The 56,303-nt window shown below is 38.0% G+C and overlaps 2 protein-coding genes across 3 annotated transcripts; one reads left to right on the plus strand and one right to left on the minus strand.

The window, feature by feature from the left end:
* The first annotated feature begins 6,245 nt into the window (after positions 1-6,245).
* Positions 6,246-7,573, plus strand: LOC127788915 (glucan endo-1,3-beta-glucosidase, basic isoform-like). 2 transcript variants are annotated; one of them, XM_052317597.1, is made up of 2 exons: positions 6,246-6,416; positions 6,524-7,573. In XM_052317597.1, the coding sequence occupies exons 1-2, from the start codon at positions 6,341-6,343 to the stop codon at positions 7,465-7,467; spliced, it is 1,020 nt and encodes a 339-aa protein (XP_052173557.1). In that variant the 5' UTR covers positions 6,246-6,340; the 3' UTR covers positions 7,468-7,573. The 2 variants fall into 2 exon arrangements, with proteins under 2 accessions (XP_052173557.1, XP_052173556.1); XM_052317596.1 differs by having other exon boundaries at positions 6,248-6,416; positions 6,512-7,573.
* Positions 7,574-15,530: 7,957 nt separating this feature from the next.
* LOC127788717 (DNA repair protein recA homolog 2, mitochondrial) lies at positions 15,531-55,419 on the minus strand. Its single transcript, XM_052317311.1, has 7 exons — positions 55,184-55,419; positions 36,832-37,049; positions 32,533-32,620; positions 30,700-30,872; positions 17,312-17,458; positions 17,074-17,208; positions 15,531-16,268 (listed from the first exon to the last, which is right to left on the minus strand). Exons 1-7 carry the CDS (start codon positions 55,296-55,298, stop codon positions 15,981-15,983), a joined length of 1,164 nt encoding a protein of 387 aa, XP_052173271.1. The 5' UTR covers positions 55,299-55,419; the 3' UTR covers positions 15,531-15,980.
* Positions 55,420-56,303: the final 884 nt, after the last annotated feature.

Here is a 56,303-nt window from a genome sequence, read left to right on the forward strand (position 1 = left end):
GACTAGGTCATCCAAAGAGAATCTAGATTAGCCCGAAATCACCTTCATTCTCACTTGTCTAGCACTTGGATGAGATAAAGGATTCTGATGTAGCCTAGGTGTGGACCGACTTGATCCTCTATATTTGTGGGGATGGCTTAGTCGGCCAAGAAAATAGGTACCAGAGCATATCGTCTTGGTAGAAGCTGTTCATGACTGAAAGTGTTCAGATCCAGGTGCATCACAGAGGCAATCGATGGTAGCATTTCAACAGAATGAAGTAATTAAAAGTTATTTTCATATTTTGTTTTGAGGTGTGTGTATTTGCATATGGTTGTCTATACCTAATCTCATAGAATCAAAAGACTGCGTGTGTTTTTTTAAAAAAGTTTTGAAAACCTCAATGTCTCATTTGTATAATACATTAAGCGTTGATGCATTCCTTTCACATCACCCATGCCTTCTTCTCTTTATCAACCCTCTCCAAAAGACGACTATTTTTTTATGAGATGAACTACAATGACAAGATATATACCCATTTTGAAACCAATTAATTTATCTAACTCAGTACTAAGCAACCACAAGTGGGGAAAGTGAAATTGCAAAGTTGATAGCCAACAATCAATGTAAGGTCCATCTGGGTAGTGTTTGTTAACCAAGATATAGATCGAAAAAAAGTGGGATATGAAAATCATCCCAAACAAAAGTATATTTTTCATTGTGTTTGTTAAATTTATTTGAAAAGAAGTTGTGTAACTTCTTATCTTAAACTTTCAGATAAATTTATCGCTCCTCCTTTTGGATAAGTTATTTTAGACCTTACAAATAAATTATTTTGATACAATCTTATATTACTCATTTTAACAAACGCTACCATAATAGGCTAATTGTTCATGCAAAGCATTATATCTACATATAAATGAGTATGGAGCCTTGATGCCACCTTATCTTAGTCACTATACTAATAATTTTTACCTAGTATGCATCTCAAAATATCCTCCACGTGCATCTTGAATCCATAGTGTTGTTGGGGGAGGGGAGAATAACCCAAAAGAGAAGTTGCACAATTTATAATTTATATGTATATATAATGGAACTTCATTAACAACACAAGTATTACGATGTTGGTGGTGAACTGTACATAGTTGTTTCCCAGCATCTGTAAAAGTCCCACGAAGAGAAAGGATGAAAAAGAAGTCTAATGTGATTACAATTTGAGTTTTCTTTTATGTAAATGGATCATATATTGGTAACAATAAAGTATTGGGATATTAACTTTTGATTCTTCACTATTCATATATTATATAATGTTTAATTAAGCGTTGTATAAATTTGTGGTCATATTTTGCCTAAGAAGGAATTAATTTTCCATAATGGACTCATTCTGCTATAGGACGATCGAAGAGTAGAAGTTGCATATGGACTCGACAAGATTTAGGATCAAACAAAATACCTCTTCTATGCAATCTCTACCTAATATGGAGAGTAAAAGTTCAATTTATTGGAACCGACCGAATCGATTCAGTTTGGTTAATTTTTTTTCAAAAGTTTGATTTTTTACTTTTAATTTTTTAGTTGAAATAACCAAACCAACCGAACAAATCATTAAACTTTAAAATGATGTTATTTTAATATTTATAAAATGACATGTTTTCTTTGATTTTATGTATTTTTTATTTGTTAATTTGATTTTTTTTTTTTTTTTTTTTTTTTTTTTGCGTTTCTCTAGTTTAATTGGTTCGATTCGATTTTATATGGATTAAGTTTGATTTTTTTGATTATTGATTAGTTTGATTTTTTAGATTAATCAATTGGTTCAATTTTATTTCCCTATTCGATTTAATTAGTTAATAAATTTCGATCACTTCTATTTTCATACCATTGCTACCTATGTCTCCATTTTGACCCTAGAAAGGACTCTGGCCATCAAGCTGCTCATGCACCCAATTATCGAGAAACTCAATCTCAAGAACACATTATTCCTCATTGTCAGGCTCGCCATTCTCCTACAAGAATAACACAACTAGTTAAATACCATTTAGCTTGTGTAGGGCAACAAGGTGACAATAATTTGTACCTGGTGGTGACCATCATCTTGTTTGATCATGATCATCTGCCCCTCTAGAGCAGGATCACCAGTAGGTCAATTATGTGTTGTTACCCCCAGAAGTATATGTCAAAAGCTTCATGGGCCAATACCTGTAACTCAATAGGAAATGGAATATATATCCACCTAGTATAGCTTGGCAAAAGATCATCTATAAACATGTGTTCTTTCACATCACTTATCTTTTTCTAATATAGGTTATAACATTTTTTACACAGACATAGAATTTGGATACCCTCCATAACATTGGTGTCTCGATGAGCAAAATCAATAAAATCTAAAATCGTTTGTAAGTATGGAATCTGCATTCGACCAGTATTCATCTAACTTTTGTTTATGACTCTTGAAAAAGGAAAATGCTACTTATACATAATAGATGACCGAAAAGATGATAGAAAGATGCCAAAATAATAAAAATACTCTCAGCCCGTGATTCTTCAAGTACATAAAACTATCTTGTAATAAATGTATAGGTATGTACTTAGAGAACATGACCATAGAAAACTAAAAACTATGGCACAATCCCAAACTAGTTGATCGTTATACCCACAACACCTAAGTGAGTCATCAAATCTAACAACAGTTTCAAATATGGGTACCATCCAAGACTTGATCCTACTGAGAAAGACTCAAATGGGTTTTTAAGCTTTGTAATTGTAAAACTAACCAAGTTAATTAGAGGGATTAACCGAATAATTTATTAGAAAGTAGGTTCATATCCACTCGGCTTTCCTAAACGAGTGAAGTCCGAAGGCAATTGTCAGTGCAATTGTTGATTGCTTGCACTTACATATATAGTGGGTGTGACATTAACACAGTCACACACACACACATATATATATATTATATCTCTGTCTTAAAACAATAGCTATTTCTTTTTTATGTTACCAATAAATTTAAACTGGGGCTAATCATAAAAATAATTCAATTTTTTTACAAATTTGTAATTTTATTCAATCCTTTCAATTTTAGTAATTAGATCTAAATTAACTCAACAAAATACAACTTTATCCAACATATAAAATTAATTTAGAGAGTGTTTTTATGTTGATTTAACATGTCAGACGACATATAATAATAATAATATTTATAAAATTCATATGTACATATAAATAAAAATACAAAAATAAAAAAAATGGAAAAAATTGTTCAATCAACATAGCTCTCCTTCTTCCACTTATGACATCGCTCTGTTGAGAAGAAGAGAAAAGTGGAATAAGAAGGGGTCAGGTGCGGAGATCAAAGCATAGAGGCACCAAACAAAGGTCTTCTTGACGATTACTTTAAATTTTTTGACATTTGTAGGCACGGCATTATGAATGACATTTTATTAAAAATTACAATTGTTTTTAAAATACTAATAAACTAATCAAAATTATTGTGTTATTTGTGTCAGACAACATAACAATTCGCTGACATGATTAATTTCAGAGACGAGGCATGAACCCCATTTATGGGGGGGGGGGACACCACCACCGGCCCTATCTTGATAGCCCAAGTCGAACAACATAAGCGTAAGCAATAAATCATCTCTCATGATCTATTATTATGATATATTTTCATAGGGCATTGTGAACTGTGCCATGACTAGAATAACCTAATTTTGTTCCGAGTAATGATATTCATTTAAACTGGGTAACACTTTTTTATTGGGCAATGAAAATATATATAATAAATATTGATATTTACATATTTTCATTGTTCAATAAAAATGTGTCATCTACACTAGACATTCATCTCCAATTTAGATAAATAGCATTATTTTTTTAGTCATGCTATATCTCAAGGTTTTCTTTTTTTCATTTCCAACGTTTTTAAACTTTGAGAATATTTATTTACAGAAAAAAAAAAAACATCCAGATTATTTCAGTATGACATCATTTAGGGCCCTGTCAAGAAGTATGTTGTTGATTTTATGTAGATGAAACAGTGTCTGTCCTCATGCTAATTGTCAGCTTTTTTGCTGAGGAATATATACAGTTACTACTGGGATTTTATAAACGCTGACAATCAGTACCTACTCTGTCGAATCTCATTTTCTTGAGTTTGTGTGTTACGGCATTTTTCAACCATTATGATCACACCAACTTTTTCTTGAAAAGCTGGAAAATTCCACATTTCTTGCAGTGTAGAAGATGGATGGATAAGAGAAGAAGAAGAAGAAGAAGAAGAAGAAGAAGAAGATCACTCTCCTTCCTGTCTCTCCTGTGAGCACACCGAAATATTGGATTAAGCCTATCTAGCACCATCGGAGTTTAATAATGATTGAACCCCAGATGATCTGAATCAATACCAAACCATTAAAACTCTACTACAAGTTTTAAAGAAACCTTTTAAAAATAACAGTACTGTTACTTCTTTAATTATAATTTTAGCATTGAAATAGAGCCAGTAATTCACCAAATCTAAACTTACTACGTGTTAATGATAGAGCTAAGTGTTAATAGAGCTAGTAATTTTAGCATTAATTCTTCTTTACAGTTAATATGTTCCCACTTAGGGAGAAGGTAACATAAAGAGAGACAAATCTAACAATTTGAGACTTTGATACCTACTTTTGTTTATCCAAATACTATTTAAGCATTTAAGTTTGTGACGCCCTGTTCTCACTTACAGGTGTCACTCGTGAACAATTATCCGAATTGTCCATTTGTCCGACCATTGGTGAAAGGCGGACCATATTTCAAGACGAAACGCCCTAAGTGAGAACTAGGATCGTTCTTCCTTTCCCTCAACCCCAGGATTCACTAACAAAATTGGGCTTTAACCACACTGCATTTGCTTAAAAAGAAATCTCATGAAGATGTCTAATCGTCATTTTCTTATTTATATTTAATTCTTTTTCCATCCAAGAATTTTACCGGATTCCATAAAAATCACCATTTCAATCAATCCATTGATTGATTACCAATTTTGAAGAAAAAACTCATAATTTTTAATTTTTTGAAATTTTAGCATAATTCTCCAAAATGCTCGAAAAATTCCTTTAATTTGAAAATTCCTCCGGGATCCAAAAGCAATTAAGAATTGCCCCAAAAAATCCTCAATAATTTCAATTTTTTTGAAAAAAATTGACCAACGGGGCTTGCTGGCATGCCCAAGGCCCGCACTGGGCGCTGTGCGCTGGCCGCTGGCTGCGCGGGCTAGCCGAGCACCGCTCTCGGCCGCTGCCGCCCACCCGCTCGCAGCCAACTGATGCCTACTTTTGTTTCTCTCCTCTCTCCCTCTCTCCTATGGCAGCCTCGCCTTGCGCCTACTGCCGCTGCATCACCTTGTCTCCTCCTCGCTGTCACCTCGCCACTACATTTTCACTATCTTGCCGCTGCTGTCTAGCAATGAAGCCCAATCACTTCATATCGGATGAAGTCCAATCAGTCATTCTATGCGTCATCCACGTTTGGGCAATATAGCAAGGTCTATTTATTTGTATTATTATGACACAAAATAGAAGACATCAATGCAAAGTGTCACCATAAATGTCAAACTTGAATATTCAAATAGCATTTCTAAATAAGATGTAGCCTATGCTAATTAACAAAGAGGATATTTGAAAAATAAACAAACATACTATAAAGATTTCTACGACAAAAATAAATTACATGGAAAGTTGGCGCAAATAACTTAAATTATAAGGAATCCTAAGGCAATTTACTTTGTGTTTTAGGTAAGCAGTAGGCAAACGGTCTCTTAACCAACTTCTTCTCTTCCTCTCTTTGTTTTCCTCCTCAAGGACTGGGACTGAGACTTGTATATGCATGCAACTTGAGCATGCCTTAAATTAACATCTGGGGGGCTGATGCAATTTTGTGAAGTGAAACTATGCTTGCCATATACACACACACAAAGACAGTGGCTGAAACACACACACGCACACATGTCTATATAGGCGGCTTGTTATCAAGTCACCATCGGCTTGCAAGAATGATTCGATCTGCAAGAGCCAACCGAAGGAACAAGCTACTATTGGTAAGTGGTAATGGATGGATGTGCTTTAAATATACAACGAATGGTCATCTCTGCTGGTGGGTGTGGAATTAATGATGTAGGTCTAGGTCTTGGTCTTCCACGAGCTTATTTTCCAGGGCCGGCTTGACTCATTTATAGCACCACCTAGTAGTGGAGTTCAAGCTCATCAACTGTTGTTATGGCCTCTTCCCTCCCTATAAAAGGATCGATGCTAGCTATTAGCCTTCATGCGTCGTCTTCATCAAGCCTCTATAGTTTCCATTGATAAAATATATCAATATATCATACATGCATACGTTGCATTCCATGGCTGCCACCATCACCCTGTTCCTTGTAGCTTTAATGGCTGCTCTCGATGCAACAGGTCTCTCTCTCTCTCTCTCTCTCTTTGAGGAACCCTAATTCTTGACTGTCTTCTTTATATATATATATATATATATATATATGTTCATCATGCAGCTGCTCAGACAGGAGTTTGCTATGGGATGCTTGGAAGCCGTTTGCCAGCGCCAAGAGAAGTGGTGGCTCTTTACCAACAGAAAGGCATCAGAAGAATGCGGCTCTATGGTCCGAACCCGGATGCTCTCCAGGCCCTCAGAGGCACCAACATCGAGCTCATGCTCGGCGTTCCAAACGAAGTCCTAGAAAGACTTGCTTCCGACCAAGCTCAGGCCAACGCATGGGTCCAGAATAATGTCAAAAACTACGGTGACGTCAAATTCCGCTACGTCGTCGTGGGGAACGAGATCCGGCCACTGAAACCCGACACGGCGGCGTACGCACGGTTCCTCCTACCCGCCATTCGCAACGTGCAGAATGCAATTGCGGCAGCCGGCCTCACCAACCAAATTAAGGTTTCTACCTCCATGGAAACTGGAATTCTTGGGGAGTCCTATCCCCCATCGAAGGGCTCTTTCAAGCCCGAAATCCGATCATTTCTCGACCCCATTATCCAGTTTTTGGTGAACCACAATGCACCACTGTTAGTTAATGTGTATCCGTATTTTAGTTACTCTGGAAACAGCAGAGATATTCGCCTCGACTACGCTCTGTTCACAGCCCCTTCGGTGGTGGTGCGAGACGGCCAAGCCGGGTACCAGAACCTTTTCGATGCCATCTTGGACGCTCTCTATTCTGCGTTGGAGAAGGCCGGCGGCAGCTCTTTGCAAATTGTTGTCTCAGAAAGCGGGTGGCCTTCTGCCGGTGGAACTGCAACATCTATTGAAAACGCAAGAATTTACAACAACAAATTGATTGAGCATGTGAAACGCGGTACCCCCAAGAGGCCAGGAAGGCCCATAGAAACATACATATTCGCCATGTTTAACGAGGATCAGAAGAATCCAGAATATGAGAAATACTGGGGGCTCTTTCTTCCAAACAAGCAGCCCAAGTACGATATCACCTTTGCTTGATTATATAGCTAGCTAGCTAGGCACTATGGCTCTGGCTATATATATATATAGCCATATATATTGCCATCTTAAATAAATAAAGTAATTAAAAGTGTGCTTGTACTTCTATGGCAAGGGTGAATTAATCAATTAAGCAAACTGGAGCCACACCAAGGCCAGCTACATATCTAAATAATAATCAAATATACTTTCATGTTCACTTGTTTCTTCATTTTGTTCATTTTGGGTATCCATTGCTATATCAATCCGCCAAGGCCCAAGGGCCTTAATTATTCATTCGGAGGAGAGAAGACCATGATGAGCTCTTCATCTCCACTACAATCCTGTTAGAGAAACTATGGCAACTTCATAATTATGAGATTAGATTGGGGAAGGCATTTTCCGACATTAATTGAGGACTTCATTAAAGAGATTAAGGTTCCATGCAAAGTGTTATAGATATCGCCAAATCAACTAAGATTTATCGCACTACTCTGTCCATAATCTCCGTCATTGATCTACTTTTCTAACCACCCACGACATTCAGAATGGGCCCAACCATAAAGCCATATGTGCTATGGCATAAGGTCCTCATAATTGAAAGTCCCAAATTTTAAAAATTTGTAATATATATTTTATTTTTTAATAATAAACATTTTATTAAAAAATTAAATACAAAATATTATAAATTTTTTTAACTTCCTTTCACCATTTTTTAATTTTTAACCGTTGCTCACCTAAAGTTACTCATTATTAGTGAATTTTATCTTTTTAATATTATCAGTTTAATATTTTATTTTGTTTTTTTTTATAAGAGAATTATGAATGTATAATTTTTTGTTCGTACCGACATTTTTAGAGTTTCAAGAAAAATTATTTTTATTTTTCTTTGTTTATTGTAGTAAGTTGTTTGGTTTTTTTTTTATCTCTAAGACATTATATTTTAGTTGAAAATTTATTGTCGTTAGTTATTATATTTTGTAGTTGATTGAATTTTAACTTTTTTTTTTAATAAAATGATAAAATGTTTGTATAAAAAATTATATTATTTATTTTTTAAAAAAAAAATTAATACTCGAAGGTCTCAACAGATCTTTTTGTCTAGAGCCCACAACTTCATTGGGTTGGCTCTGACAACATCACGATTTTCTGGGAAAGACCCCAACTCTCCCACCATCGCAATCAGCCAACCAGCCACCGGCCCAAATCGCCGTCCACCTCTGTCTCCGATTGACACCAATGAGGCACGCTAGATTCCGCAACGATCAATCTCAGATCAACCAACCCCTTCATCTCTTGTAACGATTTGCTAGCGAGTCTAAGTTATCTGAACCTTATTATTGTGTGATATATTTGGCATTGTTTGAATTATATGTTAGACATATTTAATGTGTTATTGAGAGACCTAAAATAAAGGGAATCTCTTAACCTTATTATTGTGTGATATATTTAGCATTCTTTGAATTATATGTTAGACATATTTAATGTGTTATTGAGAGACCTAAAATAAAGGGAATCTCTTAATCTTATTATTGTGTGATATATTTGGCTTTGTTTGAATTATATGTTAGACATATTTAATGTGTTATTGAGAGACCTAAAATAAAGGAATCTCTTAACCTTATTATTGTGTGATATATTTGGCATTGTTTGAATTATATGTTAGACATATTTAATGTGTTATGGAGAAACCTAAAATAAAGGGAATCTATATGTATGGAATAGTCAAAGGGGAATGAATTGATTAGATAGTTGACAAGTGAAGTCACATATTTAATATGTTATTGAGAAGTCTAAAATAAAGGGATTTTATGTGTATGGAATAGTACTCAAAGGGAAGTGAATTGATTAGATAGTTAACAAGTCAAGGCAAGGGAAATATATGTAACACCCCGCTTTCCCAAGGCATAAGATTTTGGAAATATATTTTTTTTTCAACAGAAACTCCACACATAAATCGTTCCCCAACAATCACATTACACCTTCTTATAGTATATCAACTCGAAATCATTAATAAATTAAAATAGGTAAATCATCTCAAATGCGGAAGTTAGATCGAAATCTCAAATGATATGCAACCGAAACCATCTTATTCATAACTTTAAAGTCAAACTATCATTTTATATGACGTCATCAAAATACACAACATAATTGAAAACGACATACTATAAACTATCCACTAATCGTCCACTCCTCGACAATTCTTTTACCTTTCGCACCACTGCCTCTACTTGAAACGTTTAAATATTTCAGGGACATAGTCCAAATTAGATAATGAATCATCTAAGTAAGAGTTCAAAACACGTTGTTATGAATGTATGTAAGACATGAAACAAACCAACACAACTCGACAAGCCCTAGCCTAGAAAAATCCCTCACAACGCTTAACCCAACCACGGGGAAATAGCAATCTCTCTAAAGGCAACATCATCACACCGATGCATTAACACAACACAATCCTAGTTTAAGAGGGGCAAAGTCAACGCATTTCCCCGACACCTTGGGAACAATCATTACCACTCCTGACCCAGGAGGGTCACATCAACGTAGGAACCCGGCTCACCATAATCACGTCAGGGATTACGTTCCTACTCAAAAGCTTTCAGAAACCATTATCCATTCCCAACTCGTATCTCACACGAACAACCAGTCGTCCTAGTGTAACTTCCCTGACCATACGGCCCAGCACGGAACCCTAGGCTGCTATCCTGACATCCACACCAGCACAAGATACCCCTATATGTTATTCCGACAACTCCCTTGGAGAATTACTGCTACATTATCCAGACAACATTCCAGGCTGACATCTCATATGAACAACACAAAATGCATGACAATGCCACGTATCACAACTCAATGCATCATATAAACAACATTTTATAAAATACAATGCACATGTATAAAATGTTTTGGGACGAACCTCCCACGTGAAACCAACCATTACTAGTTGCCGTTCACATGCAACAAAACTTTTTTGCATGAAATCATAACACATATAGGTAGAACAAATACCAAGTTTTTAGGGTATGAACACTCAACTCGAACTATTTAGAATGCATCGATTCTCGTGCACGATCTTGATTTGAGTGTCAAACCTCAAACACATGTACTTATACTCAACCTTAAGGCACAACATTCCCTAAACATCATATTTATTTAAAGGAGCATCAAAATCCATTTTTTCTTAATTTTTCATAATTTCCTCTATTTTTCTCCTAGTTTTCACCTCGATAATTTCAAAATAATTATCTCCTCAAACATTTTCCTAAATTTTTCAACATGATAATTCCTAAAATAATTTTAGAAAAATATTAAAACAAATTCCAAAAAATACCCTTGGCCCACGTGCCCTCACCCACCAAGCGCGTGTCTACGCGTGAAAGGTGGCGCATGCAGCTCACACGCCGATCTTCTTCCTCACTTCCAGCCATCGGCGACTACTTCAATACCCGATCTAATCATACCCCCTTGAAGCTCTCCCTCAGTCAATCCAGATGGCACCTTTGGTTGCCAGACAAGTCATCGAAAAAGGCCTCGAAAGGCCAGTTGCAGGTTGACCCCCGGTGTCTACCTCGTGCTTTCTGAACAGCTTCGAAACTTGATGAAAGCCCTCCCCAAAACTCCAAAATCCTTCCCCTTGATGCAAGGATCAAAAGCCCCTTAACCAATCCTTCAAAAACACTCCAAAACTCAGCCAATTTGTGCGCCAAAAATTGAAACCCTCGGCCCCCATTTTATAGCAAAATTCGGCCATATCCCGGTCAATCAGAGGCCAAGGCTTGGCCCCCAAGCCTCCCCACGCCGTATACGACCTTCCCCAGCCCTCCCTTAGTCGTCTCATTGACGAAAAATGGCTCCACGTGCGATGGCAATATGGCGACCGATTTTTGCAGTGTTCACACTACACTTTGGTTAATTACACTTTGGCCCTCTTGATTCTTCCAAATGCCATTTCGGCCATTTCCTTCAGTTCATCCTCAAAATTTTTAAAAAACTATTCTTTTGACCTCTCTCGAGCAAAATTAGTAAATTATATTTAAGCACAGTTGATTGATTTGACCCTAAATCCCTTTGTTTCAACCTAAAATCGCTTGAGGGTTATTCCATATATAAAATCTAGGTCCTCAAAACACTCTGTTGACTTTTTGGAAGTTTCCTACGTCGATTCGATTTTTCACCCCGATCCACAGCTGTACTGAAAATCGTTCCCGATCCAATTTCTTTTTACACCTAAAATCATGCCTCGAGTCACTCGCCGATTCTATATCATTTCTCTTAGACATCTAGGGTTCAAGGCACTTCCTGTAGTCAATTCGGTCACTCGAATCTGTGATAGTGTATCCTATAGCCCCATTCTTTAAAAAATTTCACTTATACCCTTCATAAAATCTCATTTATAACCTCAAGAATTTCCCGGATATTACAATATAAGTGTTGAAAAATCAATGAGAAATGAAATAAGTAGAAAAGGAACCGAGATGTATTATCCCGCTTGACTGTCCCCTTGGCTATCCATCCAATAAAAATCAGTCACATCACCCAAATAACACACATCATTAAACAGTGATTATTTCAAAAAAAAAATTATAAAATTAAAAAATAATATATATATGATCAACATATAAGATTTTATAATTTTTTTTGTTTGATTTTATAATTTTTTAAAAATAATTATTGTTTAATGATGTGTTATCTGGGTGATGTGGCTGATTTTTATTGGATGGACAGCCAGGCAAGACAACAGATCTCGGCTCGTAGAAAAACTAATTTGTATTTAAAGAATTATTAAAGAAAGAATAAAATGAGGGTTAAAAAGTCAAATAAGTTATGTGAGAAAAATCTAATGAGTTGAGTTGAATTGGTCAAAATGCAAAAGCTAAGAACGAGTCAAAGTTATTTGAAGTTGAAAAGTCCAAGTTAAATAAAATGTGTTATGATAAGTTAAATAAAGTGCATGATGGTTGAAAAGTCAGAGAAAATAGGTGTGGAAAAGTAAAATTGTGAGACTTAATTGAGATAAGTGGGTTGTTGGTACTGAGTGTGTATATTTATTTGTATTTGTGGGATTTAATAAAAAGAAAAACAAATGAAAAACAGAGAATGGGGCAAGTGGGCTTGCATGCAAGTGACTCCACCCCCATACTTCACTTTTTCCTCTTCTTCTTCTTCTCCATTTCTTCTTCTTCTATTTCCTTCTTGGTTGGAGCTTAAGTGTTGGGATTTCTAGACTTTTACAGCAAATTCTTCCGTGGTTCCATTAAACAAGGCAAGTTCTTATTCTTCTTTTATATAACAAGATCTTTTCCTTTTTTGATTCTTATGAAAACTATTATATTTCTCCTTTCCTCCAAAATTTGAATAGCCTGATTCTTCTCTCAACACGGTATCATTTGGTTGTTCGTTTTCAGACTTTGGATTCTCAAAATTCTTATCTCGTTGATAAGAAGGGTTTTAACCCGTTTGTTTGTATCTCATATAAATTTTCTTGAAATCTTGGAAAATCGTTTTAAATATCCAAATGGAGTTTTGGTTCGCTCCTTGTTTCTAAGAAATGATGAGTTTGTTATTAGAGTTAAGCTGCATGCAAGAGTTTGGATTTCTTACATGTATTTTTGTTTCATTCTTGGCATTTTCATTGCTATCTATCGACTGATTTGACTATATCTATCGACTTATTGGGAAATTGTATTCTGTTGATCGACAGATTCCTCTCATCTGTTGACTGATCGTTGTTATTGTATTCTGTCGGTCGACAGATCCTTCTTGCCTGTTAATCAATTGTTGAAATTAAATCTGTTTGTTAACAAATTACTTGATAAGTCTCTGTCGATCGACAAATTGAGGTTTATCTGTCGACCGATGGCCTGTGTTGGATTATGGCTATCGACAAATCCCCTCTATTTGTCAACCGATTGATACCTTTAGTTGCTTATTTCTTCTTTTGACGCTCCTAATCCACCTCCAAACCTCTATGTGAGCTCCCAATAAGCTTCTTCATCAGCATATTCTATTAATTGCTATTCTTAGATGGTAAGGACCTATTATGTGGTTATGTTTGCAAAATTGTTGGGTTTTATATTATGATTGATTAATGAATGAGGATGGTTATGTTGTGCATGGCAAGGCGAATAATTCCAATACATGATGTCGGGTGTTTAGTTCGATCGTAATCAATACATGTGAGTTGTGATGTATGGCATATGCATGACATTTTTTTATATGAAAAAGTAGCGCACATATTAGTTTGCGCGACAACTATGACCTCAAATGAGGGAAAGATATTTTAGCAAGTCGGTAGGCACTTACCTACTGTGGGAGCTTCAACTCATAACGCATGCCTAGTATAAGACTAGAGCGTGGGTAGATAATGGTTCACAATACAATGGTATGATACTATTAGTATTGCATTAACATATGGTATGGATAATGGTGAGGTATGATGAAATGTTATGTAAGTGGTGAGAATGTATGAATTGTTGTGAGAAATCTTTATTCCACTTTGTCCTAATTATTCATGTCTCAATTCTTTTCACTCATTACTTCTTATATATTTATATAATTGCTGAGTCTTGTGACTCACACTTTGCTTCTTTTGTCATCATTCCAAATAAAGGTAAGGACAATGATGGGGTCAGATCGAGAGAGGCTTGAGTATAGGCGTGTACAAGGCTCTCCCAACCAAAAGGTCTTGGGGTGTTTTGAGGGCAAAGATAGAATAGCTTATGATGTATTTTTAAATTTTTACCCTTTTATTTTGTAATATATTGGCAGTTCAATCTTAAGGAGTTGTTAAAAGAATAATGTATTTCTAATAAATGTATATGTACTCTTGTGATTATGTTATTTACAAAATTCATACTAGATGGTTTAATTGAGTTTTCATCTGTACCTATACTTTTAACGACTTCCTTTCAGATGTCATATGCTAGCTAGTGGAATATTCAGGGAGTAGGCTATTGCACCTCTCTAATAGACTCTAGTTCTTTGCTCTGTCGATGTCACTCTAACTCTTTGTCCGTCAACGAACCACAAGATTTCTCTGAAATGCTCAACTCTTTCCTGGATCTTTTGATATTCTTAGTTATTCACTTGATTCTTGGTTCCCTTGGCATTCAAGTCCTCAAACACTCAGCTCTTGGTTCTCTTGGCATGGTATGCTAATATCATCACAATGTTAGTGATATATGTTCTAATACTCGATTTAGATGACATCTAGTATATAATAAGGATAGATGTATTATATTTTTGCAAATCAATAAAATGATCATTTCTTCATTCGTTGCTCTCCAAATGTTTATGAATTTACTCCCTAAATTTTCTAATAGTTATATTCTTAAGTTGTTAAAGAATGTGACAATAAACTATATCATAGGATTTCTTAAAAGTATTCCTATTATTTAGATTTATTAGATTGAGATTGTAATAAAATTTAATTCGTATGAAATACTAATGATAAAAAATAGTGAGTTGCATGCCATACTGCATGAGATGCGACTAATAAACATGTGAATGAATGTTGGTTGAATATCTATTGAATGTGACATGTGTGATAAATTATATGGCTAGGAAAAATTAATTAAAATAAAAAAAAATTGATTAATTTATAATAATAAAATTATTTAATTATTGAATTAATTGAAATATTGTGACCGTATCTTTCTCCAGCTTGTAATATATTTTTTTACTAAAAAATGATATCAAATAGGGTTCTTGATTTAAAATAAAATTATAAAAAATTAAATGTTCCAAATTATAAACTTTGAAGAGACTTGATAGATTTTAACCAAATATTTATATCAAATACCCTTTTAACGCAAACCTCTAACATGAGAATAACAGTAATTGATAAGGCCATAAGAAAAAATTTCTCAATTCAAATGTGCCCTCCTCTCCCACGTTGTGAAAGGAAACCCATTTCCTATAGTAACATTACACTAAAGCCAAAATCCTAAAAACCACCTCCAATCCTCTGGGATTCTCCATTATGATTCATCTGAGACTCCCCAAGACAAGCAAAGAGCTTGTTCACTCAACCAAGAAAAAGAAAATGGACACAGAGAGAATTTGTTTAAAAGCACAGGAGAGAAGGAAAATAATATGTACTTGTAACATTCACAGTGAACTATTTCTAAGTGACTAGCACATAGTAGAGAGTACTTTTACAATGATAAAGTAGCTCTATCAATAGAACAGATCTGCTCTTCTGGCTGAAACAATGGCAGAAGACTCCCCCATAAATCAGCCTAACTTGGGAACGAATTGTTGGACAGTAACTAGAGAAACACTGACCCAAGAAGAGATGGATCTTCCCAACACACCAAACCATACCATTTTGAGATGGAGCAGATGGCCAACCTAGTATGGTTCCAATTTTATGGGGTGTCCCTAAAGGGTCGCAGCAAAGCAACCCTCAAAAAATGAATTGTCTACAACAACAGAAGCTACCAGCACTGATCGAGAATTGCCAGGACTTGTTGCAGGAAGAACCAGATCCAGGAGCTCTGAAAACGAGCAATCATGAGTATGATTCCTAACTAGGGTTCCCCTTGAAATAGCTTTCTTCTTAAAGAAGTCACCATCTGATCCAGAACCCTGCCATTTTCAGCCAGATAGCATTCGGCCTCCTGCTTGCTTGTTAGAACTTGATCTTCTATGAAGAAATGTCTTCCTTCTTTCAGAATGATTCCATGTTCGCAAGCCAAATCCAAGACCTCAGACTCATAGCAAATGCCTCTCCCAAACTGAATACCTAGTTCAGCCTTTCCCATCGGAGGAGCCAATTTATTTTTGACTACTTGCACAGAAATCCCAACACCAGTAACCTATGGAACAGAAACAAGGCTTCTAATCAGTATAATGGTGAAACAAGTGCAGCAGGGATGACTCTGGGAAGAATAACGAAACAAAGAAAAGGAAGCCTAGCGAACCATTTTGTGAAAGTAAAATCGCATTTGTCATGCCAAATCTCGAACTCTGGTGAACGCATGATACTTGCCCTATCTGTCTAAACAATTTGAAATTTTTCCACCAAGGACTTGATTCGACTTCATTCTCATTGACTAATTGTCCATTTCTAATCAATTTTCCAAAGCCATAAAAAGAACTGTAGTAAAGTAAAATTCCTATAATGTTATGTTCTTCCTTTGATAAGGAAGGAGTCAAGAACGAATAGCCAGTAGATGCCTACAGTATGGCTCCGAATATTGAGTAGTTAACTACTAATTTATGCAAAATACAAACCTAACTGAGATGAGGATACTATGATAGATGTGTGGCCATACAAAGAAGACAAAATCAGAAACAAGACTATAAGTAATAAGGTTGAAGGGTGTGCATTGAAAATACGATGCACAAAACGTCCTTAAGATGGTTTGCTCAGGTTAGAAGAAGACCAGTAAACACACCTATGAGATGAGTGGATGAAAAGAAAAAAATAAAAGTCGCCCAGCAGGGAGCACAAGAAAAAGGAGAATGATATACTCTTTTCGTGAAATAATTGTATAGAACTGCAACTGTCTTTGATAAAAAAGAAACTAACAGCACCAAGCATGAGAGAAATACATATAAATATATAACTATTGAGAGAGAGAAGAACACCCTGAAATGCAATATATGAAGGGGTCTTACCTTATCCTCAGTCTTGAGAAACCCTGTTTTTCGAATTCTCATCCTAATAGCTGAATAGAATCGCAAACCATTTCCACCACAAGTTACCAGATCTGCATGCCCTGAGCCCTTCATCGACCCCAAATTTGATCTCACCTAGGTGTGAGCAACATATCCAACATTAAGTGCCAGCAGTGCTACAATCTGATTCACAATAAGTAAAAATGAACCATCACTTTTAGTAATCAATTTCAATAACCTGATTAATAAATATGATTAGAGTCTGAGAGTTGCATAACGAGTAATGGATTTTCCGAAGGGCCTGAGTCATTATTTGTGATTGTAAGTCCTTGCCAGTGCTGAGCATGGGAACATCAAGTTCACGCTGGGGAACAAGAGCAGCTACCTGCAAAATTAACACATTAAACAGGATGTTAGATGGAGAAGTTCAATATAAAGTAAACATCCACATTTTGAATGAAATCACCAAATCATTTCAAGATTGATAGCTTCAAGAATGAGGAGTATTTTAGAATTTAAAATTTTCATGGCATGAAAATTATTTTATAAAAAATATCTTTTTGTGAGAATTCGCTTTTTGAAAGAAACCATTTAACAACTATCTATATTATATACACTACTAAAGTAGATATTAGCAGCTAGCTGTGACAAATTGCAGTCATCCATACTTTTTTTCTGCTTAAATGCTTCTCCTTTATTGAACTTCATTCACACCTTTTCGAGATTCTAATGAGATATATTATTATCTGTGTCAATATGATGACAAATCCATTAATGCATTTCTCCATGCACTGTCCATGTGCACAAATATATAGGGTCAAACATGCACATTCCCATTATCAACACATCTAATTGGTACTTTTTTCATATATATAGTTTCAGGCCTACCAAGCATTAAAATAACTTTACAGCTTACAGGAAGATAGTTTAGATTTGTATTGTCTCATTTCATCATCAATTACACTAAATAGCAAATTTAGTATATATTTGCCCCCAAACCCCCTATGGTTCAAGCCATTTCCATGAAGATCCCATGTGGTCTAAAAATGCCTCTAGAAGTCCTTGCGATTTACTTCATTATAAATGAAGTTAATTAAATTCTAATTAAGTTAATTAGACCCTAATTAAGTTAAATTTAACCAAAAATAAATAAATTTAAAAAAAAGCCTCATCACCAGCGATGGGTTCCAGCTACTAGTTAAGGTGTGTACATTTCTTCTTTGATTTTTTTTATTTTTGGTTAAAGTTCAGCATTTTTTGGTAGTTTACTTTTTAAAAATAATGTTGTAAAAAGTATTTTTATACAAATTTTGAATAAATGTGCACCTTGCACCCCACGTCTCAAGTTCCAAGCACCTTTGTGCCTTAGTGCAACTTGAGCCTTTGACAATTATGGCATACAGATACCAAGACAAGTACAAGACTCGCAACCCATACTTGACTAGCATGTACTATTGAATATTATATACATATATATCTTTAACATGGTGGTGATGCATTGTGATACAAAATACCTAAGCCAAGGTTAGTTGTTGACTATTGCTTAGGGTCACGCTTACTCTTGTTGGGCAACTTGCTATTAGGATCTAACAATGAACAACAACTTTAACCTAAAAGCCTAGAACTTTAAATTTTGATTGAGAATTTGAGATAAATAAATGATTTTTAAATTTAAATTGAGCAGGTACATATCCGATCGGTATCAGTTATTCAATGGGGATGAGAAAGGTGGACTAAGTATATATATTACTCGATATGTACAGGGTAGGTGGGAACATGCACCTGCTCCAGATTCAGCCCATTGTCATTCCTACCTAAAATTATATTTTGAGGTGATTTTTCAAATTTTGCTTCAGTTTTCCTATACTATTCCAATTCTTCTCCTATTTATATTTATTTGTTTGTTTTATTCTATTCTATTCATTTATTTTGCATATGTAGTATTCCTTTTAGTCCAACCGACAAAAGTGCATAATGCTTTAGTTTTATTATATTTTCCAGACTAATAATAATATATTGTGAATGATAATATTACTAGGAGTTCATGTTTTGGATCCGACTAGGTTTTACGTTAGTTGTCCGCTACCTAACACAACCCTCCTCCTTTATCCGGGCTTCGAACCGATAGTGGATAACATCCCCAGGTGGAGTAGTGCCAATTGAGGAGAAGATGAAAGAGACCAGACTAAGATGGTTTGGTCATGTGAGAAAGAGACCAATAGACGCTCCTGTGAGGAGAGTTGATGAAATGGAACAACTAGTCAAAAAAAGGGGTAGAGACAGACACAGGAAGACTTTGAGAGAGACATTAGAGTTTGATATGAAGTGTATGCACCTAAATGAAGATATGACAAAAGACAAAAATACATGGAAGTCTAGAATTTATTTAGCTGACCCCACATAGTGGGATAAAGGCTGGATATGTTGTTATTGATAATATTGCTAGGAAGCATTTCTGTTTATTTCACTCCCAAAACTTATTATATGCAAAGTTGAATTGCCAGATTACATTCAACATCATTGATACACTACAAAACTTGACAAATATAGGATATACCCGTGCATTGCAAAGGAGTATAGTTAGTTTACAAACCATGCAACTTCTACCAAGTGTAATACAAAGTCATGTTATCATGTCAAAATCCAACCGGTGTTGATATTTTCAGATTGTCAAGAATTGAGGTCACATCCCTGTTGGGCAGAAAATAAGAACTTCTTTTTGAAGAAGGAATTGGTGTCTAATAAGCTGCCATATAGTAGTTTTTGTTGTTATGCTGTTGTTGTATTGAATTAATGTAACCATTATTAGTTGCGATTCTGTTGTATTTGTTATAAGCATTGTCAGTCTATCAGGCGGTTAGTTCCCTTGCGTTTTAGCGAGGTTCTTTTTCTCTCTTGTGTTTTCTTCTTTATCCATCATGAAGCTCTTACTTCATGGTATCAGAGCCCTAGACGTCGATGGCCTCCAATCTTGAGTTTAGTTCTTCCTCTCTACATCATTCTTCCTCCACTCTGTCATCAACCTCACAGTCCAACTTCTCAGCAATGGCAAAGGTGTTCAATTTCATATCGATCAAGTTAGATTCTAGAAATTACATGTTCTAGAAAGCTCAGATATTGGCCACAATTAGGGATTTTGATCAGCTGCTTTTCATCAACAAATCTCCGCCACCTTTGAAGTACGTCTCCGATTCAGCCACCTTCGATCACGAGTCTCAAGTAGACAATCCCGAGTACCTAAATTGGATCAGGTCAAATCAGTTGTTGCTAGGTTGGTTATTTTCTACGATAGAGAAAGAAGTTCTTTCATAGGTGATTCATTGTGAATCATCTGCAGAGGTATGGAATGTTCTTGAAAACCTTTATTCTCAACAAAATGTTGCTAAATCATTTCAATTGAAGCAACAATTAAGATCTATAAAGAAGAATGATCTGTTTGTCAATGATTATGTTTTGAAAATCAAGACCATATGACATGCCCTAACTGCTATTAGAGAACCTTTAAATGACAAAGATCTGTTCATGGCTATTCTTAATGGGTTAGACAATGATTATGAGATTGTCGTTAGTCTTATTACCTATCAGATGGATGAAAAAAATATAGAGAAGGTTCAATATCTTTTATTGATGCATGAACAGGGACTTGTTGCTAAGAATATGTCTAGTTTATCTATGCTTGGTTTTGATTTTGGTGTATTGCCATCTATGCATGTTAATATTGCCTCTCAGTGGTTTAGGAATGGGAATGGTTGTAATAGAGGAGGTTTTCTTAATAAAGGAGATTTTGTTCCACGTGGAGGTGGTTATAGAGGAGGGAGAGGCCGTGGCAGGTCATCTAGTAGGAGAATCTATTGTCAGTTGTGTGGTAAGCCTTGTCATTTTGTGGACAGATGCTATCATAGGTTTGATAGAAACTTCCAACGTACTTCAAGTCCAAACTTTGGCAGAGGTGGTAGTATGTTGCAGTCTGACCCACAAGTCTTTATAGCTACTCTCAATGAGTCTAATAAAGCTTTCTTAACAAAAATAGGGTCTACACCAGGGGCTCACTATGGCTATTTTCCCCAACCTTCAAAGACAATCTCAATCCTCTTCCTTTTCATCCTATCATGGTGAACCTTCTTGGTTTGTAGATTCCAAAGCTACAAATCACATTACTTCCATCCTTAACAACCTTTCTCTTCATTCTCCATATAGTGGCAATGACAAAGTTGGCGTGGGTAATGGTAAGAAACTTTCTATTTCTAATGTTGGGCTTAGTCAATTGTATACTCAAACTACTCCCACTTCCATCATTTATTTACCTAATGTTCTTCATGTTCCTAATATGAAGAAAAATTTTATTAGTGTTTCTCAACTTACTCGGGATCATAATATGGTTGCTGAGTTTGATTAAGGATAAGGATTTAAGGCTAGTGCTACTTTAAAGAATTCTTAAAGATGGACTCTACTAGCTGGCTCTAGCATTTGCTCATGTTGTATCCAAGGCTGTGTCTTCTGTCAAGCCCAGAAATCTTGTTGCTAATGTTTCTTCTTCTTTGAATAAATGTAAAGGACAGAGTTTGTCCTCTTCTAATGTGTCTTCTAGCATAAATGTAGCCCATGTTAACAGTGTATGTCAGCAATGGCATGCCAGATTAGGGCATCCTTCCTTTCATGTACTCCAATTCGTTTTGAATAAAATCAATGTTCCTTGTTCCAGTTCTGGTATTTCCTTTTGTGATTCTTGCAAATTAGGAAAATTACATCAACTTCCCTTTGCTGCTTGTAAAATCACAACAAAAAAACCTTTAGAGTTGGTTTATTCGGATTTGTGGGGTCCTTCTCCTGTTATTTCTACTGAGGGGTGTCAATATTATATCCATTTTGTTGATACTTACACTAGGTATACATGGCTATAGCCCTTGAAACTAAAGTTTGATGCCTTGACCATTTTTAAAACTTTCCACAAATTTGTTGAATTATAGTATCAATCCAAACTGAAGGCTCTCCAAATTGATAATGGTGGAGAATTTAAAGCCATTTTTCCTTATTTTCATACCTATGGCATTCAACCATAGTTTACTTGCCCTTATACACACCAACAAAATGGAGTAGCTGAAAGAAAATATCGACACATAGCTGAGATGAGTCTTATATTTTTAGCCCATGCTCACATGCCCTTAAAATTTTGGGTAGAAGCATTTCAAACTGATGTCTACACCATAAACCTATTACCGGCCTCACCTCTCAACTTTTAATCTCCTTTTGAACTTCTTTACCACAAACAGCCCAATTATATGCAACTTCAGCCCTTTAGATGTGCTTGTTTTCCTTATCTTAGACCCTATAACAAGCACAAATTCAATTTTCACTCCACTAAGTGTGTGTTTCTTGGTTATAACCATGTTCAAGCTGGATATAAGTGTTTGCATCCCTCGGGACAAGTCTATGTTTCTACATGCAGTTTAATCCAGAGGAGTACCCCTTTCCTCTTTTGTTTCCAACTCCTCCTTCTTCTTGTCAATCTTAGTCAGCATCTAACAGTTATTCCACTACGTTTCTTCAGTCTCTTCCTTCCTTCTCTTCTAGTCCTTAATTTCCTCAAGTAGCACAGCCCTCTATCCCCACCTTATCTCCTTCTATTTTTGTTGCTTCATCTTTTACTCATTCCTTACCCACTAACTCTGATCAGCAGCTAATTCCACCCGAGTTACCTAAACATAAAGTTGCTCCAGCACCTTCTGTTCATCCTATGGTTCACCAAATCCAAATCCAAGTACCTTGTTATCACCTCTCCTCATGCCTTAGTGAGTTCTCTAGAACCCAATTATGTTCATGAAGCTCTCTTAGATTCTAATTGGGTTAGAGCTATAGAAGAGGAATTTTCTACACTACAATGAAATCATATACATAGGAACTTGTCCCCTTTTCTTCAGATATGAATCTTATTAACTATACGTGAGTGTTTAGAGTTACATACAATTCTGATGGGTCTATTCTTAAGCATAAAGATCGGTTAGTAGCTAAGGGTTTTCTCCAAGCTCCTAGGATTGATTATGCTGAAACATTTAGTTATGTTGTCAAGGCTCCTACTATCCGGGTTTTGTTTTCCTTGGCTGTTACTTTCAGTTGGGATATTCAGCAAGTTGATGTCAACAATACCTTTCTTAATGGTGATCTAAATGAAGAGGTGTTCATGTCACAGCCTGAAGGCTTTGTGAGTTCCCAATTTCCTTCGCATGTTTGTCAGTTGAAAAAGTCTCTTTATGGTCTAAAACAAGCTCCTAGAGCTTGGTCACAAAACTAAGGTTTGCCTTGCAAGATTGGGGCTTCATAAGAGTTGTTTCTATTAGAGATTAGGAGCACAATAGAATCAATTCTTGCCAATTCTCACACCCTCACCCGAGAAAACACCCACAACAGAAAGTTTAAACTGGAATTGAAAAGAACAGCAAAAAATTAAGTAAAGAAACAATCAAACCAAACAGCAAGCGCAAGCATTTATCCTAGTTCGAACTAATCAAAGATCAGTCCTACATCCAGCAGCAAATCCACTAGAAACCTTGAAACAGATTACAAGAAACCCTCAACTCTCTATCACACAAGTACACTGCCCTCAAAACAGAGTTTACAAAGACTCTCCTACTCTTAAAGCATTTTCTCTCCTCTCGGCAATCTCACTTGTATTTAGAGACAGAAATGAGTTATTGAATGATATATGTGTAACTGCCTAGCCCTCACCTCCTATTTATAGAACATAGGGGCATTAATTACAAGGCTTGTTATTTTATCTACACAATGACTAAAATAACCCTTATAATATAACATCTAAGTTAACTACTCTTAGAAATTTCTAGTCGCATTCACTCCATAAATGAGTTCTACTATTTTCTTCATCTTCTAGACATAATTCTTCATGCAAAAACCCAACAATTTCTGATGTTTCACTATTTATTAAAAGAACCTCCAAGTTTGTGTTGTTTGTTTTGGTGTATGTGGATGACATTTGTGTTACGGGGTCTGATTCTGTAGCTCTTCAAGCCTCTATTCAGGATTTGGACACTCATTTTGCCTTTAAGACTCTAGGATTTGTCAATTACTTCCTAAGGTTTAAAGTGTCACAGCCCTAGGATTTGGCTAGGGTTGTGATAGGAATTTAGAGGGATTTAGGAAAGAGAAAGCAGAAAGGGAGGGAGATATAGAACTGAAACAAAGAGAAATGCGGAGGAAAGAAAAGAAGAACCGAGAGAGAGAATTAAGAGAGAATAGAATTTGAAATTCATTCTTCATTTCCAACATACCAACAAACTCCTAACAGCAGCCTTATATAGGCATCATTGCCTTCTAACAGTCTAACCACTTGCTAACAATATATCCTAACAGTTATTATAACCCTATTACAAGATTACCCCCTTTATTATATTCCTATTACAGCATCGACCCTCTTATACTCCTAGGTACATGATAATTCCCCCCGCCTTAAAAATGTTTCTTGTCCCCAAGAAACTTATTATTATTGAGCTGCTCTTTCTTCATCGCACTCCTACCTTCATTATATTCCTATTACAGCATTGACCCTCCTATACTCCTAGGTACATGACAATTCCCCTCGCCTTAAAAATGTTTCTTGTCCCCAAAAAACTTATTATCATTGAGCTGCTCTTTCTTCATCCCATTCCTATCTCCATTTTCTGTTCAATCTCTTTTTCCCTCTTTCTCCTTCTAGGCTTCTTCTTCTTTGTTCTTAGGATTCCAAGAATAGTCACTGGCATAACTTGGACCAGCACTTCAATAGGGGCAACCAGATTGACCTCAATGGCTTTAGATTCAAATCTGAGTGCTTGAATAGCAGACCGAAACTTAAAGTCCTCAACATTGTTGTCTATGTTTCTTATGAATAGAGTTCGAGATGTTTGTTCCCCATGAGAATGTTCTCCATAAATCAAACTAATAGATCCTCCGGAATGAAAATAAGGGAAGCTATCTTTTCCCAAGTCCAATTCTCCAATACTGCCAAAAAATTCCAAATCTTTAGTATCATCTCCAGCCTTGGATTGGGGCACATAGTCAACCCCATCAGGCACCCCCGACAGTAAGTCATCGCCATTAGGGGAAGGTTTTACAATAGTTTGTACCTAAATTCCCTCAAGGGATTCAAAAGGTTCCTTTTCCTCATAGTGAGATGTTGCAGCACCAATAGGATGGCTACCTGGAACAAAAAGTTTAAAGAACTTCACTATCTGGGATTCCACTGACCTCGATTTCTCTAGGGCCGATGAAGCAACTGAATTTCTGTCTTCTATTCCTATTCTTCCATCCATTTTCACACCAAGCTTCTGACAAGATAAGGAAGGAGGTTCAACGAAGTCATGATAACCAGGTTGTGATGCCTCAATGCTGTAATTCCTATCATTGTATTGAGGTTCCCCAACAATTAAACCATCTGCCCCTGTCAATAATTCTGCCACATCTTCGTCTCGTTCATTGGAATTTTTCTGAAGCTCACTCTCAAAATTTTTCTCCTCCACATCAGCAACATCTTCTTCTTTTAGCTTACTGGGATTCACTCTTGTAGAATAGTTGTCGGAATCCATCATCTTCTTGTTAGAATTTTCAGAATGATCATCTGCAACATTCCTTCTAAGTTTGTCGAAGAATTCTACTGGAAACTTATAGTTATACTCCTTACTCAGCATCCTTGCAAACTCTTGAAGCTCTTCTCTTATTACATAGCCAAATTCCTCACACATTTTGCTAACCCAAGGGTCTAATGTCCGTTTCCGTGCCTCATGATTCAGCCCAAACTCTTCACATTTTTTGTTGTATCTCACTGAAAATGCAGCGTCCTTCTGCTGCAAAGGAGACTCCAATTGTTTCATACGCAAGCTATCCGTCATGGCAGAATTCTCAAGTGCAGGACAAGTCAAAGGCCAAGGCATAGGAGCTTGATACATCCTTAATCCAACTCTTCCGTGAACTAATCGGATTCTTAGTTAGAATCGCCTCAAACGCAATTCACTACCCATGGAATTCTCGTCTCTAATTTGCTCGTATGCATTGTCGGACTTCTAATCAGAATCTCCTAAATTACCACTCGATCAGTTCCGATAATGACTGAGGTTGTCTTCCTAAACTGCTACTGCAACAGCTTGGAAAGTAGCAGCGAATCAAACCGCTGCCCCGCCTTCACAATCTAACCTTCTATCTTTCCTCAGCAAAGAGATCGACGGCTAAGAATGTTCAACGGAACTCGCCGGAAGCCACTCCTCCTACTTCTCCTTCAGATCCGAGCCGACCTCTCCTCCTTGTGAGTCGAATCAATTCCGCAATTCACCACAGCAAAATCAAGATTCAGCCAGGCTCTATAAGTTTCGCCTGCCTCACTCCTCCTTCAGTGATCACCTCGGCTGCAGCTTCTTCGAAATTCTCCTACGAACAACTTCAAGGTTGGGATGGCCTTGTTCGTCTGGAAATTCCGATCAACTGGACTTCCCTATGAGTCGTCTTTATCAAGCTTGTCTCCCAAAACTGGGGTCGCCTTCACTGCCTCCACAATGTGGATCGTAATCACACCACTGGAATTGCCGATCGTGAGGTGATTGGGAATGACGAATGAGTAGCGGAGGACGGTCGCTGGAGATTTGGTCAAAACTGTCTCTAAATTCCGCCTTCGAGATTCACTAGCCTCGCCTTCTAGATCGACTATAACAACTCGAAAAACAGCAGCAAATCACCCCGCGGTTCCACCTTCAATGTCGCTCCGTTTCCAATCCCATACCTGTTGTGCCACTCTGATTTGTGTTGTTCTACTTTTGTATACTTAGTTTTGATGATGAAAAACATATTTTATTAAATCCCTAAGTCATGAATCAAGGTAGTGGTTTTCAATATAAATCAATTTCAATATCAAGTATTACTTTGTGAAAATGAAAACCAAATGAATTTCAAATATCGAGATTTCAAAGTCATATTTTTCTAAGTCTGGAAGGTTGGCACCTTACAAGGAGACATATATGAAAATGTTTTCTTTTTAGAAAACTAACTCCCGGTAATGCAATAGCTAACATTCATTAATGATAAAATAATTTTTAACGAATTTTTCAAGAAATAGAAAGTATATATCTTGAAGGTGGTAAAATCGCAAAATCCTAAGTTCCTACTAAAACCCAAATTCTACTTTCTTATTCTTATGAATTTTGATTTTTTAGATATTTTTATTGAATCCAAATGGAGGGTACTTTCTTATTTACATTTATATATTAAAGTAAATGGACATTTACTTAAACTAAAGAAATGTAAATATCTTGTGATGTTTTGTATCAATCAAGTGTGCTTCTTCATGTTATCAGTTGAGTTTTCAATTTTTCATAATGGATAGTCGACTATGTGGTTCTGTGCTGTCGACTATGCCCTAGGATAGTCGACTATGCCCTAGGATAGTCGACTATGCTTGATTGTTCTGTCGACTATATTTCATTCTGTCGACTATTGTGTAAGGATAGTCGACTATGTTTGTTCATGAATTTCAAAATTTTCCTTGTATTTTTTATCTGTCAACTATGTAAAAGGATCTGTCGACTATGAGAAGTTTTGGTTGAGAAATAGTCGACTATGCTTTCTTGTCTGTTGACTATGCCTAGTTTTATTTGAAGAAATAGTCGACTAACCCATTTCATCTGTCAACTGTTTGTTTATCAAAAATCAATAACGGCTAGTTTTTTCAATCTCCAACAGCTAGTTTCTCATTCTCCAACGGCTTAATAACGGCTAGTTTTGGGCAAGACTCTTGGGATGCTTATATATACATATCAAGGAGATCAAGAGAAGGCTCATGGACGGGAATAAAATAATTTGAGCTCACTGTTACTCTCGTTTGTATTTACAGTGATTGTGCTTCAACTTTTTTTCTCTCTTCAAGACTTTGATTTTAACTTGTATTAATTCATTCAAGCCTTGTTTTCATTGTGAGAGAACTTGTAACTAAGAGTGTCAACTCTTAGCATCTCGTTTACATTTGTATCACTCTTATTTTCCTAGCTTTGTGCTAGAGGACTTCCTCGTTGAAGCAAGGGGCTGTAATTCCTAGCTAGGTGCTAGAGGGTTTGCTTGTATAAGCAAGAGGTTGTAATTCCTAATCTTGGACTAGATGACCTACTTGGTTTAAGTAGGGGGTTTTAATGAATGGTTTGAAAAATCCTTAGTGAGGAGCTAAGGTAATGAATTAGGCTTGGGTTAAGCCGAACCACTATATATCCTTGTGTTTTCTTATGCTTGTGTTTTTTGATATATTTATCTTTGCAAGCATTTCATTATTCCTCACTCAGTTCACATATTTATCTTTGTTCATTTGTCATTTTTATGCTTTACGCTTTAAAACTTTAAAACCTCAATCTGTATCAAAAAGTTTGTTTTCAAGTTCTATCAATTAAGTTTTTAAAATAACCAATTCACCCCCCCTCTTGGTGTGTGCCATAGCACCTCCTGTTCTAACAATTTGGACTTCAAATTCAACTCGGTATCACCATCGGCCTCTCCTGGCTTGTGTTGTCTTCAATTTCGCTGAGTCCTGATTCCACACCCAATCACCGTCCAACACTCCAAGTCGGCCAATTGTCTGCCTATGATCGCAATTGCTGTTGATCATCTATCGTTCAAGATTTTGGACTAGCCTCAATCGCACGCCTTAACAATCTGGATCTTACGCACTGATAACAAAACTTCCAGATCCTTAGCCGAAAATCACCGGAACCACTTACTAGAATTAATCGGAACTCTGGAATTCACTTGAATCGAAGTCGCAATCACGGCTCTGCTTCTCCTTCCTTGTCCGACTGCAACAACGCTCCTTGTTTTGATTGCAAATGTGAACGCGGACTACCGAAAATTAGCCTAGCTCACTTGGCCTTTGAGTTTCGGATAAGAATTGCCAAAGTCACAACCTAGAATTAATTGAAATCATAGCCAATGATTGACTACTCTGATACCAATTGTCACAACTCTAGGGTTTGGCTAGGGTTGTGATAGGAATTTAGAGGGATTTAGGAAAGAGAAAGCAGAAAGGGAGGGAGATATAGAACTGAAACAGAGGCAAATGGGGAGGAAAGAGAAGAAGAACCGAGAGAGAGAATTAAGAGAGAATAGAGTTTGAAATTCATTCTTCAATTCAAGCATACCAACAAACTCCTAACAATAGCCTTATATAGGCGTCATTGTCTTCTAACAATCTAACCACTTGCTAACAATATATCCTAACAGTTATTATAACCCTATTACAAGATTACCCCCTTTATTATATTCCTATTATAACATTGACCCTCCTATACTCCTAGGTACATGACATAAAGCTTATAGAGACTCTACTGGTATATACCTCACTCAATCCAAATACACTTTGGACTTATTGAAAAAGGCAACAATGATTGCAAGGCCTGTGCTACCCCAATGAATCCAGGCATTTCCTTAACTGATGAGGGTGATTTGTTTTCTGAGCCATCTCTCTATAGAGACATCATTGGTTCTCTTTAGTACTTGACATATACTCGGCCAGACATTGCATTTGTAGTGAATAAGTTGAGTCAGTTCTTGTCATCTCCAAAGTTACAACATTGGTTAGCTTGCAAAAGGTTGCTTCACTACCTTAAAGGGACAGTTGGTCTAGGCATGTTGTTTGCTCCTTCTCCTAGTGATTTGTCATTAACAATGTATACCGATGCTGATTATGCAGGCTATAAGGTCACTAGATGATCTACCAGTGGGTTGTGTTCATACTCCAATTCTATGGTGTGATAACCTAGCAGCCAAAAGTATAGTTGAGAATCCAGTTTTTCACTCTTGTACCAAGCACATTGAGTTTGATGTACATTTTGTTCGAGAGAAAGTAGAAAATGGTGATGTTAAAATCCGATATGTTCCTACTCTTCATCAGGTGGCTGATATTTTCACTAAAGGATTGCCAAATGACAGATTTTTGTTCCTATGTAACAAGCTTGGTCTCAAGCTGTCACCTATGTATCGCAGCCATGCTGTAACTCCAGACAGTCTACAGCTCAACTCTTTGTCGTCTACAGCTCAACTCTTTGTCATCTGCCATGGGGTTTGATTTGAGGGGGAATGTACAAGGAATTGATGTCTAATAAGCTGTCGTATAGCAGTCTTTGTTGTTATGCTGCTGTTGTATTGAATTAATGTAACCATTATTAGTTGTGATTCTGTTGTATTTGTTATAAGCATTGTCAGGCTGTTAGGCGGCTAGTTCCCTTGTGGTTCAGGTTAGCTAAGTATAAAAACTTAGCTGCACTTCAGTTTCTGTATTGATTTCATTTTCTATGCAATAAAGATTTAGCGAGGTTCTTTTTCTCTCTCGTGTTTTCTTCTTTATCCATAGTGAAGCTCTTCCTTCACTTTTTAACACTGTGAGCATGTTCTTCTATGATTGAGGTTCCACGCTATCCAAACAATAAAGAGCAACCTTACCATTGCTACCAAGGCTCACTGTCCTAATCAACCAAACAACCTATCAAGCAATAGCCAGATCTAAATGGCACAAACAAACAAGCACAAGTACGTGGAGAAGTATTTGGGTGCTGAATTAAAAAGCTCCACACAGAGAGAGAGAAGAGACAGAGAGAGAGTGAGAGGACTCACACTATCAACCACAATTACATCAACTGATCTACTTTTGGTTAGTGTATCAACCATGCATAACACGTTTTCAGCAGAATCTGGCTGAGAAATGAGAAGGTTTTCTGGGTTTACACCAATTGATTCGAGCAGGGAAGGGTCCATTGCATTCTCCACATCAAGGAATGCACAGTATCCTGGAATGTTGGTAAGGAAATTAAGTGATAGGGAAAGAATAAACATACTCCCCAAGAATGAGAGCAAAAAACAGATACAACACCAGGAATAAGACATACAACAACTAAAAAAGTGGTGTCCCCAGTGCACGGGGCTCCATGTTGTGAGGGTAGAGACTAGTAACAAATTGTTGCATCTCAAAGAACATGATCAAACACATGCTTGTATATTCAGCAAGCATTGCCAAAGTGCATGCAATCCAACTAAGATTTATACATTATGTGCAAACAGATTTTTTTTTTTTTTATTAAGAACTCTCCATCAAACAATTATCTAAAATTCATCTCATTGATCAAACTATTGCAGAAAGATTTCAGATTTAAATTAAACGGGTAAAAGCCATTTAGTTCTTTTTTCTTCTTTGGGCAGCCAATTATGGTAGAGAATAGCCCACACAAGATAACCAGAAACTGACTACATATGTATGCTCCATTGAAAAGAAAAGGCAAGAGAATGAATGAATGAAAAACCTAACTCTTAGGCTTCAATTTTCTAACCTCTCAAGGCATGTTGTGAATTCACCATTACAGGTGAGACTCCACAAAACTGAAAATAAAGATAGAAGCTTGAATTAGAAGACCAAGGTAACTTTCTTGAGATATCTTAGTCTTCTATGCACATTCTGACAGGCTATATGTAAGAGGCTCTTGGAAGCGAGGTCTAGGAGGGTCAGACATATGCAACTGTGACTATGTCAACCACAAGATTTTCTGTAAATCTTCAATGTTTTTTGGAGCAAGGTTATGAATGGCCAGCAAATGCCCACCCATATAGAGCCTTCAGGTTAAAAGAACCTTCCTACTGCTCAGCCTCCACCAAGTTCAGACAGTTATTTACTGTAACAACAGACTTGCAATCTTTCTCAAACAGTGTACATGATACAAGAATACGCAAGATGGATATCCAGAGCTACAAAAACATTGTTCTATGCTCAGTCATAAACATGCTCCTTGGGAGAGGAATGCACAATATTTAACTCCTAATGGTCTTAACCCATGAGATCCACATCTGCAACAATCTAGGCATGAACCATAAAGTCAAAAAGATTTGACACTAGCATGAACAGCACTTCAAATACAAATTATGACAACCAAATTTTAAATGACACCGTAGGCTTACGACACCTTAATAGCTCCAAGAATGAAAATCGTGAGATCCACATCTGCGAGCAATCTAGGCATGAACCATAAAGATCAACACTAGCATGAACAGCACTTCAAATACAAACTATGACCACCAAATTTTATATTTGACACTTTAGGCTTGTGACCTCAATAATAGCTCCAAGAATGAAAACCATAAATAAGTAGAAGCAAGAGCTATTTGGCACATGGGTCTTATTTAAAAATTCTGCTTGATAAAAGTCTCGGGTTAATTAAATGTAATAAAAAGTGTTTAGACACAAGCAAGTGACATGCAATTTTCCAAGGACGCTAATCAAGTTCCTTTGGAATAGAATTAAGATGGAGTAGATGTTTTTGATAATCCTGAATTTAAGGAATATTAACCTTTCTTTCACATAGAACTCACAGTAAGCCATCCCAAAATATTCACAATTCAAATAGATCAAAAGCCAAAATTGATAAATTTAGCCCCAAAAAAGCCAAAAGTAATATGCACCTCCAAGCTTTTGAGCTTCCTTGATGATGTGGAAAGCAAGTGTCGTCTTGCCTGATGCTTCTTGCCCAAAAATTTCAACTATTCTTCCCTGCATGATAAGGAAAAATTTATTGTATTTCTATGCAACTTAAGGTTAAAGAAATTTATGAAGACATGATATTGATAACGATAACAAAAGGGGGAATCACTTCAGCTTACAATCACAAAGAACCAACAAGACATAAATGATATTCCTAGAAGCTCTAATTGGTTTTTCTTGCAATTTTCCTTAAGTGGCAGAAATAAGACATGAAGAGCAGCACCATAGACATCTTTCTTTCCTCTCTTAAGGAAGTTAAAATATAAAATCTAGGAATTCAACAAAATAGTGGCATGAATGATGAATAATATATAAACAAAAGCTAGGTCCCAACAGAAAGTATGAACTCAAACTACCACAAGTATACAGGCAACATCTTTTTTCTTTTATTTCTTTTTTTTTTATGGTTGGGAGAGGGAGGTTGGAGGATGGGATAAAAATCCCTTACTAAAACTATTGAATAAACCCCTCAGTAAGGTGACACCAGAAAAGACGCCAAGAGATCAAGAAGTGGCATTCCTCCCCATGGCACAATCACCATCTTCTACAAACGCAAGCTAGATCCTTCCTTAACTTCCAAAAGGGTATACAGTCTCCCCCCTCCACGCAGGGAAACCAGACTGCAAATGCAGGGGTTCATTGTTCCCAGATTGCTCACTATATAAATGATGGAGCACTTTTGAAGCTTTCTTTCCAAATGGAATCCAAGAACTGATATTAGTATGGACTATGAACCTCATAAATTGAAGATTACTTTGTCCTCGAAGACTGTAGAATGTCAACTACCAAATTAACCCTTGCCATATCCATGTTTGTACAGTTCCATAAAGTCCTTTCTTTTTTACAAGTACAATTCCACAAAGCCCTTAATTATCTAAAATCACTGGATGTTTTATACAGCTCAAAATAATGTAACTTTCCATGAAAACAGAGTTTCTCTATATATCACTTCTCTTCACGTAGTGCCTATTTGGCATTGTTGTAAAATTTCTATTGTTGTGAGAATCACCTTCAATATAAAGCAGTCTAGCGTTTGGCCACAGAAAATTTGAGAAGCATTTTTAGTATTGTTATATATGTTTGCCTAATAACTGAAAAAAACTACTTTAACAATCGAGTTACTATAAAAAGGGCATTGACAGAGCACTTTTCTAGTTAATGTTGTTTTTAAGATTCAACACTATTTTATCATTTATAAAAAATTATTAACTATTAAAAAACCCATAAGATGATTGGTAAAACTGTAATTGTTTGCCCCTTCGGTCCGCCCTTGTCAAAAGGAAAACAGAATCTTTCACATGAACAACCAAACTGTTAGAAAAGCGAAACGGTCAAATGTCAAATCTCTTGCTAAGAGGAACAAAGACGCTAGAAGATAGTCAGAGCCTCCCATTCCCTCACAGCTTGAAGATAGTCCGGCATCTCTATTCCCAAGATTCAACTTAGATTGAATTCAATCCCGTTCCTTCACAGTTTTGCACTAACTGATGGGAACCAAGTACTTCTCGGCCTCTTTTCTAGAAGCTCAATCTATAATAGTGTATATAGGTATTTTCATTATGAATGTTTTAATATTTGAAGGAAAATCTTTTGGACAGCTTAATTTATGCATGTCTTTTGGGATGCCTTCCTAATTTATAATTGTCCTTTGGACATCCTAGTTAACGTATAACTTTTCTAGTTAACTTATGTCTTAAGGAATGTCTTTTGGGAGGCCAAGTCAATTGGGTTTCCAACTCATTAATTTAAACTAATGTACTTAGTTTAAATCTTTTACTTAATTTAAATCATTTTCCAACACAAAATTTTTACAAGAAACCCACAGAAATTTCTTGAACCACTAGAACTACAAACCTTAGTTGCACACTGAACAACTGAAAATAGGGTTGATTGATTCTATAACATGCCACCAAGAAAACAATGTACCTCAAAGCTGTCTTTACAATTAGTTGAAGAACTTGAAACCAGAGGAAACACACTTGGAATTGGATGAAATATTTAAATTCCAGGTAAGAATGCACAGTTGACAGGAGTTGAACAGAAGATTTGATAATAGTGACTATTTTTTATGAAGCTTTTGATGGTGACAATGGCACTGGGAGTGATGGCGGCAATGGGGCTACTGCAACAGCTAGGTGGTGGATTTATGGCCCATAAGGTTGGTTGATTTCTATGGTTGTGTCATGTACCTACGGTTTAATCTAGGGTTTAGATTGGAAATCAGAAGAATCCAAGGGAATTAGGACCAAGAACAGAAGGATTGGAGGGAGAATTGGACAGAAATGGGGAAGATAAGAGACAGAGATGAGGGAGAGTTGCAAACAGAGCAGAGAAAATGAGAGATTAGAGAGAAAGCAGAGGAAAACAGGAGAGAATTTGAAAGAGAGTTGATGAGAGGGAGTATTGAATTCAATTATCATTCCAAAACATCCATTCTCTAACTACCTTAACCTATTTATAGGCTGTTCAAACCTATCTAATTGAGAAGTACAACTATTCTCAGCAACCTGGAGTACAATATAGTAATGCATTGACAGCTCCCAAGGAACTGACCTGTAATTCCTTCGACCAGCGAGCTGTTCGAAGGAGAAAGGAGGAAGGATAGAAAGAGAAATTAGGGAGAGAGAGAGAGAGAATATTTAGAATTTGTTAGAATAATTTCCATATCCGTCAGTGGAAGGAATCAGCTGTATATATAGCTGGGTTCTCTTCCCCATGTGCGGTAACCGCCCATGGGGAAGTACAACCTGCCCACAGCTATATCTAATTGAGAAGTACAACCTGCCCACAGCAGCAACAGACTTTGTACCCCACCTTATAGCATATTCTACTAATTTGCTATTCCTCCCTTCCTATTACATTTAATTACTATATCACTCCCTCTTGCTACGTGGATCATGACATGCGTGTAAACTAACTACTATTATAATGACAATTATAGCCTCGGGAATCCTTGGGGTCGTGACAGGTTGCTGCCAGTCACAAAGAAGAAAAAGAAGATAGATTGGACAATCTTGTAATTCTAAGGACTAACCAGAAACTTGTAGCTAGGAAGACTCAACTTTGCTATTCTTCTCATGCCTCTTCTCATAGGCTCTCATAGTCCCAGAACAGTTTAACTTCACATTTACCACTACCACACTGGCCAGTTGCAAATAGAGAAACTAAAGCAAGATCACAGCATTGAAATATGTTAACTGAAAATTTGCAAAGCTTCAGACCTATTTGGTTACGATTTTTGTGTTTTTGTTTTCTCTATTTTCAGAACCAAAAACTAGAGAACATCTTTATTTTCATACAGTTTTCATTTTCACAAGAAAGGTAAACAGAGCAGCACATGTAGTCAGGATCCAGTTCTATTGGTCAGGGCAATAAAATCCAGCTTTACAGCCAAAGTTCCAGTGAGATTGAGCTCTTCTTTCCTCCCTTCTGCACCAGTGTCCACTGTATATGACAGGGGTGAGGGTATGGGATATGAATATAAAACTTGCACCCAATCAGATACTTGCATGCTCTACTTTTACTGGTCTTTGAAGAAAAAGAAAGCTTGCATCTTATAGCAAGAAAAAGAAAATCAACATTATCGGGAGATAAAATTTCATTCTTTCTTTACATTCCATTTAATTTTGAGTCATTCGAAATAACACAATATTTTATTTCAGAATATTAAACAAGCTACATGAAATTTAAATGTTGACAACACATCTGCATATAGCACCCAAGTTCTGGATGTATAACTCAGTGAGGTATTGATTGGAGGCATGGAAGCAAATGTTTTGGGAAATATTACTCTAGATGTAAATATAGGAATTAGTACTATTTATTTATTTCTTTTGTCTGTCTCCTAGTTAATCTTTTACTTATTATGTTCCATTGGAGTCCTAACTAGAGTATGATTAGTTGCCTATATAAACCTTTCTTGGACATATTTGAGATTCGCTTTGATATTGATTTGATATAGATTTGATAATTTCTGAAATCCATACTTTGAATTTGTTCTTCTTTTGTTGGTTTTGCATCAGGTTTAAAGGTTCAAGAACGTCAGATGGCTGAACACACATACAAATACAGAGTCCATGTAACTCGAGGTCAAATAATTTAATGATCTTATTATCAGGGGGAATTCCAGAACAAGGTGTGCTAATTTACTCCAAAGGAGCAGATTCTTCTTGTTTACCCCGGATGAGGAGAAGGATAGCATCATTGTTTCAGGAAGTCACCTTTGGTAATCCTCCAATCCCAAGAGCTACATCAAGCTTCAATGAACCTGTAGATATCACAGGCAAACATCTTGAACCAAAGAAGCGCTGCAATGACAACATAGACTCTTTGCCAAAATCACCCGAAAGCCTCGAGAGAGCTAAGCGTAATGCAGTATCTTTTTCAGTTGCTCTAGCATCATCAGGAAGCTCATCACCTTCAAATTCTAAAACTTTAGCTGGAAGCAATAGAAAAATTAAGTCAATAAATAAGATTGACCCACTAGTGGAAGACAAATGATAAACTCGGTCAACCATAGTCTCACAGAGTATAATTGACAGATACAGCACTCTAAATGAGCACAATGTTGATTACTTGGATGGTTTGAGCATCAATTCATCATCAACAAATCATCTAAAGAAGCGTAATATTTATTTTTGTTTTTTCACAGAACTTCAAATTGTACCACACAAACTGGTTGTTTACTGTGCCTAAAAAGACACGCTAATCCAATAAGAACAGAATCATAAACCAATTTGATAAATCACATTTGATTTGCCTTCACGCATTTCAAATTTCAATCACTGACCATGCATCATGGGCATAATTCATTGTATGTGGGATAAGGCTGCATCCATCTAATCAAAACAACACCCAACAGTGTCGAAAGTCTCCTACTCTACATTACCATTCTTTTTAAATGACATATTCCTTTTTTGTTCAAGTTACATGTTGTAACACAATACGAGGATAATTAACAATTCTACATCAGCTTGATGATCCACCCATCAGAATAATTAACAAAACCATGCAGTTACTGATATTTAAGTTAAAGGAACTATACTAATCTAGAGCACAAGAAGCAATTCTGTAACTTATGATACAAACAACGTATAAAAGTACCTTACATCAGAGCCCCTTAGATCTAACACAAAATCCTACTGTTCCTCAAGTATGGAAATTACTGTCATGACCCTAGAAGTAATAAAGAGATATTACTATAATAGGATATAATAGTTAGTTAGAGATATTTTACAAGGGGAAATTCTATTCGCAGCCATCAAAATTGCTCTCCCGACAAAATTCACTAACATTTTCTAAATTTCCTATTTTACCCTCAACAACCCCACATAGCCACACCCATCTCTCTCTCTCTCACTCTCTCGCACTCATCTCCCTCTCTCTCCCCGAATATACACACACACAAACACATCTATATATATATATATACACATACACTCACACACACCTATATATATATATACACAGACATGGCTGCGGCCATGGTGGCTGGCGGCAGCTGCCATGGCCGTAGCCATGTCTGTGTATATATATATATAGGTGTGTGTGAGTGTATGTATATATATATATATAGATGTGTTTGTGTGTGTGTATATTCGGGGAGAGAGAGGGAGATGAGTGAGAGAGATGGGTGTGGCTGTGTGGGGTTGTTGAGGGTAAAATAGGAAATTTAGAAAATGTTAGTGAATTTTGGCGGGAGCAGCTGTGGAGAGCAATTTTGATGGCTGCGAATAGAATTTCCCTTTTACAAGTTGTTAGAAGCACATGGGTGCTGTTAGGATGCTGTTAGAAATTAGATAAGCATCTAGTTATGTCTATAAAAAGGCCAATTGTCAGTGGAGAGATTTCATGCTTGAATTGATTAAATGAATTTCTAATTCTCTCTCTACAATCTCCCTCTCATTTTTTCTCTATTTCTCTCCCTCATTTCTCTCTACATTCTTTCCCCATTGTTGTCCATTTATTCCTCTCCAGCATTTTGTTCTTGATTCTATTCATCAGCTCCTTCCGATTGTCATTCCAATCCTAGGTTAAACCCTAGGTTCATGACAAATGGTATCAGAGCATCGTTCCTTGGTTGTTAATGTACGATGGCTATCAACAACTCCTTTGTGATTGATTTTCGTTGCGATCTTTAGCGACCCAGGCTGGTTCAAGGAGCTACCATCTACCGGTGATCCTCAGCTAGTCGTTAAGATTGTAGTGAGTAAGGAGTCGATTCTTCATGTTGATTGGAAATTATAGTCGAATTGAATTAGAAGATTTCCAACCGTAGAATCCGCTGCAATGGGCTCTTCCAAACACCGAAGCAGACTCAAGGCCAAACGATTCGAAATTGGAAAAGTGTCGATTTTTGGAGGTGAAGCTGACAGTGACGCTTGGTTGTGAAACTCAAGCATGTTGCCGACTTCTGGAGGCGACTTCGAAGGACGGTCAGGTTTGTGAATTTTCAAATTCGACTGTGATAGAGGAGGTGAGATACAGCCACGATTCTCGGCAACCCAGACGAATTCAAGGAGCTATCTGCTAGTGGTCCTTGGCCCAAAAGGTTGTGATTGGAGGGGTGACCAAAGGTGAAGCAGACGGCCCAAGGGGTTGCGATTGTCCAAGGCGAGTGTGAGTCCGTCAAAGGTGAAGCGAACGGCCCAAAGGGTTGCAACCAGACCGGAAGACCATTCCGACCCAGACTGATAAGCTTCCTACAGGTGCGGCTTGATCGGGAATTCCGTTCGGAATTCTGTGAGTGTGGCCGCTGGATCCGAATGCACAGTGGTGCTGCAATTTTTGGGTCGAGAAGCAATTCTGACCGAATGGATGAAGCGAGCTACCCACCTTGATCACAAAAGGAATTCCGACCATTCTGTAAGAGTTAACCTAGAGAGAATCAGACCCATAACCAGCGACTGAAGCAACGAGAATCAATTCTCATTGATCGATTTTCTGGAAGAGTGAAGCAGTCCGACGATATAAGCCGCAACTGTCTTGACTTAGGCGAAACCTACAAGTTGAATTCGACTGAGATCTTTAGTGATTCAGAGTAGCAGAGTTGATTAATTTGATAGGCGATTCATAGCAGCGATTCAATGCAACGAATTCAAGGTTGTTGTATTAAGAGGAGATCGATTCTTAATTAGGAGAAGGCATAGCAGCTATTTTGGAGTCAATTGATTTTCTGGAGGCTGTTTATCTATTGTGTTAGTCAGCTTTAATTGGCAACTCAGTTGTAGATCAGAGTAGCGCAGCAGATTCGGCAGATTTCGTGTGAGAAGTGGACTCTTCCAGCTTATCCAGCTTTTTGGTTGTTGGTGCTTGAGGCTGTGAGCAAAGGGAAACAAAGGTTAATTTTGGCTTTGAATTTTGAGTTAACTTGTTTGAAGAAGAGCAATATGTATATAGCTCCTTGGTCTTCAAAATATGTTGTTGGTGAAAAGGCAGCCAAGGGGAGCAGTGCATATATGAGACCATTAGAGTCTCAATTGCAACATAAGAATGCTGCATTTTCAGTGAAAAATTTTGCTCGAGAACCCATGGAAAGCAGTGGAAGCATGGGGCAATTGGGGCCTCAATGGCAGCAGAAGAATGCAGCGTCAGGTTGTAGTTCTAACAAGGCGAATTCTCTCGCAATTCTGATTGAATTGCGTGGGAATTGGTAAGATAGAAGAACAGAAAGAATAAAAGGGCGAGGACGAGAGAGAGAAAGAGAGGGAGAATTAGAGAAGTTTGGAGGGAAAGAGTGATTCAATTGTATTGCCAAAAAGATACTTCTCCTAGTGGCGAAGGTTGGTTATATACTTCCAGCCTTGGCACCACTATTTGGGTTACATTCGAATTAAAGCAGCCATGTGCTATAACTGCCCATCTATTACTTATTACAGCTATACCCCTTGCCCTTCTACTATAGAATGCTCTTTATTTACATAATAGTCCCGTGACAATTCCCCCCCCCCCCCCGCTAGAAGCATTACTTGTCCTCAAGTAATTTGTAGAAGTCCTACTGCCCTCGAAAACTGTTTCAGGAGGTCAGGAAGGTATTCCCAAGTGTTGTTTTCAGGGTGGAGAGTGGACCAGCGTACCAGGATGTAATACCCGAGAAATCCTTAAGGGTATAAATGGTATTTGATAAAGGGTATAACTGAAATTTTGGAAAGAATGAGACTTTAGGGATCACTATTGTAGTCTTAAGCGATCGAATCAGCCGAAGGGAGTACCCTAGATCAGTGTTCGAAAATTCGGCCTAGGCGGCCGCCTAGGCGCTGAGCGGCAACCGGCCGCATCGATTTAGGGCTACTCGGTAGCCCTATGCGCCATGGCCGACTAATCGGTTCGCGGCGCCGCCTAGGCGGACCAGGCGGCGCCTAACCGCCTGGGCGGCCGCCTGGGTCGCGCACGACCTGGGCCACCTAGGTCGTGCGCGTCTTGGGCCAACCTTTTTTCCCCCTCCCTTTCTCTATTTCCCGATCCCCTTTCCCTTTCTCTCTCTGGTTGTGTTCATCGCGGCTCCTCTCTCTCTCTCTCTCGCCTTCGATCTCTTCTTGGTTGTTCGCCACCGCCATTGATCTCTTCTCTTGGTCTTGCTCTCTCGTTGCTGCCGACCTCACCTGTTGCCTGTTGGTCGTTCTCTCTCGTCGCCGTTCGCGTCTTGCTGCGGTATGTATCCAACCATCCATCTTCCTCCGCCAACGCAAGCTTGCCTTTCTGCAGCAACTCAGCAGCAAGCAGCAACGCAAAGCTACTCATGGCTCGCTTGCATATTGCTTGCTTGCTGCTCGTTGAAGCAGCAAGCAAGCTTGCTGCGTCAGCTTGCTGCTTCAAGCAGCAGCTGATTTCATTTCATTTGATGAATTTTAGTTAAATTTTAATGTATATTATTGAAATTATTCAATACTTAGGGAAAAACAGGAGTCAGGAAGTGAAATGAATGATTCGGATAGGACTGGAAGTACGGGAGCATCGTCCGAGGCCTCCTCAATTCTTAAAAGGAAGTCAAATGATGTTGGATGGGAGTATGGAATGTTAATTGATCCGAAAAATATGGATAAAATTAAATGTAAGTTGTGTGGTAAAATTATGTCTGGAGGTGTTTACAGAGTAAAAGAACACATTGGCCACATTTCTGGAAATGTTTCTGCATGTCCAAAATCTTCTCCAACTGATCAAGCCAAATGTAAGAATGCTATTGCCGAGGCAAAGAATAAGAGGAAAAATAAGAAGAAGGAGGAAGATTTGATGAGATCAACTGTTAATATCTCCGAAAGAGTGGAAGGGGATGATGAAGATGAATTGCAAGAGTTAGGTAGCAGAAAAACGTCCCGTACTCTTGGCCCTATCGATAAGTTTGCAAGCTCCATCAGCCCTGAAACTTGTTTGAGTGCGAGAATGAGCCAAAGGCAACAAACTATTAGTGAAGCACTATTTAAAGAGAGAACACAGTCTGTTCGTGAATATTGTGCTAGATGGGTGTATGAAGCTGGTATACCTTTCAATGCGATTGACAATGATAGCTTCAAATTGTTTGTTGAGGCGGTTGGTCAATTTGGGCCGGGCTTCAAACTTCCCAGTCAATACCAATTGAAGGAACCACTATTAAAGGGGGAAGTTGACAGAATAAAAGAGTTATTGAAGAAGCATGAAGAAGAGTGGGCACGAACTGGGTGCTCCATTATGACAGATGCTTGGACAGATAGAAAAAGGAGGAGCATCATGAACCTATGTGTTAATTCTAATGCAGGTACTGCTTTCCTTTCTTCTAGAGAGTCTTCAGATGAAGCACATACAAGTGAACTTATCTTTGAGTATGTGGATAAATGCATTGAGCAAGTTGGGCCACAAAACGTCATCCAAGTAGTAACCGACAATGCTGCCAATAATATGGGAGCGGCAAAATTATTGAAGGTGAAGAGGCCAAATATCTTTTGGACCTCATGTGCTACTCACACCATCAATTTGATGCTTGAAAGTATTGGAAAACTGTCGAAGTATAAGAAAGTCATTGATCAGGCCAAGAGTTTCACAATCTTCATTTATGCACACCATAAGATCTTGTCCTTAATGAGGTCATTTACGAAGAAGAGGGATATAGTGAGACCAGGAGTTACTAGATTCGCTTCTGCTTTCTTGACTTTACAGAGTTTGATGGAGAAAAAGGCCCAATTGAGGGCAATGTTTACCAGCTCCGAATGGGAGGAGTGCAAATGGTCAAAGATTGTTAAAGGGAAAGCAGCCTATGCTACTGTGATGAGCATTGCTTTTTGGAATGGTGTGACTATATGCCTTAAAGTTTTTGCACCTTTGGTGAAGGTGCTTCGAATTGTTGATGCGGATAGAAAGCCTTCTATGGGCTTTTTATGTGGAGAGATTAAGCAAGCAAAGGAAGATATTAAGGAGGCCTTAAATAATCTTGAAAAGAACTATAAGCCTATTATGGAGATTATTGAAGCAAGGGTAAAAGATAGGCTAGATAGTCCACTACATTTTGCAGCTTACCTTTTGAATCCCTACTACTTTTTCAAGGATATGGATATACAACTTGATAATGAAGTGATGGATGGGCTTTTTAACTGTGTGGAGATGTTTTATCATTATGATGGTGAATTGCAAGGCCATGTTATAAATGTTGAGTTGCCAAAGTATACTCGTAAAGATGGAGCTTTTGGAAAATCGTGGGCAACTCAAGGGTGTGCGAAAAATGATGACAATTATAATCCAGGTATAAAATTCTTTTAATCCTTTCTATTGTGTATTAGTGTATAAATTAAATTTGTTTACTTTATACTTGTTTGACCTATGTAGTTACATGGTGGATGACTTATGGAAATCAAACTCCAAACTTGCAACGAATGGCGAGAAAGATTCTCTCGTTAACCACTAGTTCATCCGGTTGTGAAAGAAATTGGAGCACTTTTGAAGGGGTTAGTGTATATATGAATTATATTTATTTATTATCAATTAGTTATCCTTATTCAGTTATCATTTATATTGATATTGCTTTCATTTTATTTATGTAGATACATACGAAGAAAAGAAATAGACTAGACGTGAATCGATTGAACAATCTAGTCTATGTTCAATTTAATGCGAAATTGATGAACAAGCACAAAAGGGAGAAGGAAAGGAATGTTGATGTGCTACTTGCTAGTAATGCACAAGGATGGATCGTTGATGGAGAAGATGATGAAGAAGTTGAGCCTGGTACAGGGCTCACTTGGGAAGTGGTTGGTGAAGCATCGGGAGCAAACGAGATGCTTCAAGCTCGAAGAAGTTCTAGGATGAGAGAGCTTCATGAAGATGATTTTCAATCAGAAGAAGAAGATGAGCAAGAAATCAATGAATTTGATTTTGAGTCCGATGAAGATCGTGTATTGGAAGAATATGGAGAGGAAGAAGACCAATTACATAGTTAGACTTAGATTCTTCGGATATGGTTTATGTTGTATTATTGCTACTTCTATCTTCTTGAACTTATAACTAATATAATAGTTTATTTTTTGAGTCTTAATTCCATTATTTCACTTGTCTTTTCAACTTTGATTTACCTGAAAATAATATCAAATTACATCAAAAGGTTTTTAGAAAAAAAAAAAAAAAAAATCATTTTTCCTAGTCGCCGCCTAGGCCCCGCCTAGGCGCCCGACTAGCGCCTAGCGCGTTTTTGAACACTGCCCTAGATCCTAGATGATTAAGAGAAATGTAATGATGTTGACGAGTAATACGAGTTATGATTTTAGGCAAAAAAAGAAGTGGGATCAGGAACAGTTTTCGGTATAGCTGTTGACCGGGAAACAAACCTGCAGTGTGAACACAAAAGTCGGCCGCCGCTTTCAACCGCACGTGGCCGCCGTTTTCGGCGATGGGACAGCCGAGGGAGACCTGGGGGAGGTAGTATACAGCAGTGGTAAGCTTGGAGGCCAAGCCTTGGCCGTTAATTGGTTGAGATTTGGCCGAAAAATGCTTATAAATAGCCTAGGGTTTGGCCGAAAATTAACACACAAATTTCTCACATTTTGGTGTGAATCGAAGAGAGTGGATAGAGGGCTTTTGATCCTTGCATCAAGGGGAGTGATTCTGGAGAATTTGGTGAGGTTTGGTATGCATTTAGAGGCTGTTCAAAGCCTGATTAGAAAAGCAAGGCGGTCCGCCACGCCGCGCCTGCAACTGCCATTTTGGAGGCTGTTCCGATGTCCTTTCGATCTAAAACAAGTGCCATTGAGATCAATTCATCAAGGGCTTCAAGGGGGTGTCGTTGTTTTGGCCATCAGAGTCGTCGGCAGCGGCCAAAAAATTGATGAAGAAGGTGGAGCGTGAGTAGGGGTATTTTTGTAATTTTTCTTCCAGTATTTTTATTGATTTATTTTAGGATTTATCATGTTGGAAAATTTGGAAAAATGTTTGAAGAGATAATTATTTTGGAATTATCGAGATGAAAATTGGGAGAAAATAAAGAAAATTATGAAAAAATTGAGGAAAATGGATTTTAATGCTTCCTTAATTAAATATGATGTTTAGGGAGTATCATGGCTCAAGGTTGAGTATAAGTTCAAGTGTTTGTGATTTGGGACGCAAATTGAGGCAGTACACGAGGATCGAGGCGATCCAAATACGTTCGAGGTAAGTGGTTTGATTCTAGTCTTACCTTGTCTTGGCATATAGTGAGTTCAGATGAGCGGTTTTACCCTCCCAAGCTTAGGTTGCATGTGATTGAATCGGTTCCGGTGAGCGGTTATACCCTCCAGAACTCGGGATTTTATACATAGGCATTTTACTTATGTACTTGTGACATCGTATGCATATTGAATATGTGGTATATTGCATCAACTGTTTTTACTTATAAAAGAATCGATGCATGGCGTGTGATTTTCATATCATCGGGGTATTGGTTTTCGTGTCGTGGTTATGTCCTTGGGGGACGGGATGGGGTCTTCTTGAGAATCGGACAAGGTTAATCCAAGTGACACGGTAGGGCACTCGAGGATTAAGTATGTCGCGGCAAGATCAACCCCAACGGTGTATGGAATGGATTTTCCACGGGAGGTTGAGTATGACAAGGAGATTTCTCAAGTTAGACGTGTTGTTGTCATTGTTGTTATCTGTATATGCCATGCTCGTATGTCTTTCATGCATTCCGTAAACTGTTTCATGCCATCACTTAGATGTTTTATCATCTAACATGAGTTATGCCCCTAGAACATTCTACGTTCTAGCTAGGGACTGCTGCGAGGGGGAGGACATGGCCAGTTGAGGGTCAACAATGTTTAGTTTGATAGTCGTTATATCTGTTTGGAGGCTTTAGTATGTATTTTGGTTATGTATGAACAATTGTATGGAAACGTTGTTATCATTTGGTGGTCTGTATTACGTATTTTGTTGTGGAAATACTATGTAAGAACCACAGTATTTTGATGTTAAAGTATCTGTTGCATTGTACTATGTCTCGTTTAGTTATGAGATTATTGATCTTGTTAGTTAAATAGACAAGACTGGATTCTTCCGGGATCTTATCTGCATGTGACGATTGTTCTTGAAGCACCGCGCGTGATGAACTTAAAAAAAAAAACAGATTCTCGAGGATTCCCTTATAGCGACGCTCCCATGCGATGCAGGGTGTTACACAGGACCTCGATTATAGGGATTTGGTACTTGTAGATTATTCTCCTGTCCACTATAGCGATGGGCTCCGGTTCTTGTTGAGCGGGTTGGGTTACGAATGGTAGGACGGAACTAACTGCATTTGTGCAGGGTGAGGGTTTGAGGAGTGATACATGGGAGACAGGATGGATGAGAGACCCCTCGGCCAATTTGAGCCTATAAGCCACTTGGCCTACCTTGGCTAACACTTCGTAGGGTCCATAGAATTTGGGGCTCAGCTTAGTGATTGATCTGGGGGACATAGTCTTCAACTGGGCTTGCTGTAGTTTCAAGTATACTAGGTCTCCGACCGCAAAAACTCTTTCACTCCTCTTTCTGTCCGCATATTGTTTCATTCTATTCTGGGCATTGGCGAGCTCTTCTCTCAGAGTCTGTAATATCTGTTGCCGCTGAGCTAAATAGTCGTCCACCATCACTACATGGTTGCGTTTTCCACCCAAGGGTAAGAGCAGGGGTTGGTATCCATATAAAGCTTCAAACGGGGTCATCTTGAGTGAGGAGTGATAGGTAGTATTGTACCACCATTGAGCTAATGAAAGCCATTTGTGCCACCCGGTAGGATTTGTTAGGCACACACACTTTAAGTATGTCTCAAGACACTGGCTTGTCCTTTCGGTTTAACCATCTGTTTCCGAATGATAAGAAGAGGACATGTGTAGCTGTGTTCCAAGAGACTTCATTAGTTCTTTCCACAGAATACTGGTAAATACTTTATCTCTGTCTGACACTATCACCTGAGGCAGCCCATGTAACTTGCCCACATGATCCAAAGAAACCCTGGCCACCTCCTGTGCCATAAAGGGGTGAGATAAACCCAAGAAGTGGGCATATTTGGTCATGCGATCTACCACTACTAACACACAATCCTTTCCTTCAGATTTTGGCATCCCTTCGATAAAATCCATACTGATATGAGTCCATGCTTGGTCAGGCACTGGTAAGGGTTGTAGTAAGCCTGGGGGGTGAATGTTTTCATGCTTACAGTGATTACACGTGTCATAGCCCTTCACATACTCCATTACTTTTCTCCTTAATCCTGACCAGAAGAATAGTTGTCTAACATTGCTGTAAGTGTAGTGTATTCCGGAATGACCTCCCACAGGAGAGTCATGTAGTGCTTCTAAGATCCTTTGCTTGAGCGTTTCATCGTCTCCAATTATGATTCTGTCCTTATATCTCAGCACCCCATTCCGCAAAGAATAACCTGGTTTGCTGTCAGGATTTAGGACCATTTGTTCCATCAAGTCCTTAATCCAATCTCCTTGTGTGTAGCTGGTCGTTACTTCCCAGAACCAATCCAGAGTAATTGCAGTGATGGCCGTTGAAGCTCCTTCCTCCACACACCGAGATAGAGCATCAGCTGCTTTATTCTCCTGACCTCACTGATATTGAATCACATAGTCGAGTCCCATCAACTTGGACATTCCCTTTCTCTGGAGATGAGTGTGAAGCTTCTGTTGTAACAGAAACTTAAGGCTTTCATGGTCGGTTTTTATGATGAACCGCCCTCCTTCCAGGTAGTGTCGCCACTTCTCTACAGCTATTAGCACCGCTAAGAGCTCTTTATCATACACATTGAGGCCTAAATGTTTATGGGCTAAGGCCTGGTTAATGAAGGCCAATGGCCTGCCACCTTGCGTCAGGATTACCCCCACTCCACTGTCACTAGCATCAGTTTATAATACAAAGGGCTAGTTAAAATCAGGTAGGCTCAGAGTCGGTACCTTACTCATAGCAACTTTCAAACGTTCAAATGCCTCCTTCGCCTTCTCATTCCAATGGAATCCTTCTTTCTTCAGCAACTCAATTAGTGGTCTACTGAGGGTGCCATAGTCCTTGACAAATCGACGGTAGTAGCCAATGAGACCCAAGAATCCACGAAGAGCTTTCACATTAAGGAGCCTAGGCTAAGCAATCATGGTGGCTATCTTCTGCGGATCTGTACTGACACCTGCCTCAGAAATGATATGGCCGAGATACTCCACATGTGATTGTGCAAACGCATATTTAGACTTCTTAATATACAACTTATTGAATCGGAGGACTTGTAGAGTAGCTCTTAAGTGCTCCAGGTGTGTGGCAAAAGTGGGGTTGTATACTAGAATGTCGTTAAAGAAAACCAGAATAAATTGGCGTAAGTAGGGCTCAAATACTTTATTCATAAGGGCTTGGAAGGTGGCTGGAGCGTTAGTCAAACCGAAGGACATTACCAAGAATTCATAATGCCCTTGGTGGGTTCTAAATGCAGTTTTGTAGATATCATTGGGGTGCATTCTAATTTGGTGGTACCGGATCGGAGGTCAAGTTTAGAGAAAACCTTGGCTCCATGTAGTTCATCTAATAGGTCTTCGATGATGGGTATTGGGAATTTATTTTTTGATGGTGAGAGAGTTGAGTTGGTGATAATCGATGCAAAACCGTCAACTGCCATCTTTCTTTTTTACTAATAACAAAGGAGAGGCATAAGGGCTGGTGCTTAGTTGTATAACAGAAGTACTGAGCATGTCTTTAATCATGCGTTCAATTTCAACCTTCTGTTTTGGGGGATATCTGTATGAATGGATATTGACTGGTTCTGCATTGGTTTTGAGATTGATAGCGTGGTCTATGGGTCATGGGGGTGGTAGAGACTTAGGCTCCTCAAACAAGTCCTCAAATTCATCTAAGAGTAGATTAAGAGAGTCGAGTTGAGCTACCTCCCAAGGAGTTGTTTTGGTCTCCACTGAATGCAACATAACTCCTTCGTCTGCTGCGTATTCTTTCCCTTCTATAGCCTGTACCGAAAAGAGCTGGGCTACTTGCATCCACTCACTCTTGAGTAATTTGTGTAACTTTTTGCCTGAAATCATTTTACAAGTCCCTACTTCTGTACTGCCAATGAGGGTCATCCTCTTACCCCATTTCTCAAATGTTACCTCCATCTTGTTAAAAGTCAAAACAAATGGGGCTGACTTCCCTCATCCAATCAACCCCTAAGACCATGTCACATCCGCCTAACTTAAGTAGGCGCAGATCAGCCTCAAAATCTCCACCCTGTATCTACCAACAAAAACCCACGCAGGCAGATTTGCATAGAACTTTCTGGCCATTAGCTACTGTCACCGCCAAGGGCTGTGTCCCCGTGAGGTTGCATTTCAATCTCCTCGCTAACCCTTCGTCTAGGAAGCTATGAGTGCTTCCACTATCAATCAAAATCATTAGACAGTTATCTCTCGCCTTCCCTTCCACCTTAATGATTTTGTTAGTCACCACTCCCCTTAAGGCATGCAGGGATATCTCCACCTTCCCATCTTCTCCTTCTTCTTCCACAACGTCCCCATCCTCTTCTTCTCCCACTTCTTCCGCCCCTTCTAGAAGCAACAGCTACCTTTTACATTGGTGCCCAGGTGTGTACTTGTCTCCACGCCTAAAACAAAGGCCTGCCAATCGCCTCTGTTCCGTCAAATTTCCTTGTATCGATTGGGGAGGTGCAGGTAAGGCTGGTAATCCCTTGCTTCCAGATCCCACAGTTCCTCCATTCCTTCCCCATCCTCTGTTATTTGCTTGCAAGGGTGTTGCCTACCATCCCCTATTTATACCCCTCTGTTTCTTGACCAAAGCCTCCACCGTCAACTCTTGAAGTTTGGCACACTCCACAGCTTACTGAACAGTCTTGGGTCGAAACATTTTGACTATAGGACGGACCTCTTCGTTCAAGCCGCTTATGAAGCTTGATACGAAGTATCCCTCAGTTAAGGTGGGATTGGAGAGCAACATCAAAGCCTTCAACTCTTCAAATCTCTGTTGATAGGCCTGCACTGATCCGCCTTGCCTTAATTTGTTGAATTCTTTGACCACATCCAACATTCCCTTCTCTCCAAACCGTTCACACAATCCTTTCACAAATTCTTCCCACGAACAGATTTCCCTTACTCCACTCCAACCTTGAAACCAAGCATCTCCTTCATTGTTCAAGTAGGCTACCGCCAGCATAACTCTCTGAGCTTCGGTCACATTGTGCAAACTGAACAGCCTCGCACAACGCCTCGTCCACCACCTCGGATTATGACCATCAAACAATGGTATCTCCATCTTAGGCAAATGAGGACCATTCTGGTGTGATCCAAATCCCTGGCCTTGCCGCCGAACTTCTAAATTCTCCTCCATTGCCTGTGGTTCCACCTCCAATTTTGTCGATCCCTCCAATCGGCCAATACCGCTTGGTCTATGCAGGATTGGCTCCAATCTATCTCTCGTAGGAAACTCAAGTGAAATACGAACCTAAGTTTGTCGAGTGAGCATCAGAACAAACTGTTGCATCTGATCTCTGAGGGCCTGTCCTTGCTCCCTCATTTGTTCTTCCAATCTGGCCGCCTGCAATCTGCTCTCTTCACGCCACACATTCACTGCGCCATCAATTCGTCGATCCACTGATTTCTCCAACGATTCCATCCTACTCTGGATCTCGCCAATCGTTGTCGAAACCTGATGAAGCTGCAACTCCATCTGCTTCATTCGAGTTCCGTCAGCCATTCCTTACTTGATTGCCCAAGATGGTGCTTTGATACCAAATTGTCAGATTGTAGTTCTGACAAGGCGAATTCTCTCACAATTCTGATTGAATTGTGTGAGAATTGGTAAGATAGAAGAACATAAAGAATAAGAGGATGAGAGAGAGAAAGAGAGGGAGAATTAGAAAAGTTTGGAGGGAAAGAGCGATTCAATTGTATTGCCAAAAAGATACTTCTCCTAGTGGCGAAGGTTGGTTATATACTTTCAGCCTTGGCGCCACTATTTGGGTTACATTTGAATTAAAGCAGCCATGTGCTATAACTGCCCATCTATTACTTATTACAGCTATACCCCTTGCCCTTCTACTATAGAATGCTCTTTATTTACATAATGGTCCCGTGACAGGCTGCAATTTCAGCTGGTAACAAGAAGAGTCAGGAGCAGTTTATTCAGAAGAATCAAGTTTGGGAAAGGTTGGATAATGTGTGTAGTCAAATTGACAAGGGAGCAAGCAGTGGGATTCATGAAACGTGAGAGGAATTCGGTCGTATGTTCCGAGAGAAGCTGCAGGAGTTTGCAATGATAATGATTAAAAAGTATCATTACAACTTTCCGGTAGAATATTTCGATGACTATCGCGAGAGTTTTAACAAAGATTAATTCCTTAAAATAGAACCATTGAAGGAGAAATTGAGGGGGCGGGAAGCAAATTCATTGCTCACCTCCAATGTTGAGCAGAAAAAGCATACCGGTTTAGGTGAAATTGACAAGGAAGATGCCAACTCATTACCCTAGCTAGCTAGTGCATGGGCTGAAGGATTTGGGGGTGTTTCGGATCAGAAGTTTGTGGGAAATGGAATAGCATTGGATCAAGAAAATTTGACTAAATGACCCTCAATCTACACAGATATTGGGGCTGGATCAATATGTTTCTAATCTAGAGCAATGGAGGACGCAGAAAGATAAAGCGGAACAAGATGAAAGGAAGAAAGGGAAGGTATTCTTTGTTGAAGGGACTGAGACCCTTTTTGTTTTGCTTATTCATGTTTTTATTGGTGTGGTAGCAAGATGTAATGTTGTTGCTGCTGATGAGAAAGAAAAGAGAAAGCAAAAGAAAAGGAAAAAACAAGATAAGAAAAAGGAAAAGCGAAGAAGAAACCAATGGGTGAAGTTGGGCATTGGATGAAGAAACAGTGGCTTGGTTGTAATAAGTTTCTTGGGGACAAGAAACCTTTCAAGGTGGGGAAATTGTCATAACAATAGGAATAATAAAGGGGCATTATTGTAATAGGGTATAATAGCTAGTTAGAGATATTTTACAAGTTGTTAGAAGCACATGGGTGCTGTTAGAATGTTGTTAGAAATTAGTTAAGCATTTAGCTATGCCTATAAAAAGGCCAATTGTAAGTGAAGAGATTTCATGCTTGAATTGATTAAATGAATTTCTAATTCTCTCTCTACAATTCTCTACAATCTCCCTCTCATTTTCTCTCCCTCATTTCTCTCTACATTCTTTCCCCATTGCTGTCCATTTCTTCCTCTCCAGCATTCTGTTCTTGATTCTATTCATCAGCTCCTTTCGATTGTCATTCCAATCCTAGGCTAAACCCTAGGTTCATGACAATTACATCCTGTACTCTATGGGAGGAAGCCTATTAAAAATTTACCCTACATTCATGTAGCCTGTGGGAGGAAGCCCATGTAGTGGGATTAAAGTTTATTGTTGTTATTATTGTATTTGTTGTGTATAATTGTATCACATTCAAGAATTTATTTTAAATAGAAAATAGCAGAATTGAATCAAAAGGTGAACAAATATTATCTCCAGGCAGTGTCGTATTACATTCCAGGAATACATCTATTTGCAATTTGCTTATAGAAAAATGGGAGAAAATCCTAACTAACTATTAAAGCAATATGTTCAATTTATAAAGCAAGACAGGTAGTGCATCATTTGGCAGTATATTTAAGAAGATACTAAATAAGCATATGCACCATAACCAGGACAAACCAAATGCAACAAGTAGGGGGCCCAAAAAGTGTCGTACCAAACTTCATATTCAATAATGGGCAATTAAATATCATGTTGCAGAGAAGAGGCTCACTAAAGCTTAGCGAACTTTCTCCTTTTTTTTTTTTTTGGCTGAGTTGGTGGACAATTTTTCATGTCAGCCTTTTTTTTTTCTTGTAACATTACATTTTAGCAAGATTTAGTGATTAAATCCAAGAGCAAAGGTATCTTCACTACCATCAGATTGAGGACTAAAACTAGGAGAGTGTGAACTTTAATTTATAAATCTTAAATTCTGAAGTTATTCAAAACGTCAGAAACTATAATGTATAAAAATGTAAATTAGAATTAAACATATAACTTTTCTAAGCTAAAGTTATAACTCAAAATCTGTTGAATTTATGAATTCATTTTCTGAAATGATCAAAAACATGATAAGTTTGTTACTTACAAATTTGGAATAAAAATTATCAATTTATCTATGGCTCCAAAGATTTTCCAACATTATATATCACCGGAGTTGTAACCTAGAGGTAGCTGCTAGCGCCTAGTGAGCCCGAGGTCTCGAGTTTGAGTTTTAAGAGTCTTAGTTGCTCTCTCAATAGGTCCGACTGGTATAATCTTACTTACAAATAAAACAAAAATCATATCATATTTCGAAAAGATAGGCCCAAGGCCAATGCAGCCAAGGTTGTGGTGGGAGACCTCACCTAATCAGCAGGCTGTCAGGACCCGATAAAAAACCAAGGGTAAATTGGTCTTTTGATGTGTAGAGCTGATAGCAGTTAGTGGTTAGAGGCTGTTAGTAGGTGGTTAAAAAACTGTTAGCAGTAGTTATAGTTGTTAGCTTTTGTAAGAGTTGTAACAGCCTAGATTGGCGATAAGGAGGAACTATAAAGCCTCCCGATTGAATGAGAAAGTGTGAACGAATTTCCATAACAGAATCAGACTCACTTTCTCTCTCCTCGACTTCTCTCCCTCCAAATCCTCTGTTCTCCCTACCTTCTCCTTCTCCCTACCTTTCTCCGACCCTAATTCATCTCTCGTAAGGAGAGATTCCACCATCAGGAGACGAGGTCCTGACACAGGCTTGAGTCTGGATCTCGGGTATGCCAAATGAGCAGTTCTTATTTTTAAGCTCTCTAAACCTTAAGGGACTGGATGTAATTCACTTTATTTTTATTTTTAGTTGAAACAAGTTAAAGGTTGTTATCCTGGAGCTGGTGTTGGTTTTTTCTCCCTAACTAAGCCCAAGGCTATGATGTGGGCTAATCTATCATAGGCCTTAGGGCCCAGGATTGATAGCAAACCAAATGTCCAATCCACACAAATGGCAGCCCAAAAAGGAGATGGCCCAAAAGAAGCTATGTGGCCTTATTTGAGGGGGTTTGGGCCAAGCCTGGCCCAAGCAGCTCAGGCCATATTTTGGCCCAGCCCAAAGCCTCAGTGAGACGCCCATATATAAGCTGTTGGTTGACCTAATCTGCTCTCTCTCCCCTTTGCTCGTTCGGCCGATTCTCTCTTATCCCCTTTCCTGTTGCAATTCGAAACCCTATCCATCTGTTATGGCGATTTCAGATTGCTCCGTGTTTTCGTCGTCATCCTTTGAGTATTATCCATCCTATAATCCAGGTTTTGTTATCCCTCTTTCAGGCGGATTTTTTGCTGGTTTGATGGCTATATATACTCGTTGTTATCTAGGGTTTAAGTGTGGGAAAAACAGAGAGCAAGAGAGACAGGAAGAGAGGAGCCGAGTGTTGCCTTCGTTCTTTGTGAGCTTTGCCTTTTGTGGGTTCATCAGTTAGGTTTTCCAGGTATCTCACCGAAAGGGGTTTTGGGCTGGGTGTTTAGCTTCAGTTTGGAATCCGATCCTTGGTGTTACCTTGTGTGGTATTGGACGACTGAGCCTTGGAATCCTTATCCTTCAACCAAGGGAAGTATTGTTCTAATCCTTTTGATTTTGCTGTTTATATATATAGCTTTGTGCTTGCTTTCGCTTGTTAGGTGGACTAACCAGTGCTCTGTGTGCGAGGTTTTTCCCAACAGCTGGGATTTGTCAGGGGAAGGAAAATGAAATTCCTTTCAAGTATAACAAACCAAAAGGATGAACTTTGGGGACAAATATCTATTTTATTTTTACTTTCTCGTAATTTTGTGACCCCAAAGAAACATAGAAATTCAGCTCCAATCCACCGCTTTCCAGTTCCTACTTATCCCTCTTCCCCAAACAAATCCAAGCACCAAACACAGCCCTTTCGTTGCAAATCACGAGAAGCTAAAGAAATAACCAGAACCCCTCAAAAGGGCTTAAACTAAAAGGAATCAAATATCGCCCAAAACGCACATATGCACGCACGCATGCATACATTATATAAGCTCGCGAACACTGAAATCGCATTGAAAGGAATGAAGGTAGTTGGGATTACCCGAAGAGAGAAAACGGCGGGATCCAGTAGCGAGAGTCCCAACACAGGTACGGCGCGGTGTTCTCGAGGCATTGAAGGGAAGGAATTCAAGAAACAGAGATCGCCTAGCCATCATTCTTGCCCTGTTCTCACTTTCACGCCCTTCCCTGTGCTTTCCAACTCGAGTGCGACATCGCTGTGTTCTGCAAAGCTCTTTGCTCTCTCTCTCTCTCGCGATGCATAGAAGTACTAATGGGGGGATCAAATTAGGTCTGTTCCCTCTCTTCGTATTAACCATAATTAATTTTTAATTCGATTTTTTAAAATATTTTCTTAAATATTTAACATTGATTAATGTAAAATTGTATTTTTCATTTTTTTTTATTAACACACAATCACAAACGCCCTCACTATTCGACCCCACAATTTTAATAAGAGAGGTAAATTAGGAAATCCAGTAAGTAAGTTTCGACCCTTAACATAATCGCAAACATGAGGGCAACAAGCATTTTTCATTTTCAATGTGACTCCTTACTTGTTAAATTATCTCTTGGTCAGGGTTCGAACACGGAACCTAAAAACTCAAAGAGTAACATCCCAACGATTCTTTCTTTACTAATTGATCTACGCCCTCAGGCACTACTTTTTCAGTTTTGAAATATATAAAAATATATAAAGCTGAAGTTCACTGATTTAAAAAAAATATATACATTTATAAGTTTTAAATTTCTTGATCCACCAAAGTGGATAGTCAACCATTTTGAAATATATATGTGAATATAAAGTTTTTAAATTTATGAATATATAAAATATTTTAAAAATTATCAATAAACTAAGTTTATCAAAAATATATTTTTTAAAATTATTTTCTTTATAAATCAAAATATAAATTTCTCAACAATTTACAATCTATAAATTGTCCACGATAATTTTTAGACCCTTACTAGGCTTTAATAGTGTCATAAATCTATTTATTCCTTAAACTCAAATGATAACGATAGAAAATCATACAAAACCCAATTTCATATATTTGAATAAAAAAAAAAAGAACACATCATGCAACCATCTAATTTGACAAAAGTTAATAACAAATAATCCAATGAACAATTTTAGAAAGTAATGATAATTTTTTTAGATTAAA

The sequence above is a fragment of the Diospyros lotus genome, chromosome 13, assembly GCF_014633365.1.
Source record: "Diospyros lotus cultivar Yz01 chromosome 13, ASM1463336v1, whole genome shotgun sequence".
In the NCBI taxonomy this organism is placed as follows: Eukaryota; Viridiplantae; Streptophyta; class Magnoliopsida; order Ericales; family Ebenaceae; genus Diospyros; species Diospyros lotus.

What these genes read in the sequence shown, in the direction of transcription:
- LOC127788915 (XM_052317596.1), top strand. Translation starts at nt 6,341, where the DNA reads ATGCATACGTTGCATTCCATGGCTGCCACCATCACCCTGTTCCTTGTA. An exon ending in GGCTGCTCTCGATGCAACAG is followed by an intron (nt 6,417 to 6,511) that starts GTCTCTCTCTCT and finishes TTCATCATGCAG; the next exon opens with CTGCTCAGACAGGAGTTTGC.
- LOC127788717 (XM_052317311.1), bottom strand. Translation starts at nt 55,298, where the DNA reads ATGATGGCTAGGCGATCTCTGTTTCTTGAATTCCTTCCCTTCAATGCC. An exon ending in CCGCCGTTTTCTCTCTTCGG is followed by an intron (nt 37,050 to 55,183) that starts GTAATCCCAACT and finishes TATTGCTTCCAG; the next exon opens with CTAAAGTTTTAGAATTTGAA. An exon ending in GGATTGGAGGATTACCAAAG is followed by an intron (nt 32,621 to 36,831) that starts GTGACTTCCTGA and finishes CTTATCATGCAG; the next exon opens with GGAAGAATAGTTGAAATTTT.